This window comes from Macaca mulatta, chromosome 3 (genome assembly GCF_049350105.2).
Source record: "Macaca mulatta isolate MMU2019108-1 chromosome 3, T2T-MMU8v2.0, whole genome shotgun sequence".
NCBI lineage: Eukaryota > Metazoa > Chordata > Mammalia > Primates > Cercopithecidae > Macaca > Macaca mulatta.
This window is the reverse complement of record NC_133408.1, coordinates 181,622,998-181,686,214: the sequence shown is the minus strand read 5'-3', so window position 1 is coordinate 181,686,214 and position 63,217 is coordinate 181,622,998. Positions and strand designations below refer to the sequence as shown.

At 38.9% G+C, this 63,217-nt stretch overlaps 1 protein-coding gene and 1 pseudogene across 2 annotated transcripts; one reads left to right on the top strand and one right to left on the bottom strand.

Annotated features, from left to right (window-relative positions):
• Window positions 1-4,394: 4,394 nt before the first annotated feature.
• Window positions 4,395-33,033, top strand: PRSS37 (serine protease 37). Of its 2 annotated transcripts, XM_077994638.1 has the most exons (6): window positions 4,395-4,513; window positions 28,992-29,044; window positions 30,674-30,815; window positions 31,216-31,466; window positions 32,048-32,184; window positions 32,778-33,028. In XM_077994638.1, exons 2-6 carry the CDS (start codon window positions 29,011-29,013, stop codon window positions 32,916-32,918), a joined length of 705 nt encoding a protein of 234 aa, XP_077850764.1. In that variant the 5' UTR covers window positions 4,395-4,513; window positions 28,992-29,010; the 3' UTR covers window positions 32,919-33,028.
• A 23,095-nt stretch (window positions 33,034-56,128) lies between these two features.
• Window positions 56,129-59,780, bottom strand: LOC144340205 (myosin light polypeptide 6-like; annotated as a pseudogene).
• Between the last annotated feature and the right edge of the window lie 3,437 nt (window positions 59,781-63,217).

The following is a 63,217-nucleotide window of genomic DNA, read 5'->3' as shown; positions in this document are numbered from 1 at the left end:
AGGTCCTCACCTTGTTCACCCAACATAGCAGAACTCACTCATGGTGAAAAGTAGCAGGTATTGCTCAAGAACATTATAAGAACAACTATAATCCTACGGTTACCTAAAGATTACTATTGAGACCTGCAACCCACCATCTAATGCCTCACAGGAAATGTTTGGGAAAGTTTTTTTTTTTTTTTTTGGGGGGGGGAATTATGGAGTTCAAATGTACCTGTGGGGGAAATGATGGCCAACTACACACAGCCATGGAGCACCTCTCCCACTGAGAGAGCTCAAAATATCAAGTAGACCAACATATTTCAAACAGATCCTCATAGAGAAAACAGAGTTTATAGAGAAGCTATGCAAATGCCTAAGCTGAAGAGGGAGGAAGCTGGAAATCCTGTACAAGGTTTCTGAGCACTAATACTAGTTACCAGCCCTAAATACCTCCTAAGTAAGGGGTGAATAAATTGATTGCACAGATACTCACTCTTGCTGCAGACCTCTGGGATACTAGCTACAAAAGACCCCACAACCCCTACAGACATTTAAATTGGCAGAGAGATCGTCCCAAAAAGTAGGCAGAGACAGCTCCAGCCTAGTGGAGTCTAGGAGATTTTTGCACATTGTGCAGCTGCAGCAAAATGCTACCATACGTGCCCATTCTCCAAGGCTCTCATCTTCCTCTGAGTACCTCTAAACCCCGCTGGCTACTGGACCGGGAGAGAACAGGGCTTCCTGTGTACTTGTGGCATTTCTGTTCTGCATGCCCCTTATCTGCCAGCTCCTTCCAAGTCAACTGCCTGGCTGCTCCCACAAGGGCATGTACACAGCACAGCCTTCACTGTCCAGCATAAGTGCTTTGCTGGCAGCCCCACCTGAATGCTTTCCCAGGGGCCTGGAAGCACTTTGATCCCCCTAACACAGCCAGCACCCAACCTTGAGAGGTCAGAGGACAAAGCTATGAGCCAGGTCCCAACACCCCAAAAAGGAACAGTACACAATTCAGGAGTGCCAAACTGACATCTTTGGCTAGTGATTATGCAGGGCAAGAGCCCCTACTCTCAGAACACTGAGAAGACTAAGACGCAAGCTCATGGGCAGGTGTAGCAGTGGGGCATTCCTCTCTCCACAGGGCAGGTCCAGAAAGGGTGTGGCCTGTCTGTCAAATGTAGATTTTGCCCAGAGGAACCCCATGGTTTGGAACACCAAACAAATGAAATGCAGGCATGGTGCCAGTGATTGGAGGAGGCTCCCGTAAAACCTGGCAATGGAACTGGCGAGGATGTCATCTCTCTCCCACCGCCCCCCCCCCACCACAGAATACTGCTGCAAATGCACTGAAAGAGAAAAGATCCATACAGTTGAGTAAGAGCCTATCTGCTGGCTATTACTCTTCAGTGCTATCTATTGGATCGTAGCCCAAATTACTACACCAAAAATGTTGTTCCAGTACACACCACCTGTAAAACCCAGGGCAAGAACCTAGCGACCAATAAAGGTCCTGTGCAGAGGCTTGACCCTCTGAAAAGACTCAGAGGCAAAGCCAATCAACTATACTCACCTTATACCACAATTAAACCCTCAAGAAAAATAAAGAATTTTTCAAAGCCCCATTCAAATGAAAGCAAATTCAAAAAGACAAAGGGACACCAGCCTTCTCAAGAAAGAATCAGCACAAGAACACTGGCAATTCAGAAAGTCAGAGAGTCCCCTTACCTCCAAATGAGCATACTAGCTCCCCAGCAATGGTTCTTAAACAGATTGAAATGACAGATATTGAATTCAGAACTGGAATGGTAAGGAAGCTCACCAAGATAAAGGGAAAAGTTTAAATCAATCCAATGAATCCATTAAAATGATGCAAGAGTTGAAAGATGAAATGGCCATATTAAGAAACAACCCAACAGAACTTCTGATATTAAAACATTCATTACAAGAAATTCAAAATACAATCTGGAAAAATAACAACAGAATAGACCAAGCCGAGGAAAGAATCTGAGACCTTGAAGACAGGTCTTTCAAACAAAGTCAGTGAGACAAAAATAAAGAAAAAAGAATTTTTAAATATGAAGTAAATTTGTGAGAAATATGAGAATATGTGAAGAGACCAAACCTATGACACACTGGTATTCATGACAGAGGAGAGAGAGTAGGCAACCTGGAAAACACATTCAAGGATATTATTCTTGAAAATTTCCCCAATCTCACTAGAGATGTTGCCATGCAAATTCAAGAAATATAGAAACCTCTGCAAGATACTATACAAGACAATCATCCACAAGACACTAAGTCATCAGATTCACCAAGCTAAATAAAAAAGAAAAATCTTCAAGGCAGCTAGAGAGAAAGGTTAGGTCACTTACAAAGGGAACTCTATTAGGTTAAGAGCAGATGTCTCACCAGAAATCTTAGGAGCCAGAAGAGGTTGTCAGCCTATTGTCAGCATTCTTAAAATTTTAACGGAGAATTTCATATCCTACCAAGCTAAGCTGTGTAAACAAATGAGAAATAAAATTCATATCAGACAAGCAAACACTAAGGGAATTTGTAATCACTAAACAAGCCTTACAAGAGGTGCTTAAGGGAGTACTTGACATGGAAACAAAAGGATACCTGCTACCACAAAAACACACTTAAGCACAAAGGCCACAGATACTATAAAGCAATTACTTCAAGCCCACAAAACAACAAGCTAACAAAACAATGAAAGGATGAAAATCTCACATATTAATATAAATGGTCTTCAACATAAATGGTCTAAATTACCCACTTGTAAGGTATAGAATGATAAGTTAGAGTAAAAAATAAGACTCAACTGTCTGCTGTCTTCAAGAGACCAATCTCACATGGAAAGACACTCACAGGCTCAAGGTAAAGATATGGGGGGCCGGGTGCAATGGCTCATGCCTGTAATCCTAGCACTTTGGGAGGCCAAGGTAGGCAGATCACGAGATCAGGAGATCAAGACCATCCTGGCTAACATGGTGAAACCCCATCTCTACTAAAAATACAAAAAATTAGCTGGGTGTGGTGGCAAGTGCCTGTAATCCCAGCTACTCGGGAGGCTGAGGCAGGAGAATCACTTGAATCCAGGAGGCAGAGGTTGTAGTGAGCTGAGACTGCACCATTGCAGTCCAGCCTGGGTGATAGAGCGAGACTCTGTCTCAAAAAAAAAAAAAAAAAAAAAAAAAAAAGATACAGGGAAAGATAGATCATGGAAACAAAAACCAAAAAGCATGGGCCATTATTCCTATATCATATAAAATCGACTTTAAACCAACAACAATCAAGAAGAATGGAGAAGAGAATTACATAATAATAAAGGGTTCAGTTCAACAAGAAGACTGAGCTATCCTGAATATATATACACCCGACATAGAAGGATCCAGTCTTTTAAAATAAGTCCTTCTTGGCCTATTAAATGACAGTGACAAAATAATACTGGGAGAGCTCAACACCCTATTGGCAGCATTAGACAAATCATCAAGGCAAAAAACTAAGAAATTCTAGATTTAAAACTTAACACTCAACCAATTAGACATCTACGAAATATTCCACTCAATAACCACAGAATATACATGTTTCTCCTCTGCACGTGGAGCATATTCTAAGATTGACAACATGCTCAGTAATAAACAAGTCTTAATAAATTCAAAAAATTTAAATTATACCAAGCATACTCTCAGACAATAGCGCAATAAAAATAGAAATGAATATCAAGGATTTCTCTTCATGGAAATTTAACAACTTGCTCCTGAACAACTTTTGGGTGAATGATGAAATGATGAATGATGAAATGAAAGATTCTTTGATTCTTCAAAGAATCAAAAAATTCTTTGAAGTTAATGAAAATTGACACGCAACACATCAAAAATTTTAGCCTGCAGCAAAAGCAGTGTTGATGAAAGTTTATAGTGCTAAACACCTACATCAAGAAGTTACAAACATCTCAAATTAACAATCTGCTATCACACCTACAGGAGCTAGAAAAAAAAAAGAACAAACCAATCCTGAGGCTAACAGAAGAAAAGAAATAACTAAAATCGGAGAAGAACTGGACAGAATCAAGATGCAAAAATCCATACAAAATATCAATGAAACCAAAAGTTTGTTTTTTGAAAGTATAAATGAGAGATAGACTGTTAGCCAGATTACCAACAAAAGAGAGAGAGAAGATCCAAATAAGTACAATGAGAAATGACAAAGATGACACTACAACTGATCCCATGGAAATACAAAATATGTTCAGAGATTATGAACACCTCTATGCACATAAATTAGAAAATCTAGAGCAGTTTAAGAGAGCAAGATGGTCAACTAGTCGCAGCCAGGTGGAACAGCTGCCACGAGGTACCCAGATGACTGCTGCCCTATTTACAGATCTTCAGAGGGAAAGCACTGAGACCGAACAGAGGAAAGACACAGAAGCTGTTCTAAAGGGGAAGGAAGCTGGGAAACTGGGAGCTGCACAGAGCTACCATGCATTGAGACTGACTTCTGGTCCCACACGACTCCAGGGAAACAGGTGAGTTGAACTGGCAAGGAGCAACCTGTTCTTACCATGGGACTTTGCAATCCTGGCAGGAGACACATTGACCACCATGGACACCTGAGTTGACAGGGAATGCTACTTAGAGAAGTGGTAGGGGCAGCACACCAGCTGAAGGTGAGCCCAGGTTTGGTGCGGGAGCGTCTATAGTGGAGCATGTCCAGGGAAGTACATCTCTCCAAGTTCTATTTGCTACCATAAGAGAATTTAACCCTAGGGGGAAGGTCAGACCTAAATTCTGCAGGGCAATCTTGGCCATCAGATAGGACTGCTCTGAACTGAGCACCCCTGGGTCTGCTGGCATCTCCTGGGGCCCCAGTCTGGTAGCACCTGCTTAGAGGGCAGCCTTGGGTGTCTTGGGGACCCAAACCATAGCTCCTGTGCTGATGGACAGTACCTGGCTAGCAGAGAACTCCACTGAGGCAGCCCCTGTGGCCACTCAGCAGCCTGCCTGCTCCCTCCCCCCACTGTAGCTTTCTCAGTGCCCACAGAAACCCTTCACATTGCCTTGCTGGTATGAGTGTGCACAGGCAGGTTTGGCCTTCCTTGCACTGCCAGCAAGCCTGTGTGCATGCACCCCACAATGCCACTGCTGCAATGGGAGTACACTCCACTCCCCCTTTCCCCACAAGACCACCATTGCAGTCAAAGCCTTGGTAGGCACACAGCCAGTCCTGCTCCTGCCAGCACCCTGCCTTTGTGCCAACACTGCCACAGAAGTGAAACTAGGCACAGAGAACAGTGAAATCTCCCCCATCCTGAGCTACCACTCTTGCCTGAGGCACACAGAAAATGCACACAGACCTGCACCTATCAGCTGCCTACCACTGTGCTACCACCACCACCAGTGCAACTCTGTATAAAGTTGCCAGCAGGGGTACCTACACTCCAGAACCCTGCTGCTTCTACCACTGTAGAAGAGAGAAGATCCAAAGATCCAAGAAGAGAGAAGATCCAAATACAATCAGAAATGACAAAGGAGATATTACCACTGACCCCACAGAAGTACAAAAAACCCTCAGAGACTACTATGAACACTGCTATGCACACAAGCTACAAAACCTAGAAGAAACATGTAAATTCCTGGAAACATACAGCCTAACAAGATTGTACCAGAAAGAAATTAAATTTATGAACAGACTAATAATGAATTCCAAAATTGAATCAGTAATAAAAGGCCTACCAATCAGAAAATCTCCAGGACCAGACAGATTCATAGCCGAATTCTACTAGATGTATAAAGAAGAGCTGGTACCATTCCTAATGTAACTATTCCAAAAAACTGAAGAGGAGGAATTACTCCCTAACTCATTCTATGAGGCTAGCATTATCCTGATACCAAAATTTGGCAGAAACAAAACAAAAAAGAAAACTTCAAGCCAACATCCTTGATGAAGATAGATGCAAAAATTCTCAACAAAATATTGGCCAACTGAATCCAGCAACACATCTAAACGCTAATCCTCCACGGTCAAGTAGGCTTTATCCCTGGGATGCAAAGTTGTTTCAATAATACAAATCAATAAATGTGATTTATCACATAAACAGAACTAAACATAAAAACCACATGATTATCTCAATAGAGGGAGAAAAGGTTTGGGATAATATTCAAAATCCCATCATGTTAAAAACTCTCAATAAACTCTCAATAAATGAAGGAACATACCTCAAAATAATAAGAGCCGTCTATGACAAACCGACAGCTAACATCATACTGAATGGGCAAAAGCTAGAAGCATTCACCTTGAAAGCCAAAACAAGAAACTCTCTCTCACCACTCCTATTTAACATAATATTGGAAGTCCTGGCCAGAGCAATCAGGCAAGAGAAAGAAGTAAGACACCTAAGTAGGAAGAGAAGAAATTAAACTATCCCTGTTTGCAGATGACATGATGCACTCCTATACAACAACAACAGTCAATCTGAAAGCCAAATGAGGAATGCAATTATATTCACAGTTGCCACACACACACACACACACACACACACACACACACACCTCCCCCGCCCCAAGAATACAGCTAACCAGGAAAATGAAAGATCTCTGCAAAGAAAACTGAAAAACGCTGCTAAAAAAAAATCAGACGTTACACAAACAAATGGAAAAACGTTACATGCTTGTGGATAGGAAGAATCAATATCATTAAAATGGCCTTAATGCCTAAAGCAACGTATAGATTCAGTGTTATTCCTACTAAACTACCAATGACATTCTTCACAGAACTGGAAAAAAAAACTACTTTAAAATTCATAGAGAACCAAGAAAAAGATCCCGAATAGCCAAGGCAATCCTAAGAAAAGGTAGGCCATAGAAGCCACAGGTCTTGGTCAGGCCTCAGTGCTACAAATCTCAATGGCCATATGATTTCAGTGAGAGCCAAGGCTACATCAACCTCAGCGGCCATGGGATTCCTTCTGTGGCAGCCTGGCCTTAGAGCACCCCCTAGTGATGCAACAGATGAAGCAATCACAAGCACAGGGACTCTACCAGTAAACCTGCCCTGAATCTCTCAAAACTAGCTTACTGTTGAAGAACACGGGAAAACAAAGGCAGACTGTGAAGACTGCGTTAAGTCTGTATTTCACTGTACAAACATTGACACACAGCCACAAGGTCAAGAAAAATCAGAGAATCATGACATCACTAAGCAGGCAAAATAAGGTGCCATTGAACAAAATAAAGTGCCACTGACTGAACCTAAAGAGATGGAGCTGGAAGAACAGCCTAACAAAGAATTCAAAGTTCCTATTTTAATGAAGCTTAGAGAATCTCAAGAAAATATAGAAAAACAATATAAAAATTAATGAGAAACTTAACAGATAAATAGAAATTAAAAAGGAAATCCTGAAGCTGAAATATATAATAAACTAAATTTTAAATCCCAATACATAACATCAACAGCAGAATTGACCAAACAGAAGAAATAATCTGTGAACTCAAAGTATTTAACAATATAGAGCACGAGTAAAAAACAGAATGAAAAGAAATTTTAAAATCTTATGGGATAATATCAAAAGACCAAAAGTATGGATCATCAGGACTCAAAAGAAGGCATAGAAAGTGAAAGGGGTATAAATAGTATAGTATAGTATAGTATATAATATAATAGTATAGTAAAGAAACAATAGTAGAAAACTTTCCAAACCTAGAGAAAGATGTAACTATCTAGGTATAAGATATGAAGTATCAGATTCAATCCAAATGAGATACCCCATGACATACTATAATCAGTAGCAGACCTAAGATAAAGAGAGGATTCTAAAAGTAGCAACATAAAAAGATGCTAGAAGCTCTGCTTCATCAAAACTTGGAAGCAAACCAAAAAAGAAGAAGACAGTAAAGTTGGTAAAATGAAAGCCATCGCATGAGAACTGTGAATGGATGTCCCTGGACAAGAGCTCTATACCAGGCCTACAGAACACAAAGCCAGAGCTTTGTTAGGTTTAAGTTTGGGATGCGTGTAGAACTATTTGGGGAGGGGGGGAAGGAATTGCAGTTAAAAATTAATAAGTAACTTATTAATTACAGAAAGAATAAAGTTGATAAATTAAGAAATATTTATGGCCGGGCGCGGTGGCTCAAGCCTGTAATCCCAGCACTTTGGGAGGCCGAGGCGGGTGGATCACGAGGTCAGGAGATCGAGACTATCCTGGCTAACATGGTGAAACCCCGTCTCTACTAAAAATACAAAAAACTAGCCGGGCGTGGTGGCGGGCGCCTGTAGTCTCAGCTACTTGGGAGGCTGAGGCGGGAGAATGGCGTGAACCCGGGAGGCGGAGCTTGCAGTGAGCCGAGATCACGCCACTGCACTCCAGCCTGGGAGACACAGCGAGACTCCGTCTCAAAAAAAAAAAAAAAAAAAAAAGAAATATTTATATAAGCATATTATTACTAAATATGTACCAAAAAAATAGTTGGAGGTGTTTGACTCTGGAGTAGTACCATGAGTAAAATGGGAAAGAGAAACAATCTGCCATCTTTCTATATCAATCACTTACAATTACTTGAAATTGTTTTTATCTATGCCTATATGATTATGATTTTTAAATATTTAAATTAAAAATATAAATATAGTTAAAACATCACAGTTAATGATGAAAGTACAATTAAAAACATTTTCTTGGCAAAAACTACCACAAATTCAACACTATTTTTACACAAACTTCTGTTTATATTCACTACAATAGCACAAATACACACTTGAAAGATACATGTAATCAAAACATGTTCTATGTTATGACTACTTACTATCCATGTAGGTCCATATTGTGATCTGAAAAGTTGGGAACTTCTGCCTACTTGTTTGCTAATATAAGATCATTTGACATGGTGAATAGAAGATTATGACCTAAACAGAAAATGAACAATGAAAATTCTGGAAATAATTTTCTAAGGGAAGATAGTGCAGAAGGTAGATTTACTATACATGAGCTATACAGATGCTTTCTTGTGTCCCTTTGGTTTCAGCTGTTTCCTTTTAGTTTGGAGTCCAAGGGTTATTAATAGAAAATTATATAAGTATTTACATATAAAAATGAGTATGTGAGTATAAAAATAACTGTTTAGGCAGTTCTTTTGAATAGGGAGACTCCAAGTTTGGGTAGACTCCTCTGATGCAGAGTCTATAATAAGCTCAGAGTTGCTAACCACTGATAGTGTACCTGAGTGGAAAAGATGACATCAGGCATGATATTCAAAAACAATATTAACTCTTTGGATTGAAGCTATAGGAACTAAAATGGATGACAATTCTAAAATAATGATCTGATAAATGAACATGGCTTCTGAGGAGTTGTAAAGCCTGTTAGATAGTTTTGTACACTGCTGTCATGGCAATAGAAAGATATAAGATTTAAGCATAAAGTCACTGGCACACACTGATGGAAGACTTGTGAGGAAGCCTGATGCTATGGAGAAGAGATAAATATGCCTAAATTAAAAATAAGACTTGAGAACATGTATGGTAGACAGAAAAAATTAGGGATTGACTTCCGACCACCAAAGGATTGCCATTCGACCATGCGGTCAGGGTAAACATTTAGAATTACACATGAATTGAAAGAATCCTATTCCTTGAGGCTTTAGGACAATTTGATCTAAGGTTTCAATACATTCCTAATCAAAATGTCAGCAAGTTTTTAGTGGATACCTACAGACCGATTTCAATATTTACATGGAAAGGCAATGGTTAGAGAATAGCCAAAGCAGTTCTGAAAAAGAAAAGTAATTTCTTAAATTCTTTCTTTATTCATTCATTCATTTATATTACATATTTATAAAATATCAATATTTTATAAGTTATACAAACTACGTCATTTAATTTGCTAAATTTTTCTAGCTTTGGCCATTGGGAGCTGCTATAGACTGAATATTTGTGTTCCCCCCAAATTCTTGAAACACAGTCTCCAAGATGATGGCATTCAGAGGTTGGACTTTTGGAAGGTGATTAGGTCATGATGAAAGAACCCTTATAAGTGTGATTAGTCACTCTATTAAAAACTACCCCAGTGACCTCCCTTGCTCCTTCTACCACCACCAGACACCACATGTGCTAGTGCTTTAATCTTGAATTTCTCAGCCTCAAGTGCTGTGAGCAGTACATTTCTATTATGTATCAGCTATGCAGTCTATAGTATTCCATTATAGCATCCCACAGGGACTAAGACTGAGACTCGGGTTGGGTCCTGTATCCCTTTGACATGCTCCACCCTTTTGTTTTGAAAAGCATTTCTTTTTTTTATTGTGAATTTTTTTTTTCTTTTACTATACTTTAAGATCTAGGGTACATGTGCACAATGTGCAGATTTGTTACATAGGTATACATGTGTCACGTTGGTTTGCTGCACCCATCAACTCATCATTTACATTAGGTATTTCTACTAATGCTATCCCTCCCCAAGGCCCCCACCCCCTACAGGCCCCAGTGTGTGATGTTTCCCGCCCTGTGTCCATGTGTTCTTGTTGTTCAACTCCAACCTATGAGAACATGCGGTGTTTGGTTTTCTGTCCTTGTGATAGTTTGCTTAGAATGATGGTTTCCAACTTCATCCATGTCCCTGCAAAGGACATGAACTCATCCTCTTTACGGCTGCATAGTATTCCATGTTGTATATGTGCCACATTTTCTTAATCCAATCTATCATTGATGGGCATTTGGGTTGTTTCCAAGTCTTTGCTATTGTGAACAGTGCTGCCACAAACATACATGTGCATGTGTCTTTATAGTAGAATGATTTCTAATCCTTTGGGTATATACCCAGTAATGGGATGGCTGGGTCAAATGGGATTGCTAGTTCTAGATCCTTGAGGAATCACCACACTGTCTTCCACAATGGCTGAACTAATTTACACTCCCACCAACAGTGTAAAAGTGTTCCTATTTCTCCACATCCTCTCCAGCATCTGTTGTTTCCTGACTTTTTAATGATTACCATTCTAACTGGCATGAGATGGTATCTCATTGTGGGTTTGATTTGCATTTATCTAATGACCAGTGATGATTAGCATTTTTTCATGTTTGTTGGCTGCATAAATGTCTTCTTTTGAGAAGTGTCTGTTCATATCCTTTGCCCACTTTTTGATGGGACTGTTTTTTTCTTGTACATTTGTTTGAGTTATTTGTAGATTCTGGATATTAGCCCTTTGTCAGATGGGTAGATTGCAAAAATTTTCTCCCATTCTGTAGGTTGCCTGTTCACTCTGATGATCGTTTCTTTTTTTTTTTTTTTTTTTTTTGAGACGGAGTCTCGCTCTGTCGCCCGGGCTGGAGTGCAGTGGCCGGATCTCAGCTCACTGCAAGCTCCGCCTCCCAGGTTTACGCCATTCTCCTGCCTCAGCCTCCCGAATAGCTGGGACTACAGGCGCCTGCCACCTCGCCCGGCTAGTTTTTTGTATTTTTTTTAGTAGAGACGGGGTTTCACCGTGTTAGCCAGGATGGTCTCGATCTCCTGACCTCGTGATCCGCCCGCCTCGGCCTCCCAGAGTGCTGGGATTACAGGCTTGAGCCACCGCGCCCGGCCTGATGATAGTTTCTTTTGCTGTGCAGAAGCTCTTTAGTTTACTTAGATCCCATTTGTCTATTTTGGCTTTTGTTGCCATTGTTTTTGGTGTTTTAGTCATGAAGTTCTTGCCCATGCCTATGTCCTGAATGGTATTGCCTAGGTTTTCTTCTAGGATTTTTATGGTGTTAGGTCTTATATTTAAGTATTTAATCCATCTTGAGTTAATTTTTGTATAAGGTATAAGGAAGAGATCCAGTTTCAGCTTTCTCCATATGACTAGCCAGTTTTCCCAGCACCATTTATTAAATAGGGAATCCTTTCCCCGTTGCTTGTTTTTGTCAGGTTTGTCAAAGATCAGATGGTTGTAGATGTGTGGTGTTACTTCTGAGGCCTCTGTTCTGTTCCACTGGTCTATATATCTGTTTTGGTATCAGTACGATGCTGTTTTGGTTACTGTAGCCTTGTAGTATAGTTTGAAGTCAGGTAGCATGATGCCTCCAGTTTTGTTCTTTTGGCTTAGGATTGTCTTGGCAATGCAGGCTCTTTTTTGGTTCCATATGAACTTTAAAGTAGTTTTTTCCAATTCTGTGAAGAAAGTTAGTGGTAGCTTGACGGGGATGGCATTGAATCTATAAATTACCTTAGGCAGTATGGCCATTTTCATGATATTCATTCTTCCTATCCATGAGCATGGAATGTTCTTCCATTTGTTTGTGTCCTCTTTTATTTCGTTGAGCAGTGGTTTGTAGTTTTCCTTAAAGAGGTCCTTCACATCCTTTGTGAGTTGTATTCCTAGGTATTTTATTCTCTTTGTAGTAATTGTGAATGGGATTTTACTCATGATTTGGCTCTCTTTGTCTATTATTGGTGTATAGGAATGCTTGTAATTTTTGCACATTGATTTTGTATCCTGAAACTTTGCTGAAGTTGCTTATCAGCTTGAGGAGATTTTGGGCTGAGACGATGGGGTTTTCTAAATATACAATCATGTCATCTGCAAACAGAGACAATTTGACTTCCTCTTTTCCTCATTGAATACCCTTTATTTCTTTCTCTTGCCTGATTGCCCTAGCCAGAACTTCCAACATTATGTTGAATAGAAGCGGTGAGAGAAGACATCCTTGTCTTGTGCCAGTTTTGTTTTGAAAAGCATTTCTGTAGATGCTCCAGCCTCATCTTGATTTTTCTTGTTGAGACCCTGAATCAGCCACATCTCCAAGGAGCCCTGGTTTATGTTATTGGATATTATTACAAAACAAGATCCCAACACAAGGTAGAGAAATAATTACTGTTTCTAGGTTTTCTCAGCAGACAGATCTAGGAACTAAATATATGTATCTATAATAATTTTCATATCTATCCATCTGCCTCTATATCAAGCTAAACATGAGCTCCAGCTGATGTCTTTGACTCTAATTCAGTACCACATGGTGCATTCTGCCCTTTTCTGCCTGCATCTCTTTAACTTTTCTCTTCTTAGTGGGGTTATTGCCATCCGCAACCCTTTTTGTACTTGTTGAACCCCAGTTTACATGTACAGAAATTTCAAAATTGTTAACACTTTTCTCCATTAGAATCAACTTTAGTAATGAGAGTACAGTGATGGTGTATAGTTCTACTTTTCGCCTTACAGTTTTCATCAAAATACTGTTTTCCAAAGTTAATTAAGGCAGTTCTATTTTCCCCCACTGTCTTCAGTGATGGTATATCACACAAAAATTATTCTTTCACAGTCTGCATTCTATCTTAAGATCCCCAGCTTCCTCTGATATTTTTATATTGCCATACGTCAAAGCTTTTTTTTCTGCTGTAAAATTTTATGAGCTTGGCAAATGCATAATGTATCTGATCACATAGGTTAATCCCATCACCCCAAATCCCTCTATAATTCTCTAGTCAAATACTTCTTCCTTACGTATCTCAAAGACAAAAGTATCTGCTTATCTTTTTCTCATCTCTATAACTTTCTCCTTTGTTATAGATTGTCATTAGAATTGAATCATATAATACATTGCCTTTTGCTATAGCTTTGTTCACTTAGTAAAATTCATTTGAGATTCATCCATTTTGTAATGAAAATTATTAGCGCTCTGCTTTTTATCACTGAATAGTATTCCCTTTGTATAAATGGATTACAATTGCTTTAACCATTCACTTATTGAAGGACATTTTGGTTGCTTTGCTTTGTTGACAATTATGAATAAATTTTCTATAAATAGTCATGTGCAGGTTTTTGCACTGATTTGAATTATCACTTCCCTTGGGGAAATACCTTGCAAGCAAAATTACTGCCTTATATGTGAAGTCTGTGTTTAACTATACAAGAAACATCAAAACTGCCTTCTCCAGTGGTTTAAATATTTTGCACTCCAAGCAGCAATAAATGAGAGCTTCTGATGCTACACATCCTTCTCAGCATTTCGAATTTGTCAGTAGTCTTTTTATTTTAGCTAATCTAATAGGGTTATAGTGGTATCTCACTGTTGTTTTAATTTGCATTTCCCTAATGACGAATGATATTGAGCATCTTTTCATGTGAAAACATATCACCTGACATCTTCTTTAGGATATATCTATTTAGATCTTTTCCATAATTTTTTATTGAGCTGTTCATTTTCTTATTATTGAGTTTCCAGGTGTGTGTGTGTGTGCGCGCGCACGCGTGTGCGTGTGAATGTACTGGATACAAATTATCAGATATGAGATTTTCAAATATTTACTTCCAGCCAGTGCCTTATCTTTTTGTTCTCTTCATAGTGACTTTTCTACAGCAAAAGTTTTCAATTTTGACAATTTTTTTTCTTTTACTCATTGTGTTTTTAGTATTTTATCTAAAACTTAACCACCAAACTTAAGGTCACGTAGATTTTCTCCTAGATGTTTCATAATCTTGCATTTACATTAAAGTCATTTTATCTAATTTTAGGTAAGTCACAATTTACATGCTGAAATTCATTTTTTTTAAAGAAACTTTTATTTTAGGCTCAGGGGTACATGTGCAGGTTTGTTACACAGGTAAATTGCATGTCATGAGGGTTTGGTGTATTGACAATTTCATCACACAGGTAATCAGCATAGTACCCAATAGGTAGTTTTTGGTGAGGACCCTTCTCCCATCCTCCACCCTCAAGTAGGCCCTGATAACTGTTGTTCCATTCTTTTTGTCTACATGTACTCAACATTTAGCTCCCTCTTATAAGTGAGAACATGCAGTATTTGGTTTTCTGTTCCTGTGTTGGTTTGTTAGGATAATGGCTTCCAGCTCCATCCATTTTGCAACAAAGGACATAATCTCATTCTTTTTTATGGTTGTGTAATATTCCATGGTGCATATTTCCTTTTTTATACATATTTTATATATATTGCATAGAAACATTGAACTATTCTAACACTGTTTTTTGGAAAAATTACCCCTTCTTCACTGAATTTCCTTTGCAATGTTGTGGAAACTAAGTTGACAGTTGTTTAGATCTGTTTCTAGGCTCTCTACTCTCTTTCATTAATCTTATATGCCTATCATTTTGCAACACCACACTGTCTTGATATTGTAACGTTACTAAAAGCCTTCACATTGTGTAATGTGAGTCTTCTTTGTTCTTTTTCAATGTTGTTTGGGCCATTCTATAACTTTTGCCTCTCTTTATAAATTTTAAAATTATTTTGTTACTATCTGCATTAAAGCTTGCTAAAATTTTGTTGGGATTGCCCTGAATCCATTAATGAAATTGGAAATAATTAACATATTAACAATATTGTGTCTTCCAATCCATGAATGGATAATCCAATCCAGGATGTGTAAGATTCATACCTAGTACTTCTTTTTTTTTGGAGATATCAAAAATGATATTATTTTATAGATTTTAATTTTAATTGTTCATTGTTAGTAATTTATTTTGCATGTTGACCTTGTCTCTTTCAGGCTTGCTAAAATATATTATCACTTACAGGAGTTTTCTGGTAGAATCTTAGAGGCTTTCTATCTAGACAATTATGTCATCAGCTAATCATCAGGAAACAATGGTCACATGGTTATTCATCATACTGCATTCTTTACCATGCTTTCCTGTCTCACTTCATTTTCCTTTGCTATAGTAGAAGCACATCCCCCCCACAAATAAACCTTTAGCCCTTAATCCCTGCCTAAGGCTGTGATTTCTTGAGGTCCAGGTTGTCATCAACCTTTAACCTATCTCAAAATAAATAAACTATTTTTTAAATAAATATCAAAATCAGAAATTGAAACTGTTAGAATATATAGAGAAGGTTAAATCATTTTATTTTAAAGTGAAACATGTATATAGAAACACTACACTGAACACATGTATAGCTTAAGAAATTATTTTGCAACCACCCCATGGATCAATAAATACAACTTTCATAGCAAGCCCAGAAGCCCATTCATGTGTCCTATTCCAATTCACTCATGACATCCTCAGAAGCAATGATAGTCTTTACCTTTAAGTAATCATTTATTTGTATTCCTTAAAGATTTTATCACTCCAGTTTAAATTGTCACACACTATAGCTTAGTCTTCTACATTTTTTAATTTGATATGTTCTTGACATCTATTCTAATCTTCAGATTCTCTCTATAGCCTTTTCACCTCTTTCCAATCTATTTGTTGAGAAACTCAGGTGTTTTTATGGTAGAATTCTTATAATCTGCATTTTCCCAATTCCTGTTCTCTACATATTTTTCTATAAGTTGGTAAGTTCATAGAAGCTTGGATCTGATGAATAATAAATATTATCTTTGGAAGGTGATTACTTTTTTAAATATTGTGAACTCATACATTGAAAAATAGTTGATAGGTTGGAAGCACAACTTCTTTCATCTTTGGCCAGTAGAAGTCTCCTCTAATTGAGTCCTGAATATTCTAACATGACTCTAGTAATCTTTCATATCTGGTATGATATGATTTTTCAACTTCATCTTGTGGATTCTCCATCCTAGATGAAAAATCAGTCATTTCTCCAAGAAGCCCTAATTTCTCTTACCAGGAAATTGTATTGCAAAACTACAATATGGGCCTAGGAATGTTCATTGTAATCGAATTGGCCAGTGTTGCTAAGTTATGGCAATGAACACAGCCAGGAGTAAGGGACAGAGAAAGAGAGAGAGAGCACATGTACTGAGTCTGCCCATGTATAGAGATTTACCTAAGCTCCTCCATAATATATTAAGAAATAGAATATTCCATATTTATTTGAAATAAAGGACACATTTCCTTTTTTTCACATTATACTCGCAACCATCCTGGAATACTATCTCCATCAATATGATTACTGAAAATATTTTTTTAAACTTTTGCACATGCTTTCCCATTATTCTCTTTATTAAAATAAAAACTATTGTATTACGTCTGCCCTGTCAGGGCATGTAAATATTACAATGGACTTTTGTTAAATCATTTGAACAGATAAAAACTTTTTAAATGATTACAGAAATATATATTATAAAAGTAATAATTAACTGGACAAAAGCAAAATGAATACCTCTATATGACAGATGATTTCATTAAGATGCAAAGAGTTAAAAAAAAAAACAGACTGGACAAAGATAATTTCAACACACATAAGATAATTAAAAGAAGCTCCTGCAATATTCAAACAGTATATTCTTACAAAAGTAGTGAAGGCCTCAGAATGAGAGAAATGTGAAGTTCCATCTCTTCTCCCTTATTATTCTCCCATTACCACTACTCAGCTCTGCGGAAACATTACAAAGTATCTAGAGTTACTAAAGATTCTTCTGTCAAAATATGTCCTTTGTTACAATCAGATATTTGGATAAGCAAGCACACTTTCCTTGGCAATTAGAAGCAGAATGATGTCTTTTATTTTTCAGTTGGTAACACATTATTATGAAGCAGCAGTGACAGCAATGTACACAGCTGCATCATAAACAGCCTGCCTCACAGACTATTCCCATGAATGCCATTCCCACCAACACATCCCCAAGGTAACTGATTTCCTGGTTTCCCTCCTAGGCATTTCTTCATGTGACTATACCCAAATAGAAATATAAACAGAGTTTTGCTTTGTTCTTACAAAAAGGTAACACATAAACAAATTGGTCTACTCTTTGCTCTTCTTTCTCAAAAGTGTACCCTGAAGAACTTTCTTTTAATGACAAAACTTTCTCATTCTTCCTACAGTTATGTAATGTTCAACTGAATGAAAGTCCCATAAATTACATGAGTAGTCACCTTTTGATGTCCATTTGGGTTGCCACCAAACATGTGTAATCACTTGTGTAAGAATGCAGAAGAAATCTGTGTCATGCAACACAGAAATATTAATTGAGAATAGTGGATATGACAGGAACAAGGGAGATGACGGAGCAATACAGAAACTGAGATATAAGGATTAAGGGAGCTCAAGTGGAGCTAGAAGGTGGCTTGGTAAACTCAGTTTTTGTGAGTAAATGAAGGGCGGAAAGGAACAAATAAATGAATCTGGTACTAACAGAGAGAGAGAGAGAATAAATGAAATTAATAAAGAAACTGAGCAGGAAGTGGGATAGCAAAGGGAACACGGAGGGTGAATGTACCAAGTCAGGACTGAAGAATGTGTGAGACAGAGGAAAAGAGGCCACAGGCCACCTGTCCCTCTGCCCGCTCTCCAATCCACTGTCAGCCCAAGGACACAGCAAAGCCAGCTATCCCTTATCACATTGCCTTCCAGAACATACCTCCATTGCGTTCCTTCATTTGAGGCTGCCATCATGATGTTGGCGACATTAGTTTAAAAAAAAGTTTATTTCCAAAACCTTTCATCTATGCCTAAGAAGGTGCACAAAATAGGGATAAACGTGTATCAACACACATTCATCCTGAAGATTGCTAAGCAGTCAGGGTGGGGGAGTGTGTTCACTTTCACAACTGCCAGTCAGAAAACCCATAGAAAGTTACTGTCACCATCGGACATTGGAGGCAAGAACTACAAGGAAAGTTCGAAGCTTGAGGCTGGACCACAAGTCACTGAGAGACACAATAGTGAGGCTTATACAATGAGAATACACCATGAAACAACAAGGCAATATAGGGGAAGATAATTCTGACATCTAGAATCAAATTACTAAAGCAGACATCAGATAAATCACACATTTCTTGTTTTCCCATTCACAGTCTGACTGTTCTAAAATCTTTATGTATTTCAGATGTTTACACTTGTCATATTTATTTTGGGACATGTATCTATATACATTAAAAAGAATAAATTGATTTCCCTTATAGAAGTCACCCAATAATAAATTGAAGCACTGTCTATACCCTAAATATCCCTTGTAGATTACAAACTATTTGATGATGAGAACTGTCATTTTAGGTTTAAATTAGATTTAAAACCTTCAGATTACTGAAGTCCATGATGAGGATTGTCCCCAGGACAGAGCTAAATTCTGAGGAGTTGATAGCAGCGTTTCATGCCATCTCCAGAGGCCTGTATGAATTTGTCATTCCTCAGGGTGAAGATGAAAGGGTTCAAAAAAGGGGTCACCACTAAAACCAGCAGCAATTCTACTGGATACAGAGTACTTCTTAAGAGCCAGGGAAGCCTAAGAGAAAAAAATCAATGGTGCTAGAGTAATTCCTCAACATTTACTTCTGAGTGCTTTTCCCTTCTGAAATCTAGAAAACAAAAGAGAGTTAATATGGCTTCCCGTCCCAACAGAAGTAGAAATTGTTCTGAAATCCCCCTCCTGCTCACAGGCTGCACACCATGACTAGAAGGGTAGGCATTCAACTATTCCCTGTATATGGTTAGTGGCACTTTCTCTAAATATGCACAATGTGTGAGAAAAATTCCCAGTCCCTAGTGCCATACCGTACACATGAGATCTTGTCCTCCATCCCAGCATGCACCACTGCACCCCTCAATGCTCAGTTCACCTGCCTCCCACTCCGCTCTGAACAGCCAGCAGTCAGCCTCCAGGACCACAGTGTGTTCCCTTCTACCACTAACTCCCTTCCATCTAAAATGTCCGAAATTACTCGTTTGCCACGTATTTTCTGTCCTGTCAGTTCCTGCTCCAGTGTCATGTTCTATACAACAGCTTTCCTGGCCAATGCCTCTGAGCTGGATTCTTGGTTTCTTTGTTTCATCAGAATGTAGGTTCCATTTACAGGATGTTTATTTTAAAGCTTTTGCTTTACCTTATCATCATTGTTGTGTGTTGTTGAGAGTAGGGAACTCTCCGGAGAAATTTCTGAAAATTCTCGAAGGCAAGGACTGAGTATCTCTCAATCTATTGGTCAGCTGGTTCCCTGCATGGATTACTCCTTTCTTCCTCCCTATCTTGGGGATGAAAGCCTCCCTTGCTCCTGTCCTCAGTGAATGTTGTCTTCTCACGAAGGCAGGCAGCCAGCACCTCGGCTGATTTGAGCCTGGCCATCTCTAAGACTCTGACAACTCTTTTCATCATTGTGAGAGAAGAAAGATTCAGACAGGATACATAAGAGGGACTTTTATCCTCAGCCTCTATCTGTCCCACACTGACCTCACACTGGGGCTGCCAAACAAGAGACTTTAGGTTCAATTTCAACATCCCCTGCCTCCAGGAGTGTTCAAAGCCCTGGATCCATCAGGGAGCCAAAGCCACCAAGTGTGACACCTGGGTCCAGCCCAGGTCTCAAATACAGACGGCTCTGATCTCAGGCTAACAGAAAATTTGGGAAGTCACAAAGTCAATGTTCCTTCTGTAAACACATTTTTCTCTCACCATCATATGAGAAATTTAAGATTCAGCTGTCACTGACATGAAATACACCCCATATCCTGAGCACCTTAGGACTTGTAGACTTTACTCCTCACTTCTTTCAGGTCTTTGCCCAAGTGTCCAAGCTCAGGGAGACTTTCTTCTTTATTCTCTCTAAAAGAATGCACACTACACTTCACTCTCTATCACCTCATTAGAATATATTTATCATTTTAGCCTTCATCACCAGAAAATATTTGTTTACCTTATGTTTATTTTCTGTCACACATTTTTCAGTGTAAGCACCATGAAAACAAGAAATGTATTGTTCTTGTTTACTGTATCTCATACAGAATGAGGTGGTACTATTTCTGAATTAATCAATGAATTGATCAATTAAAGAAAAAATCTACAAACAAAGCCTTTCCAGACCTGGTTATGGCTAATGCTGAAGGAAACTGCTTTCTCGCCCTTCTGTCCTCACTGAGACAATGCCCAGTAATCTATTAGTCCTCTCTCTGAGGCCTCTTATAAAATGACAGTCAGGTAACAAGGACCAACTTGATGAAAGAGCTCAGTCCAATTTCCACAATCTCTGTTTACCTAGAACCACCTGAAAAGAAAGGAGAGATAATGGTTCTGACAACGGCAAGGAGCTGTGCTATATCCGGCATTGGGCCACAGAAGATATGAAAGTGATTTCTGCTATGAAGGAGGGATTTGGAGTTCAGCCCATCTACTCTGCTGCTACACTAGCCCACAATTCAGGATCTGGGTGTCTCTGTTCTAGATGGTATGCCGACTCAGAACATCCCATCCCTTCCTGAAACTTACTCTTTTTTCCACAGAGAAAATCTACTGGAAGGCATTTACCTTCAAGAAAGAAACTGAACTGAAATGTTGTATGGCCCTCTGGATCTGCCTGATAGGTGCTGAGGTGGCTCTGTGGGTCAGAGGAAGCTGCTGCTGTCTTAACCCTCATTGAAAAAGGAAACTGTCTTCACACAATCATTTAGGAAAGAGTCTAGGAATTACAGCACCATGGGATGCTGCACTGTTTTACTCTTTCTCTCTCCCTTCACACTGTGTCCCTGAGGAATGTTATTCATTGAGGAAAGCTAGTTCAGGGAAACTCCGGGGACACAGTTAAGGAGAGAAAAAGGAAAGTTTCAGCTCTTCTATTCTGAGGCCAATCAAGTCTTAGAACGCTTAAAAGTTTTATATACTGAGTGAATTTAAAATCTTCCTTGTCAAGAGTGTATCAACACTCACGCTGCCTTCCTCTATGCTACAAGTCCTGATTAGTATCAAACGGTTCAAGTAAGCCCCATGTTCTCTTACATTCATTTTCTTAATCCATTTAGCCCTTCAAAGCCAAAGCTGTTCACAAGCAGAAGCCTCCATAAAAGTTTCCAAGATACACATTAAAAATCCTCAGGGCAGGGAACTGTGAGTGATGTGAGCAGAATATTGGACTAGAAAGCTCCAAGCTCCTGTCCCTCCAGAGGAATAAAAGAAAACAGCATAAACTATCAGAACCAACTTTACAATGTTCCTTATACAGTCCCATTTTTCTCCCAAAATCATACCAGAAATTAAAGAGTCAGCTGTCACTAACGTAAAATAGATCTCATCTCCTGAGTATCTTAGAGTTTCTGGGCTTTATCCCTTACTTCCTTCAGGTCTTTGCTTAAGTGTCCAAGTTCAGGGAAACTGTCCTCATCATTCTGTCTAAAAAAACACATACCACCCTTCACTCGCTATCTCCTCACTAAGATCTACTTTTCTCTTTAGCCTTCATCACTTGAAATTACACGTTTCCTTTTTGTTTACTTTCTGTCACTCATTTTACAATGTAAGCACCATGAAAGCAAGAAGATTGTCATCCTTGTTGATTGTGTCTCACAATCTAGTACTATTTCTGAATGAATTCATCCATTAAAGGATGAATCTATGATCAGAGCCTAGGCACACTTGGCTATGGTCAATGCTGAAGGCAGCTGCTTTCTCTCCCTTCTGTCCTCAATGAGACACTGCCCAGTCATCATTCACTCCTCTCTAAGAGACCTCTTTTTTTTTTTTTTTTTTTTTTTTTTTTTTTTTTTTGGAGACGGGGTCTTGCTCTGTCGCCCAGGCTGGAGTACAGTGGAGCAATCTTGGCTTACTGCAAACTCTGCCTCCCAGATTCACGCCATTCTCCTGCCTCAGCCTCCTGAGTAGCTGGGACTACAGGCGCCCGCCACCATGCCTGGCTAATTTTTTAATTATTATTTTTAGTAGAGGCGGGGTTTCATCATGTTAGCCAGGATGGTCTCGATCTCCTGACCTTGTGATCCGCTGACCTTGGCCTCCCAAAGTGCTGGGATTACAGGTGTGAGCCACCGCACCTGGCTCTGAGACCTCTTGTAAAATGATATTTGGGTAACAAGGACCCACTTGATGGAAGAACTCAGTCTGATTTCCACCATCTTTGCTTACATGGGACCCACTGAAAAGAAAGGAGAGATAATGGTTCTAACAATAGCAACAACCTGTGCCTATGTCAAGCACTGAGTCACAGAATACCTGAAGGTGCTTTCTGCTATGCAAGAAGAATTTGAAGATGAGCCTATGACTCTTTAAAATCTGAATATCCTCATCCTAGAGGGCAAACAAGCCCAGAACTTCCCATCCTGAGCCTCTCCTAGTTTCTCCTTCACAGAGCAGAACTCCTGGAAAACACTCACCTCCAGAGAAATACCCTGAAGTAAAAAGTTGAATGGCTGCCTAGGACTCGACCCAGGCTGCCTCCTGACTGATTAGTGCTGAGATCGCTCTGTGCACCAGAGGAAGCTGCTGCTTCTTCACTCTCAGTGAAAGAGAAAACTGATTTCACACAAACATTGAGGAGCAAGTCTAGAAATCATAATGCCATGGGATGCCCCCACTGTTTCCCTCTTTCTCTTTCCCTCCTTCTTTCACTCTGCAATGCATCCCTAAGGAATATTATTCACTAAGTTAGTTCAGAGAAACCCTGGGGATGCAGTGAAGGAAACACCAAAGAAACTTTCAGCTCTTGTCTCCTGAGACTAATCAGGTTTGAGAACTCTTAAAAGTTTTGAGTAATGGGAAAACTTGAAATCTCCCTCATCAAGAGTTTCTCAAAACCCAGGCTGTCTTTCTCTAGGCTCTAAGTCCTAGTTATAAACAGGTCAAGTCAGTCTTGCACTCTCTCATGTGCATCTCTCTAATTCCATTTAACCCTACAGAGACTACACTCTCTGTGATGGTTAACACAGGTGTCAGCTTGACTGGATTGACAGATTGCCTAGATGGACAGTGAAGCATTGTTTCTGGGAGTGTCTGTGAGGGTGTTTCCAGGGGAGACTGACATGTGGGTCAGTGGACTGGAAGAGAAGGCTTTATTCTAGCCATGGGTGAGGCTAGAATAAAGTTTGCAGAAGGGGGACATTCAGCTTTCTTACATTCCTCTCTCTTTCTTTTTCTCTCTGCCTTCTACAGTGAGATGTCTTTTTTCCTCCTGCCCTTGAACATCAGACCCCAGGTTCTTCAGCCTTTGGACTCTAGGACTTGCACCAGCAACCTGCCTCAGACTGGAAGCTATACTGTCAGCTTTCCTGGTCTTGAGGCTTTTGAACTGGGACTGAGCTACACTACCAGCTTTTCTCATTTCCCACCTTGGAGGCAACCTATTTGGGGACTTCACCTTTGTAATCATGTGAGCCAATTCTCCCTAATAAATTCCCTTTCATATACATATGAAAGGGAGTGTATGTGTATGTGTGTGTGTGCATGTGCATGTGTGTATACACATATACTATTCGCTCTCTTCCTCTAGAGAAACCTGATGAATACACATCAAAACCCAGAGGCCAGGGATGAGTAGCATGAGAAAATAGTGGAATAGGCAGCTTCAAGCTCCTGACTCTTAATTGAAAAGACAAAAACAACCCGAAACTCCCAAAATCAACTTTATTAGAATTTCAGAAAACATTCAGTTTTTCAGCAACCAAGTGAACACTGATACAAGAAAAAAAACACAACTCAAAAACATTAGGAAAGCTTCACGGTGTTTTTACTTACCTTTGCCCACCCTCTCCCCACCTCACCAGCAGTCTTGAAAATGACAGCCTGTATCCCCTGTATCACCCTCTGGTTCCAGAGGGTGCAGAGCAAACCTCATTCACAAAGTATTATGTATGTCTATTCTAATCTGTCTGGACTACCTGAAGGACTGGAACAATGTGCTAATCTTTGTTTCACTTAACACAGATTCTACTCATGGCAAAAAGTGGCAGCCATTGTGTAAGAATATCATAAAACAAAAATTCTGCAGGGCAAAAGATTACTATTGAGACATATAATACACCATCTAAAGTCTCAGAGGAAATGTCAGGGAAAGTTTCTTTGGGAAACTATGGAACTCAAAAGAAACAATATATACTGGGAAATTTAGAAAATCACACATTTATCTAGGGGCAAAATACATGATCAGAAAAGATCAAAAAAGATCCTAACCGTTTACTTTTGACTGACGTCTAGGTTCAGTTTAAGCCTGGTTACGTACTGGAGAACTACACCAGCACAGAGTCAACCTACTAAGATGAAAGAGATTGTTTGGGTGGGTTTTTTTTGTTGTTGTTTCCTTGTTTACTTGTGTTTTGACTTTTTTGTTGTTTGTTAGCTTTTGAAGTTTTTGCTTTGTTTTGTTTTTTTGTATTGTGTTCCAGGAATTCAGTGAAATCTCTCTCAAAACATTAGCTAAACACAGCTAAAGAAACAGAGACTTCAATGACCATATATGTCTAGGAATACAGTCTTTATAAAATTAGTATTCCAAAATCACTAAACAAGTGGATGTCTACTTCAACAATAAAAAAAAGGCTTCAACAATAAAAAAACAGCAACAAACTTTTGGGAAGACAAATAATTTGACTCACAGAATTGTGACTCTATAATATCCAAATGTCTGCGGTTCAACAAAAAAATCACAAAGTATTCAAAGAAATAAGAAAGTATAGTCCATTCAAAAGAACAAAATAAATCAACATCAACAGAAACCATTCCTGAGGAAGACCAGTATTGAACTTAATAAACCAAGGCATTAAATCACTGTCTTAAATATGTTCAAAAGAACTAAAGAAAAATAGGTACAAAGAACTAAAGGCACTCAGGAAAATGATGTATGAAAAAAATGAGAATGTCAATATACATTTTTTAAATGTTTAGAGAAAAATATTTTAATAGAAAAAAAGGTACCAAACAGAAATTCTAGAGCTAAAGAGTATAATAATTAATAAAGCGGGAAATTTATTAAAGAGGTTCAATGGCATATTTAAGCTAGAAGAAATAATCAGCAAACTTGAAGACACGACAATTGCTATTATCCAGTTTGAGGAGCAGAAAGAAGAAAGAAGAAAAATGAACACAGACTAAGGTACCTGTGGGACACCATCAAGCACTTGAACATACACATAATGGAAACCCCAGAAGGAAGAAATAAAGAGAAATGTGCATAAAAAGTATTTAAGAAATAATGGCCTAAAACTTCCCAAATTTGTTGAAAACATGAATCTACACATCACTGAAGCTCAACGAACTCAAACTGGAGAAACTTAGAGAGATCCACACAAAGGCACATTATAATCAGTCAAAAAACAAAGAGAGAAACTTGAAAGCAGCAAAAGAGAAGCACCTTGTCACATACATGGGATTCTCATAAGATCAACTGTCAGTTTTTTATCAGAAATTATGTAGGCTAAAAGTAGTAAGGTAGTACATTTAATACTTAGAGGAAAAAAATTCTTCAACTAAGAATTTTGTGTTCAACTAAACCATCCTTCAAAAAAACAGGAAGAAATTAAGACATTCTCAGATATACGAAAGTTAAGGGAGTTTGGTACCAGTATCTTCCCTACATGAAATACTAAAAGGAGTCCTTCAGGTTGAAGAGGAAGAACCCTAGACAGAAACTTCAAGTTAATGAGTATATAAAGATCTTAACTAAAGATAACTACATGGACGAATATAAAAATGTTTTATTGTATTTTTGGTTGTTCTAACTCCACCTTTTATTTCATACAAAATTTACAAGACAAAAGAATTAAAATTATAAATCTATTTTCTTGGTTATGCAATAGACAAAGATATACTTTATGACAACAACATGAAAGGGGGGACTGGAGCTATACAGACTAGAGTTTGTGCATGATATTGCAGTTAAATGGGTATCAATACAAACCATAGTGTTATAAATTTAGGATATAAAACATAATCTCCTAGGTAAACACAAAGAAAACAATTTTTATTTTATTTATTCATTTATTTTTAGGATGGGGCCTCATTCTCTCACCAAGTCTGGAGCATAGTGGTGTAATCACAGCTCACTGCAACCTCAAACTCCTGAACTCAAGGGATTTTTGTGCCTCCACCTCCCAAGTAGCTGAGACAGGCATAAGCCACTATACCCAGTTACATTTTTAGATTTTTCTGTAGAGACAGAGTCTCACCACCTTGCTCAGATTGATCTCAGACTCCTGGGCTCAAGTGATCCTCCTACCTCAGCCTCCTAAAAAATGTTGGGATTATGAGCGAGGCACCATGTCCAGCCAGAAAATAGTTTTTTCAGTTCCAAATGAGTTTAATTCTTTACATTTTAGCTAGAACTGGCTGAACAGTATAAGAAAAATGAAATCTCAAACTGGCCTTGAATTAGTTTTATCTCAATACCGGTAGCTTAATAACAGTAGATTCAAAGCAGGCAGAAAAAGAAAGAGAAATAGAGAGCTTTAGAAGACTCTACTTAATTCTATAGTTGTAGATTAACCATCTGAACTCTGAATTTTTCTTGTTGTAATTTGCCCATCAGTTTTAAAATGTGCACAAGAAAGGGTCACAATATGTAACCAGCTGGAGGATTAGAAAACCATGGCTTTGAACTTCTGCAGAAGTTTCTACCCTTTCTCCCTTTCCTGCTCTAATGATTTGTGATTAGCCAGTCTTATTGCAATAACATTTACTATCATTATCATACTTTAATATCTTGGCTTCTTGCAATAGGTATTCAGTCCTTGCCAGTGTTTTCCAAGCATCCCTGTACTCATGCGGTGGCCCACAAAGGTTGTGCAGTTGGGCAACTCCACTTCACATAGACATTGCTGACTGCCCAGGGATTCCCCACCATAGACACCCATTCCTGGCTCGATGTTTGTTCTCTCTGACCCCGTTTGTGATGCTAGTTGTAACAAGAAAAATCCAGAATCATATTTTTAAAAAACCTTCCCCTCAAAGTAGGAGGGAGCCAAGAGACCAAAGAATGACTCAGACAAGTCCAGCTTGGCCAGTGGATAAGTTTATTAGGACTTACATATGAGACACTCCTAGATAGCAGAGAACAGCTTTAGAGACCTGCCTCACTTTGCATCTCTAAGCTGCTTTTAAGCTAATTTTCTGGCTCTTTGCCTACTGTGTGTGCATGATGGGACTGTTTTCCTTAGGTTCTCAGATATTTTCTGTGATGTTTGGGTACTCAAGGACACCTGCTCCGTGGCTGGGCACCATGGCCTTGACTCACCACTTGGCCATCAAGGACACCTGCTCCATTGGCCATTAAGGTTCAAGCAGTGGCCATACACCCTTAAGTAACCCGGTGGGGGACCTGCAACCCTACACCAGTAACAAGGCCTACTTCTCATCATCTGCCACATGTAACTTTGGGAAAATCACTCAGATTCTCTCTGCTTCAGTTCTGCCACCCACACACCAGAAATAATGATACCAGGCCCAGCCCTATCTCTTCTTTCTAAGGTTGTTGTGACATTTGGAATGAGATTATGGGTTTAAGAAACTTTAAAGTGTTAGAGTGATACAAAGTATAATGAATTTTACATCTCAGACTAATCTGATATAAAATCTCTACTAACAAGTCCATAAAGATCTTAGCTCAGTGTCTAGGATTCAGTAAATGCTTAGAGGATATCAGCTATTAGTGTTACCGCTCTTTTTCTTGTTAGACTGTGCTCCCAGTTATCCAAGGATGACTTTGGTAGTCTATTATTAGTCTGAATCTTTAAGTATTAGAGGTACTGCCTTCTGAATTGTCACGAGGCCTAATGTCATCTAGACTGTAAACAATTCCCCAACTATCAAGATAACTGTTCTATGAATGCTTTTCATTTCCATATTTTCTTGGCTCAATGCTGTTGGTCAGGACAACAAACACCAACTTAGTGCTGATGACTGAGTGATGAAATAGTGATCAAAGGGACACATGAAGCTAGTGTAACAAAGATGGGAGGGGCTGGGGAGAGTATAAATAACTATTAGGAAGTTCACAGCAAACCTCAGGACACTTTCTCCGTGAGCTAAGGTAAAGAATATTGTCCCTCACAGCCCTGGTCTCAGAAACTCTGTGGGGAAGATAAGTCCTGAGCCTAGAGCTGCCATTTCCACAGACCACTGAACTACCCTCAAATAGATATGCTTTTAGGGGTACCAGATAGAAGGAGCTGAATCCAGGAGTTTCCTTCCCTGAAATGCGCCAACAGAGGCACAGTCCTCCACCTTCCCTGGAACAGAAGGGCTTTCATCTCTCACTCTGAAGCCATCTCCCTCCCCTGTTTATGCCCAGAGCTGCTTTCCAATCCCATGGAGTGTCCCCGTACCTAACCATAGCCACTGAGTCTACCAGGTGTTCCTGAGGAGACAACTAAGCAACCACTCCACACTCTGCTGATTTTCTTCTACATCTTACAGGGGGAAGAGCTGGATCACCATGAAATTTATCTTCTATTTGGGTGTCCTCACTGGTATGTACTCCAGACCTTGTACTCTGTCCTGTGAGGCATAGGTTAACGGATGGGGTGAGACAGAGGCTGGACTGCGAAGGGTGCAGAAAAAGAGTCAAAAATAGTGTCATCGGCAGAATTAGGGGTCCTGCCTCTTAGACTCCATCCAAAGGCTCTCCAGATAGGCTGAGCCCACTTTTCTAGTGTTAAGCTATAGGGTGGGTTAAGGCACACATGTGCCCCGGAGAAGGCTTAACAGTGAGTGTCCTCCTGCCAACCCTAATTATTGAAAAAGGTGAGCCTCATCACCATCCAGCTAAGTCCCAGTGTGGTCACAAGGACACAGAACTCATTTTGACCTCTGATATTCATCTGTTTCTAAAACTTTGAAGACTCAGAATGCAGGAAACAGAGAAGGTAGAAACAAAAGATCAAATACTAGGGCCCTGCCTTCTGTAGTCCCTGCCCCACGTGGGGTTCTTCTGATGACCAAATTTGGAGGTGAGGCATTTCCCACCACTCTCTGACTGCCTAGGTTGTATCACACATTAGCTGTGTGAGATTAGCCAATTAATTCTTCTGTGCTTCAATTTCTTCAAAATGGGGGTATGACTACCTATATTATAGAATTATTGTGAAGATTAAATAAATCTATGTAAAGCACTTAGAATAGTGCCTGCTAGAGAGAGCTCAATGTCTCTTGCCCTTGTTGATAGTCTACCCTTTCTCTTTGGGGTTCCTAACTGTGTGATCACACAGAAGGGTGTGGTGAGGTACAGGCCCAGGCTTGGGGAAGATTAACAGGAGTACCAAGAGAAGACAAGACAAGAACAGTGCTTTATTTCTGGTACTAGAATCAGCCTTATTCCCCTTTATTCTCTAGGGTATGTTTTAAATAATTCATTTATAAAAACAATATACGTTCATATTACAAAATTTAGACATTTTTTAAGTAGAAAAATAAGCATCATTCATAATCCCACCTCTTAGTCAACACATGCTAACACTTCGAGTTTACTCCCAGACTCTATATATTCTTTGCATTTACATGGTTTTTCATTTATGTTTTGAGACAAATAGATTATATCCACAATTTTCTTGTTCTTTTTAACTTAAATAAGCATTATTAATATTTATCTCACTGTTTAATATTCTAAATAGTTTAATTTTTATTACATGATGTTCCACTTTTTCATGTGCTTCATTTCAATGTCCAACACTACTATGTCAGATGTTTATGTTTCCAATGTTCAGCTATTATAAATAGTACTAATATGAGCATACTTGTTTGTAAACCTTGTCTATACTGAGTTTTTCCTTTAGAATGGATTCTTGGGGTTGGAATGATTAGGTCACAGGTTATAAACAATGTATGATTCTTGATGCCTATTTCTAAATTGCTTTTCAAGAAGATGGAATCAATTTACTAGCAGTGATGAGAGTCTCATTATACTCAGATTGAATATTATCAATATTAAACAAAATTACTATAAATATGAGATAAAATGGCATATCATTTTAATTTACATTCTTATTAGAAAAACATGTCAAAGATGTTAACACTTCCTGGCCAATTGGTAACTGTTTAAGAGTCATCCAGATTCCTTTTCAAGTAGGAGACTGTTTACCTTATTTTTGTAATTTTCTCAGGGACATTTTTATTTGCTGACTCATCTGTTCAGAAAGAAGACCCTGCTCCCTATTTGGTATACCTGAAGTCTCACTTCAACCCCTGTGTGGGCGTCCTCATCAAACCCAGCTGGGTGCTGGCCCCAGCTCACTGCTATTTACCGTTGAGTATTTGGGCATCCCCAACCTCAAAACAGCTACTGTTCATTCTAGATCAGTGGTTCTCAAATAAGGGTGACTTCTCCCCAGGGTACACTTGGCAATGTCTGAAGATAGTTTTGGTTGTCACAACCAGGGGGCACTACATTAAAGAACACGACATTAAAATGTAGTGAAGGGCTCCACTACTTACTATATCACCCTGAGTGAATTACTCCTATGTGCCCCATTAATTCATGCACTAAATGGGGATAAAAATAGAATCCACTGCATAGACTTGTGAGTCAAATGAGATAATCCAGAAAAAGCACTTGGTATAATTCCTGGCACTTTGTAACATTCAGTATCTTAGCAATGATGATGATGATGATGATAATGATTACTTCCAACTCCTCTCCCTCCAGAAATCTGAAAGTGATGCTGGGAAATTTCAAGAGTAGAGTCAGAGATGGTACTGAACAGACAATTAACCCCATTCAGATCGTCCGCTATTGGAACTACAGTGATAGTGCCCCACAGGATGACCTCATGCTCATCAAGCTGGCTAAGCCTGCCATGCTCAATCCCAAAGTCCAGCCCCTTCCCCTTGCTACCACCAATGTCCGGCCAGGCACTGTCTGTCTACTTTCAGGTTTGGACTGGAGCCAAGAAAACAGTGGTAAGTGTGCCTTCCACAGCAAATCAGGGTCAACAGTTGCCCTTTAAGAGGAACATCCATATCCTCATAGCTGAGAGGAGGAAAGGAGAATGAAAGGAGACCCAGTGGAGATGCTACCTGAGTGGTCTGGCAAACAGAGACGTGCCCAGAGAAACAAAACTCCTCCTTTCCCAGGGTGTCTAATGCCCCACTGCCTCTGCAGGGCTTTGGCAGCTGGAGCCACCAGGCCATCTGACTCTGCACAGAGGCCCAGCCCTTCCTGATTGGCAGAGGCACAATTCACATGAAGAAGGTGTGGTCCTACTTCTCATACATGCCATTTCACTTGTAAAGGACCCCTCTGAGAACTGACTCAGGCCATCAATTAAAACTAAACTCTACCTTAAAGAGACATAAAGCCTTTTTCAAAATCCTCAAGATTAGCTCATAACCATGCTCTTGATGATTTCTCCCTTTTCGCATTCCTTATTTTCTTTAAACACACACAAAAAGATACCAGTTGAAATATAGGCTGGTGGTTAGAAGGACTAAATAACAATTGTCAACAGGATGTTTTATTTTATCCCCATCTCCCTCAGGCCGACACCCTGACTTGCGGCAGAACCTGGAGGCCCCTGTGATGTCTGATAAAGAATGCCAGAAAACAGAACAAGGAAAAAGCCACAGGAATTCCTTATGTGTGAAATTTGTGAAAGTATTCAGCCGAATTTTTGGGGTAATCTTTTCTCTGTATTCAGCTTTCATTTACCTGCATATGCCCAGTTAACTATTTACCTTGATGTAAAAACTTTTTTAGATGTCTAAATGATTTCTTGAGAATTTGATAAGGCTGCTGTGAAGCCAGCATTGTTTCTTCAGTAATGGGCTCCCCTTAAATTGTCTTTATTCATTAAAGGACATTATAAAGTACTTCCAGTTAAACACACCATTTGCTAGGTATTCATTCTTACAACTACAAGTAAAATTGTGAAAACAGGCATTTCTTTAAAAAGAAATCAGACTTTTCACAAATAGAAAATGCCTTCACCAGTTCAAAAAATGGAGTCTCACCCATTTTACATGTGATTTCTAGACAGACTGTCCTCTGACTTTCTCAAGGTCACACAAAGCTAATTACAGCAAAGTGAGAGAAAGGCTCAAGCTTCCTGTCCCCGATTCAGTCCTCTTTTCATGAGTCCAGCATACGCCTGCAGACAGGGCTCACCCAAGCGGGACACTAGGGTTCCTGTGAGATCTGACTCTCTCTCTCTGTGTCTCTCTCTCTCTCTCTTTCTCTCTCTATCTCTATCTCTTCACGATCTCTGGTAGGAGGTGGCCGTTGCTACTGTCATCTGCAAAGACAAGCTCCAGGGGATCGAGGTCGGGCACTTCATGGGAGGGGATGTCGGCATCTACACCAATGTTTACAAATATGTATCCTGGATTGAGAACACTGCTAAGGACAAGTGAGACCCTACTTCTCCCTCTGCATTCCACTGGCTCTGCCATGGACTATACAAGCAGATAATTTTCCCTCAGTTGAAAATAAAATCTCCAAATGAAAATTTGGGAATGTAGCATACCAGTAGCCAATGTTTTCTTGTTTGTGTCTCTGTATCCTACAATGATGTGAAGAACTAAGATCAAATCATGAAATGAGCATTTACTACACTGTCCTGGATTACATTCATCATCTCATTTAATGCTTATAACAAACCTTTGAGGTTATCTTTTGTTCCAGCTTTACAAATGAGAAAATGCAGGCTAAAAGAGGTTATTTAACATTGCCCATAGCTGGTGGATACCAGAGCCTGAAATGGAACCCAAAATTGTCAAATTCTAAATCCCTTGCTATTAGCCTCAGTGTTACATGGGAGTCTACAGCATCACAAAAGATGTTGGCTCCTATTCATTTGCCTCCCTCTCTTTCCACTCAAAGGACTTGAAGCTCTCACTTGTGGCTAAGATCTTGGGTACTGGGATAAGCTCTCCTAAAAAAAGTCATACCTCATCTCAGTGCGACATAGATTGCAGTATGTTCAGAGAGAGAGTGAGTTAGTGGAAGAGTAGAAAGTGAAAAACAAAACTTCAGAACAAGGCAACAATCATAAATCAAGTCCACAAGCGAGTTTGGCAGCTCCAGTGAAAGGTGAAGATGTCATATAAATCCAAAGAAGATACAGGCAGCAACAGAGCTTGAAAGGCAGAGATGGCTGAGATGAGGTGAAGGGCAGAAACTGGGCTTAGCCACAGACCATGGTCCTAAAATAGTCAGTCCTATGCTTGAGAAATTGGTAAAGCACTACTACAGACTGAGTGTTTGTGTCCCCCCAAAATTCGTAAGTTGAAACCTAATCCCCAAAGTGATGGTATTTGGAGGTGAGGCCTTCAGGAAGTGATGAGTTCATGAAGGCAGAACCCTCACAAATGGGATTCATGCCCTCATAAAAGAGAGCCCAGAGAGCTCACCTCCTCCTTTTGCCATGTGAGGTTACAGCGAGAGACAGCAGTCTATGAACCAGGAAGTGAATTTCATCTTACACCAAATCTGCTATGCCTGGATCCTGAATTTCCCAGACTCCGGAACCGTGAGAAATAAATTGTTGTTGTTTATAAGCCTCACACAGTCCACAGCATTCTGTTATAGGTGATGGAGTAATTCCAGATATCCAAAAGATTGGGACATGTAGGACAAGAATGGGTAAAGTAACCTTCGAGCAGGTGAAGAGTCAAGAAAAAACTGCACATTCTCCTTGGGTAATATTTTCTACTCTTATGGTTTAAAATACAATTTATACTTTAATGAGTTTTGTAGTAGGCAGAATAATGGCCCTGCAAAGATGTCCACACTCTAATCTCATGAATATAATATAATATAATCAGATGTGATTCTGGTTATGAACATCGAAATTGGGAGATTATCCTAGATTATCTGGTGAGTCAAATGTCACCACATAGGCCTTAAAAGTGAAAACGGCCGGGCACGGTGGCTCACAACTGTAATCCCAGCACCTTGGGAAGCCGAGGCAGGCGGATCACGAGGTCAGAAGATTGAGACCGTTCTGGCTAACGCAGTGACTCCGTCTCTACTAAAAATGCAAAAACAAAATTAGCCAGGCGTGGTGGCGGGTGCCTATAGTGCCAGCTACTTGGGAGGCTGAGGCGGGAGAATGGCGTGAACTCGGGAGGCAGAGCTTGCAGTGAGCCGAGATCGCGCCCCTGCACTCCAGCCTGGGCGACAGAGCGAGATTCTGTCTCAAAAACAAAAAACAAACAAAAAAAGTGCAAAAGGAAGGCAGAAGATTTTGTTGGGGAGATGCAATAACAGAACAAGAGGCAGGAGAGATTCAAAGCATGAGAAGAAACTGACCAGCTATTGAAGGCTTTGAAAACAGAAAAAATAAAAAGGGAACCACAAGGCACAGAATGTGAGCAGTGCCTAGAAGCTGGGAAGGGCTCTTACCTGACAACTGGCAGGGAAATGGGGATTTTAGTTTTAGAATCACAGCTGTACTGAATTCTGCAACCAATCTGAGTGAGCAAGGAAACAGACTCTCTCCAGAAAGGGGCGTAACTCTGTTGACACCTTGATTTTAGTCCAGTAAAATCTTCGAAACTTCTGACCTAGAGTACTGTAACATAATAAATTTGTGTTGCTTTAGACTACCTGTAGTAATTTGTTATGGCAGCCATAGAAAACAAACTTTTAAATCCACATATCCAAAAATAGCTATTAGTACTTTTTATAGTGCAATGTTAAAACCTTCAATGGCTCCCAGCTTTCCTGAAAATAAATTCTAAATTCTAGGCTTAGAATGGTAAACTTAGAACTCTAAACTTAGAATGGTATCTAAGCTTTCTTGAGACTCCCCATACACCTCTTCCCATTACCCAAAAAAGAAAAAGGTATTTTTCAGTACATAGCCTGCCAGTTGGCATTGTTTTCTGACCCTGTGAAATGCAAATTTGGGTACAAAAGAATGTCAGAGAAAAATAAAAGGAAGAGCCCAATACCCTCCCTTTAAGTTGATAACCTTGTCAAGACCCAAATGTAACAAAGCTAGATCCATTTAAAAAGCAACACAGGCTAGGCACAGTGGCACACACCTCTAATCCCAGCAATTTGGGAGGTGGAGGCAGGCGGATTACTTGAGCTCAGGAGTTTGAGAGCAGCCTGGACAACATGGCAAAACCCTGTCTCTACAAAAAAAAAAAAAGTAAAAATGGTGGTGTGTGCCTGTGGTCCCAGCTACTCAGGAGGCTGAGGTGGGCAGATCACCTGATCCCAGGAGGTCAAGGCTGCAGTGAGCCGTGATCACGCCACTCTATTCCAGCCTGGGTGACAGAGTGAGACCCTGCCTCAAAAACAACAACAACAACGACCAACTTTTTTGAGCTGAAATTAAATCTTCAAGCATTGAAATCATGTCCCAGGCAATGGGAAATATTTTCTCTTTTCCCAATTGCCTATAACTTAGGCAAAGGCAAATCATACCGATTACTATTCAATTAACTCCTCTATTTTGTTTTCTTTTCCCAGTTAGAGTGCTGTTCTCCAGGCACAGTCACCAACAACATCGGCTTCAAAGCTGAATCATCAAAAGGATACTTTGCCTGACTGTGGGGGCTACTCCCCTAAGATCTCTTGCCCTCTACTCCTCCCTCCGCTCCTGGCTCTTACATCTGAGGTTGTACTGTGCTCAAGCCTTCAGGGAGGTGTCAGCTGATCTTCACTGATGTTATTTCACTGATCTCAATCCCCAACCTCCCAAAGGGCTTGAGATTGTATTCCAGCTTTGACAGAGAGGCAAGTTTACTCCAAAAAAAAAAAAAAAAAAATTTACACAGGGCCCAGTAAGGTTTCCTTGTTTTCTTAGAATAGTTCCTCATTTTAGAGAGTTCTCCTTGTTTTCTTAGAATAGTTCCTCATCTTAGAGAGAACCTCAGGGTCATACTGCTGATACATTGGAGTCTGAGATTATCATGACAAAATCTGCCTCGCTCATTTGTATGAACTTAATGGAGGTGGGGGGAAGGGGAAAATGGAGTTAGTTCATGGGTACAAAAATATAGTTAGAATGAATAAGATCTAGTATTTGATAGCATAACAGGATAGCATTATAGTTAATAATTTATTGTACATTTTAAAATACCTAAAATAGTATAATCGAAATGTTTGCTATACAAAGAAAGGATAAATGCCTGACATGATGGATACCCCATTTATGCTGGTGTAATTATTATGCATTGTATGCCTATATCAAAATATTTCATGTAACCATAACTATATACATCTACTATCTACCCATAAAAACTTAAAATTTAAAATGTTTTAAAAGACAATACAGGAAGATAAGCTACCATTTTTTTAATATCTACTATATATCAGGCACTGTGTTAGACATTTTGACATGCATTATACTCTTCAAAAGTAGTTATATTCCCTGCTTACTTGAGGTTTCTGAAGAAAAGCAAGTTAGTAACTTGCCCAAGTTAGTAAATGGCATCTTAAGTCAGGGACTGTATGTGTTCTGAAGATGATTAAATTATACCAAATCTATATTGCAAATATTAGTTGCTAAAACTAAGCAGGATAGAAATCTATTTCCTTTGATTATATGATTTTTAGAAATATAAAAATGGCAGAGCTGTGATTCTAACCTTTGTGTGACTGACTCCAAAGCCTGTGCCACTTCCCTTACATATTTCCATGGCTATGTTTCTAGATATGCAAGTGTTTCCTGAATACTTTCACTTATGCCTTTCTTCAGGTAAGGTTAAATGCACCTATTTAGATAACACAAGAAGTCTGACGGTTTCTCACATGCTTTTAGATTTTAGCCCCTAGTGAAAAATTATTTGAGGTCTATATAGAGTGAATCTTCCATTCTTATTTAAATGTAAAGTTTCCCTGGAAACCACTCCGTAATATTCCAGTTCTATATTGCAGAAAGTGATAGACTTAAGCTCAATGTAGGTATAAATGAGAGTGATTGCATTATGATACCAACTGGTGATGGCCAAGATCATTTCAACATATATATTTTGGTAAATAACCTTGAATGAAGAACAAAAGTCAAAACAAAAATTTTGAAACCTGATAAGGTAATCATCATATTTTGGGTTAATAAATCTATTCTTCCTTTTCAACGATTTTCAAGTTTGTTAATAGCCTGGACTTTATCCAATGACTAATAACAGCAGAGATAAATTTAAGTAATCTGCAGATAAATGCCTAGAACATTAATCGAGGCTAAGAATAACTTATGGAACTATTAGCACATCAATTTATATTTTTAAAAATCCTATAATCAAGGGGAGTAGGTTTTAACCTATTTCCTATTTTAGCAACTAATATTTACAATACAGATTTAGTATAATTTAATCATCTTCAGAATACATACAGTCCCTGACTTAAGCTGGTTCACCTCTGGATTTTTTTACTTTATGATGGTGAAAAAGTGATACACATTTGGTAAAAGCTGTACTTCTAGTACCAACACAACTATTCCGTTTCTCACTTTCAGTATACTGGTCAATCACACAAGATATTCAACACTTTGTTATAAAATATACCTATGTTAAATAATTTTGCCAAATTGTAGGCTTATGTAAATTTTCTGAGCTTGTTTAAGGTAGGCTAGGCTAAGTTATGATGTTTAATAGGTTAGGTTATTAAATGCATTTTCAACTTATGATATTTTCAACTCACAATGGGTTTACTGAACACTGGACAAGTTAAGGAACATCGGTGTAGAAATTTCTATGGCTATAGATCTCAGCAGAAAATTACTGCCAAGAGTAAAAATATTCTCAATTCAAGATTATCTGTCAACTATATGTCTTGGAATTACTTCATGGACATCAATTTTTATCTAGAAATTCAGCTTGTCTAGAACTTCAGCTAGACTGATCATTAAACCCTGATATAGATTTTATAAGTTATTATAAAATCTAGCAACAAATTGAAGACATAATCAGATAAGCTTCAAGATGCGTATCTCTCATACTCCTCCTTATTAGAATATTCTAATGCATTTGAATATTAAATTGTAAAGAACTGTAGATATTAATCTCTTCTGACTTAGACCCATCCTAGTCAGTGTGACATCACACTCTTGGCTAAAGTAAATTCTCTACCGAAAAAGAATAAGAGGCCAAAAGAGAAGAGCTTTTGGAAAATCACTATACATTTGTGTAACCTTTTAAAGGTTACTGAAGATATTGGTTTAAAAGTACTTAATATTAAATAGAGAACAATAATTATGGGGGGAGACTATAGTGGAGGAGGATTAGCCCAAGTTCTGTCAGAATTTACATTTATCTGACCCAGTGTGTGATGGTTGCTAAAGGAAGGATTTAACAGAAAGTATCACAAGAATATACATGACTGAGTTAAGTAATCAATTAAGACTAAGTGGAAAAATCTGAAAATTGTTTCTTCCAAAAAATGAAAGAAAGCCATTGCAGATAAAAAGGCAACTATGGAGAAAAAATATTTCTCTATTTAGAAAACAGAAATCATGCAGTTTCAGGCAGCTCACCGCTAAGCTTCTAGTCATATAAATATTACCTTTTTGCTTCTTTTGTTATAGAGAGGATTCAAAAACCCTTACTACTCAGAAAACATCAGAAAAAAAAAATCTAGGGTCTGCCTTTGGGTTTTTGTTTCTTCAATTTTTAGGAAAAGTAACATTTAATGTTTAAAATATAGCTGTCTTGCTAAATGTTCGGAAAAGACTAATTTTTAATAGAACATTTTAAAAATGTGATTTCCAATCAAGTTTTATAAATAAATTATGCAACAGTAAAGTAATATTTATAGTTAAGTATTGACAAAACATTATTAGGATACAATTGACTCAAATGGTGTCTAAACAACAGAAGGAAGGATTAACTATGTCTAAGAAGGGAAAAAATTCAGAGAATATGGAATCAAATATCCATGCATATCTGACTGTAGGAGTCAGTTCTTGCATTGCTGTAAAGAACTACCTGAGACTGGGTCATTTATAAAGAAAAGAGGTTTAATTGACTCATAGTTCTGTAGGCTGTACAGGAAACATGGCTGGGGAGGCCTTGGGAAATTTATGATCATGGTGGAAGGCAAAGGGGAAGCAGGCACGTCTTACATTACTAGGGAAGCAGGAAAAGAGAGTAGAGGGAGGCGCTATGCACTTTTAAACAAACAGATCTCATGAGAATTCACTACCACAAGAACAGCAAGAGGGAAATCTGCCCCCATGATCAAATCACTTCCCACCACACCCTCCTCCAACAGGGGATTACAGCTCAACATGAGATTTGGGTGGGGACATAAATTCAGACCACATCACTGGCTCCTAATGATTAGGCAGAAAAAACTCAAGTGGCCATCTTCATGACTGTTCCGTACTCTAAGTAAGGAGAGGATGCTCAATACCTAAGTGTTAAAGACAGAAGATACGTGTAAACTGGTTAGTTCCCAGTGAGAAAGCAAACAGAATATTCTTGATTAAGATAAATATTATCTTGTAAGTCTGAAAAACTGGAATTTTCAGAGCTTTATTAAAAACAGGGTGGCAAATTTGAATAAAATTCTAATTATAGAGAAACACCGGAAATTGCTAGATAGATAAAATCCCCCATGATATTAATCCAGAGGATCAAATACTTACATAAACAGTGAGATTAGAGCATCAGCCCCAAACTAGGAAGATCCCTAAGTTTGTAGTAGGCAATCTTGAAGGGTCTTGGAATTAAGTCACAGGAAGAGGTTCGGCAAACAGAGAACATAGGAACAGGCTATCATTGGAAAATAATTCCCATGAAATAAAGGGAAGATATGAAGGGAATTTGCAGGAAAGAGCTATGGATCTCTATCCAACCAATTTATGTGAGGGTCTGGTGGCAATGAAGAAAGATCTATCCACAGAGTCACGGACCCAAGTGTGGATTCTAGTCTACAGAAGCACTGGTAAAAGCAAAGACACAACTCAAAAACGCAAAAAGAAAAGTTCTCAAGGAATAAGGAAAGCGCCAGGACACATTTTTAGCTCTGGAGCTAACACAGAGGTAGCTGGTGTAAACAACATAGCACCCTTGGAAAGCAAAAAAAAAAAACCAATTGAGTGTAATGAAACACATATTCCTCTGGTGATGCCCTGCCTAGGTTCCCAAACCACAAGACTGGCATAAGGGCCTATATTAGACTGTGCATCATCTCAGAGATATGGAGTGTATGGGAGTCCTCCAGAGCAAATAAATGCTTGTTGTAGAACCTGAACTTTAGATCAGCACTTGGGGAAACCAAGACAAAGCAATAAAACATAAAGTTAGAATGGCAATTATTAAAAAGTCAAGTGACAACATACTGGTGAGGCTGTGGAAAAAAGGGAACACTTATACACTGTTGGTGGGAATGTAGTTAGTTTAGCCACTGTGTAAAGCATTTTGGAGATTTCTCAAAGAACTGAAAACAGAGCTACCATTCAACCAAGCAACTGGATTACTGGGTATGTATCCAAAAGAATATAAATTGTTCTACCAAAAAGACCCATTCACTTATATATTCATCACAGCACTATTAACAATGGCAAAGACATGGAATCAATCTTGGTGTCCACTAATGGTGGATTGGATAAAGAAAACGTGGTACATATTCACCATGGAATGCCATGCAACCATAAAAAAGAATAAAGTCATATCCTTTACAGCAACAGGGATGTAGCTGAATGTCATAATCCTAAGCAAACTAATGCAGAAATAGAAAATAAAATACCACATGTTCCGACTAACAAGAGGGTGCTAAGCACTGGGTACTCATGGACATATGGATGGCAACAACAGACACTGGAGATTACTAGAGGAGGTAGCGTGGAAGGGGGCAACGGTTAAAAAATGAACTATTGGCCAGGCACGGTGGCTCACGCCTGTAATCGCAGCACTTTGGGAGGCTGAGGTAGACGAATCACAAGGTCAGGAGATCGAGACCATCCTGGCTAACACGGTGAAACCCCATCTCTACTAAAAATACACACACAAAAAAAGTAGCTGGGGGTGGTGGCGGGCGCCTGTAGTCCCAGCTACTCGGGAGGCTGAGGCAGGAGAATGGCATGAACCCAGGGGGCGGAGCTTGCAGTGAGCCAAGATCACGCCACTGCACTTCAGCCTAAGCGACAGAGCAAGACTCTGTCTCAAAAAAAAAAAAACCAAAAAAACAACTAACTATTGAGTACTATGTTCAGTATCAGAATGATGATATCAATCATACCCAAACCTCAGCATCACACCATACACTCAGGTAACAAACTTGCACATGAATCCCTGAATCTAAAATAAAAGTTGAAATTATTTAAAAAAATAAAAATAAAAAATAAAACATGAAGAGGATGGAAAACATGAAAGGGAGGAAGAGATGTGTGGTAGATTATATTTTCCACCAATAGCCACAACAACACCTCCCATTCCACAAGCTCTCCTGCAATGTGATCTTGCCATTCCCACAGCAAGAGTGGAATCTCTCTCTCTAATCTGGGTTCTCAATCTTGGCATTATTAACATTTTGGACAAGATAAGGCCAGGTGCGGTGGCTCAAGCCTGTAATCCCAGCACTTTGGGAGGCTGAGACGGGCGAATCACGAGGTCAGGAGATCGAGACCATCCTGGCTAACATGGTGAAACCCTGTCTCAACTAAAAAATACAAAAAACTAGCCAGGCGAGGTGGCGGGCGCCTGTAGTCCCAGCTACTCGGGAGGCTGAGGCAGGAGAAAGGCGTAAACCCGGGAGGTGGAGCTTGCAGTGAGCTGAGATCTGGTCACTGCACTCCAGCCTGGGCGACAGAGCGAGACTCCGTCTCAAACAAAAACAAAACAAAACAAAAAAAAACCTTTTGGACAAGATAATTCTTTGTTGTGGAGGTCTGTACTGTGCATCATAGGATGTTTAGCAGGATTCCTGATCTCTACCGCTAGATAACAGTAGGACAGCTTGCTTCTCAGTCATGACAATAAAAAATGAGGAACAACATTGTCCCTGGTTGAGAAACACAGCTCTAGTGCTTTGAATCTAGGTGGACCCTGAAATTTCTTTGGTCAGTAAAACACTGCAAAAAGGATTCCGTGCCAGTTCCATGAATAGTACTTAAGTGGCCTGCCTGGCAGATTCCCCGGTTGCCCCTTAGAATGTTCACTTTTGGAAAACTCCCTCTTAGTAGCCAGCTAAAGTACTATGAGAAGTTCAAGCCACATAAGGAAGCCAATATAGGCTCTGAAGTTGAGCTCCCAGCCGACAGTAAGCATCAACTGCCCAGCACGTGAGTGAACCGTCCACTCCAGTGGAGCCAACATCTAACTTCAATTGCATGAGTGTCTCTGACAAAAACCACATAGTTGAACTTAGTCAACCTACATAAACATGAAAAATAATAAATTATTGTTTTAAGTTACTAAGTTTTGGGGGTAACTATGAAGCAATGAAATAGAAAGAAATAACAATGTATTCGAGAAGACAAAATAAGTCACCATTTTTTTAAACTGAAAGAAAATTCCATGTTTGCCTTATAACCACAATGCTAGTTATAAAATTCATTCTCCAGGTATTAATTATGTAATTAACAAAAAGAATATAGAAATGCTAGAGTTAAAAGGCAAAGTTTTGTTAGTGCCTGTAACTAAAAGAATTAGGATCACTTAAATTTAAAAATATAAATAAAATAATTCCATTATCTATGCTCAGTAACAGTAAGTTATTACAGCAAAAAGGAAAGAGCATAGGCTTTTGATGTATAAGGGGCTTAAACCCCAGTTGCACCACTTTTTAGCTATATCCATTCCAACTGTGAAATGCTAGACATAAGACATAAGGATGGTGTCTATGATCTTTATAAGTTGTACCGCCCTGAAAATTCTATCCAACGCAATAGAAAAGAAAAAATACACACGAAAAAAGCATGAAACATAACAATCATTATTTTGCATAAAATAGAACTGCCAACTCTCGATTGGAAATCCCAATTGATTTTATTGATTATACGTTATCTATAAAGAATATGTTCTGATAGGCAATAATAATTACTTTTAAAATATAAGGAAAATATTTTAATAATAACATTAACTAAAACTATAAACATATGGAAAATTTTCTCTGCCTCTCTAAAGAAAAGCACAAAATTTTCTTGAGTAGAATAAAAAAAGACTTGAATCATTATTTCTTTTATCACCCACACTGAAAGCATCTACCATGCTCCTAGATGATAAAACTTAGTATCACATTACCAGTACCCCAATCTCTAATTTAACAATCAATTTTATGACATTCTAAGCAGAATCACAATAAATTTTCTTTAACAAAGCAATTCAAGAAAATGAATTTATGAGAAGAGCCAAAACACTAATAATGAAGAATAAGCAGTGGAGGTGGTTTCTCCTGATCTCCCAAACAATAAAGTGTACTCTATAGCTCAATAATTAAACTCCTATGGCACAAGTATGAGAATCTGTTTCATAAATCAATAGAACAAAGCAAATAGTGAATAAAGTATGAACTGGTCAATTATCCGAGATACGCTCATTTGCCTCGTTTCTCCTTCCAGCTCTTTTTCCTTCCCTCTTCCTTAAGAATTATTAACTTGCCAAGCAGGATGGATCACACCTGTAATCCCAGCACTTGGGGAGGCAGAGGTAGGTAGATCACTTGAGTCCAGGAGTTTGAGACCAGCCTGGGCAACGTGGCGAAACTATCTCTTAAAAAAAATAAATAAATAAATACAAAAACTAGCTGGGCATAGTGGCACACACCTATAGTCCCAGCTACTCAGGAGGTTAAAGTGGGAGGATCACTTGAGCCCAGGAGAAGTTTCAGTGAGCCAAGATTGCACCACTGCACTCCAGCCTGGGTGAGAGAGTGAGACCCTCTCTGAAAAAAACACTTAGCTTTAATTAACTATATTGGAGAGCTGAAAACAGTTTCATAAGTGGGCACATCCAACTGACCATAGACCTAATCCTCATGGATCTGTCTAAAATAAATATATGCCACCTCCTGACAGACTCTGGTTTATTATATGTGCTCACAGTATAATCTTATTTCATGAACTTAACCTTCTAAATAGCATAATTTTATTAAGAACAACCTGGAATTTCAGTGGCCACTTTGGGGGAACATTTGACACTTCCAAATTGTATCTCTTGGTTGAGAAGGCCGGGTCAAGCAAGATGGTAGAATTGAAGGCTCCACTGATCTTTCTGCTAACAACCACACCAATTTAACAACTATTTACACACACAAGAAAAGCACCTTTATAAGAACAGAAGATCAGGTGAGCATTCACAGTACCTGGTTTTCATTTCATATTGCTGAAAGAGGTAATAAAGAGGTAGGAAAAACAGTCTTGAGTCACTGATGCACACCTCCCCCATCCCCTGGTGATGGCTATGGAGCTCAGAGAGAGAATCTGTATACTTAGTAGAGGGAGAATGTATCAATTGTGACATATTGCATTGAACTCAGTGTTACCCTATTATAGCAGAAATCAAAACAACCAAACTCAGCTGATGCCCACCCACAGAGGGAGTATTTAAACCAGCCCTAGCCAGAGAGGAATTGCCAATTCCAGTGGTCAGAGCTTGGGTTCCAGCAAGCCTTGCAACCTCAGGCTGAAGTGCCATGGGGATCTAAATAAACTTGGAAGGCAGTCTAGGCAACGAGGGCTACAACTCCTAGGTGAGTTCTAGTGATGAAGGAGGCTCAGAGCCAGTGGATTGAGGGGACATCATCAGCTGGGGCAGCTACAGGAGTGCTGGCATCAGCCTTCCCCTAACCCCAGGCTTCACAGCTTATGGTTCCAAAAGAGACCCCTTACTTCCACTTGAGAGGAGAGAGAAGAGTGAGGAAGACATTGTCTTGCATCTTGGATACCAGCTCAGCCACCACAGGATAGGGCACCAGTCAGTTATGAGGCCCACTTTCCTGGTCCTAGCTCCCAGCACTTCTAGACACCGCATGGGGCAGAATGGAACCCACTGCCTTGAGAAGGACCCAGACCTGCCAGGATTTGTACCTGCTAACTGAAGAGCCCTTGGGCCCTGGATAGCCAGCAGTAATACCCAGATAGTATATCATGGGCCTTGCATGAGACTCTGAGACTTGCTGGCTTCAGGTGAAACTTAGAACATTCCTAGCTGTGGTGGCTACAGGGAGAGACTCCTGCTCAAGAAAAGTGAAGGGAAAAATATAGAGGATTCTGTCTTGCACCATAGGTACCAGGTCTGCCATGAGGAGGTAGAGCACCAAGTGAGCTTTTGAAGGACCCTGATTCAAGGCCTTGGCTCTTGGGCAGCATTTCTGGACCTGCCCTGGGCCAGAGGGGAGCCCACTGCCCTGAAAAGTGAGTACCAGGCCAGGCAACATTCACCGCAAGCTGACTGAAGAGCTCCTGAACCTTTAGGAAACATCAGTGTTAGCCTGGCAGTACTCCCTGTGGTCCTGTTATGGTCAGAAGGTGCCTTTGGAAAGAGGAGGGAAGAGTGGGAAAGACTGTGTCTTGTGATTTGAGTGCCAGCTCAGCCACAGTACAACAGAACACCAAGTAGACTTCTAAGGTTTTTGACTGTAGTCCCTGCCTCCCAGATGGCTCTCCTGGACCTGCCCAGGGCCCGGGGGAACTCACTCCCATAAAAGGAGGAACAATAGGCCTGGCTGGTGTCACCTGCTGATTGTGGAGCTCCAGGGCTTTGAGCAAACAAAGGCAGTGGCCAGGGAGTAGTTGCAGCAGATCTTGAGCAAGACCCAGTGCAGTGCTGGCTTCAGGTCTGACCCAGTGCATTCATATTCATGGTGGCCACAGGGGTGTCACTCCACCTCCTGCTCCAAGAGACTCAGAATAGAGAGAGAGAGAGAGAGATTCCCTTCTGGAGGAGAAAGTAAGGGAACAGAACAAAAGTCTCTGCCTGGTAATCCAGAGAATTCTTCCAGATTTTGTCCAAGACCATCAAGGAAGTACCTCTGTGAGACTATAAAAACCACAGCATTACTGGGTTTGGGGTTCCCTCTAATGAAGGAACTTATATCACAACACCCAAGTCCCTTTGAATACCTGGAAAGCCTTCCCAAGAAGGACGGGTACAAACAAGCCCAGACTGCAAAGACAACAATAAATACTGAACTCTTCAATGCCCAGACATAGATGAACATCAGTAAGTATCAAGACCACCCAGGAAAACATGATCTTACCAAATGAACCAAATAAGGCATCAGGGACAAATCCTGGAGAAACAGATATGTGACCTTTCAGACAGAGAATTCAAAATAGCTGGGTTGAGAAAACTCAAATTCAAGATATCACAGAGAATCAATTAAGAATTCTACCAGATAAATTTAACACAGACATTGAAATAATTTAAAAGAATCAAGCAGAAATTCTGGAGCTGAAAAATGCAACTGACATATTGAGAATGCATCAGAGTCTCTTAGTAGCAGAACGGATCAAGCAGAAGGAAGAATTAGTGAGCTTGAAGACAGGCTATTTGAAAATCCAAAATCAGAAGAGGCAAAAGAAAAAAGAATAAAAATCAATGAAGTATGCCTACAGGATCTAGAAAATAGCCTTAAAGGGCAAATTTAAGAGTTATTATCCTTAAAGAGGAGGTAGAGAAAAAGATAGGAGTAGAAAGTTTAAGCAAAGGGATAATAACAGAGAAATTCCCAAGCCTAAAAAAAGATATCAATATTTGAGTACAAGGTTATAGAACACCAAGCAGATTTAACTCAAAGAAGACTAACTCAAGGCATTTAATAATCAAACTCCCAAAGGTCAATGATAAAGAAAGGATCCTAAAAGCAGCAAGAAGAGAGAAACAAACAACATACCATGGAGCTGCAATACATCTGGCAGCAGACTTTTCAGTGGAAAATTTACAAGCATGTAAGGGTAACATGACATATTTCAAGAGCTGAAGGGAAAAAATCTTTTACCCTAGAATAGTATATTTGTCAAAAATATCCTTCATACAAAAAGGAGAAATAAAAGCTTTCCCAAAACCAATAGCTGAGACTCTTCATCAACTCCAGACATGTCCTAGAAGAAATGTTAAAGGGAATATTTCCATCCGAAATTATTTATTAGTTTTCTTTCTGCTTGTCTATTTGTTTATTTTATGTAAGCAATATTAAGTTGTTATTAGTTTAAAGTAATGTGTTCTAAGATAGTATTTGCAAGCCTCATAACCCTAAATCAAAAAACATACAAGAAATCCACACAAAATAAAAAGCAAGAACTTAAATCATACCATCAAAAATCACCTTCACTAAAAGGAAGAAAGGGAAGAAGGAAATAAGAAAGAGAAGACCACAAAACAACCAGAAAACAAATAACAAAATGGCAGGAGTAGGTGCTTACTTATCAATAATAACATTGAATATAAATGAACTAAACTCTCCAATCAAAGGACATAGAGTTGCTGAATGCATTAAGAAAACAAGATCCAATAATCTATTTCCTAAAAGAAACACACAAAAGCCAAAATAAACAAATGGGATCTAATTAAGCTAAAAAGCTTCTGCACAGCAAAAAAAACTATCACCAGAGTGAAAAGGCAACCTACAGAATGGGAGAAAATGTTTGCCGTCTATCCATCTGACAAAGGGCTAATATCCAGAATCTACAAAGAACTTAAACAAATTTACAAGAAAAAAAAAACAAACAACCCTATCAAAAAGTGGGCAAAAGATATGAACAGACACTTCTCAAAAGAAAACATTTATGCAGCCAACAAACATGAAAAAATGCTCACCATCACTGGTCATTAGAGAAATGCAAATCAAAACCACAATGAGATACCGTCTCATACCAGTTAGAATGGCGATCATTAAAAATTCAGGCAACAACAGATGCTGGAGAGGATGTGGAGAAATAGGAACACTTTTACACTGTTGGTGGGACTGTAAACTAGTTCAACCATTGTGGAAGACAGTGTGGCAATTCCTCAAGGATCTAGAACTAGAAATGCCATTTGACCCAGCCATCCCATTACTGGGTATACACCCAAAGGATTATAAGTCATTCTACTGTATAGACACACGCACACATATGTTTATTGTGGCACTATTCACAATAGCAAAGACTTGGAACCAACCCAAATGCCCATCAATGATAGACTGGATAAAGAAAATGTGGCACATATACACCATGGAATACTATGCAGTCATAAAAAAGGATGAGTTCCTATCCTTTGCAGGGACATGGACGAAGCTGGAAACCATCATTCTCAGTAAACTAACACAAGAACAGAAAACCAAACACTGCATGCTCTCACTCATAAGTGAGAGTTGAACAGTGAGAACACATGGACACAGGGATGGGAACATCACACATTGGGGCCTGTTGGGGGTTCGGGGGCTAGGGGAGGGATAGCATTAGGAGAAATACCTAATGTAGATGACAGTTTGATGGGTGCAGCAAACCACCATGGCACGTGTAAACCTATGTGACAAAACTGCACGTTCTGCACATGTACCCCAGAACTTAAAGTATAATTAAAAAAACAAAAGAAACATACTTCACCTATAAAGAGATATATAAACTAAAAATTTAGAGATGGAAAAATATATAACATACCAGTGGAAACCAAAAGAGCAGGAGTAGCTGTACTTAGATCAGATGAAATAGAATTCAAGACAAAAACTATAAGAGACAAAGAAGGTCACTACATCATGATACAGGGGTCAATTCAGTGAGAGGGCATGACAAATTTAAATATATATGCACCCAACACTGAAGCACCCAAATATATAAAGCAAATATTATTAGAGCTAAAGAGAGAGAGAGACACCAATACAATGATAGCTGGAGACTTCAACACCCCACTTTCAGCATTAGACAGATCTTCCCAGAAAATTAACAAAGAAACATCAAACTTAATCTTCACTACAGACCAAATATACTTACTAGATATTTATAAAACATTTCATTTAACAGCTACAGAATACATATTCTTTTCCTCAGGACATGGATCATTCTCAAGGATACACCATATGTTAGGTCACAGAACAAGTCCTAAAATATTCAAAAAATGAAATATTAATAATTATCTTCTCTGACCACAGTGGAATAAACCTAGAAATCAGCAGCAAGAGGAATTTGGAAACTATACAAGTACATGAAAATTAAACAGTCTGCTCCTGAATGACTAACGGGCCAATGAAGAAATTAAAAAGGAAATGTAAAATTTCTTGAAACAAATAATAATGGAAATACAACATACAAAATCTTGTGGTACCACAAAAGCAGTACTAAGAGGGATGTTTATAGCTATAAGTTCCTATATCAAAAAGGAGCAACTTGAAATAAACAACCTAATAATGTCTCTTAAAGAGCTAGAAAAGCAAGAGCAACCCACATCCAAAATTACTAGAGGGGAAAAAAAATAATAAAGATCAGAGCAGAAATAAATGAAATTGAAATGAAGAAAACAATACAATAAGGTTTTACACGCTCATGCCTGTAATCCCAGCACTTTGGGAGGCTGAGATGGGCAGATCACAAGGTCAGGAGTTCGAGACCAGCCTGACCAACATGGGGAAACCCCATCTCTACTACAAATACAAATATTAGCCAGGTGTGGTGGTGCGCGCCTATAATCCCAGCTACTCAGGAGGCTGAGACAGGAGAATCGCTTGAGCCTGGGAGGCGGAGGTTGCGGTGACCCAAGATCACACCACTGCACTCCAGCCTGGGTGACAGAGTGAGACTCCATCTCAAAAAAAAATAAACTAAAAGAGTATACTTGTATTGTGTGAAACACAAAGGACAAATGCTTAAGGTGATGGATATCCTCTGTATCCTGATGTGGTTATTACACATTTCATGCCTGTATTAAAATATTCTATGTAACTTATAAATATATACACCTACTATCTACCCACAAAAACATTAAAAAACAAAACAATATAAAAAATAAAAAACAAAATTGTATGTCTTTCTATTAGTAATCTACTACTGTGCAACAAGTTACCCCAAAACTCAGAGGCTCAAAACAACAATCATTTATCATCTCACAGTTTCTGTTGATCAGAAATCCAGTCATGGCTTATTGGGTCTTTTGGCAATTGATTCCCTCAAACAGCTGCAATCGAGGTGTTCACCAGTGCCTTAAGGTTTTACTGGGGTGAATCTATTTCCAAGCCCCTTCACATGGTTACTGACATGATTCAGTTTGTCCTGTACTGTTGAACTGAGGGCCTCAGTCCTCCTTGGCTGTTGACTGCAGGTCACTCTCAGTTCCTTGCCATGAGGGCCTCCACAAAGGGCAGCTCACAACATGGCAGTTTGCTTTATCAAAACAAGCAAGAGAGAAAGCAAGAGAGAGAAGCTGCAAGTTATGATCTTTTGTAACTTATCTGACAGTGGCAGCCCATCACTTTTGCTATGTTCAATCCAATAGAAACAAGTCACTAGGTATAGCCAATACTAAAGGGGAAAAGATTCCACAATAGATGTGACTATGACTACCAGATATTGTAGATTATTGGGAACCATATTTGAAGCTGTTAACCACAATCTTAGAGATATACTGAAAAAGTAATGAGATTTTGAACATTCAATGGTTGGCATTTGTCAAGCTAGTATGCAGAAATCTCTGAAAGAAATGTGATTGGTTTGCTTAATGGATTCTCTAGCAAAGGATAAAAATATATCTATTTCAATCTTGGATCTACAGTTCTCCATAAGACATCAGTTTCCTTTTATCCTACTTAATCCTACCTGTCTTTGCACCACTCTTTTAGCCTTCCCAGTCTGCTTCTAGACTTCCTTTTCCTCAGAGAATCCCTCAGGAGGAGATTAATAAGCATGAAAATTGCCCTGTGCAAGTAGAATTTAAACTTAGTGCATTCAGAAGTCTATTAGACATGTACTAACTGATACTTTTCAATTGATTCATCTTAATAAGACAATCCATTGTCTTTTAAAATGGATAAATAGTGCAGGCTGACAAGAAGCTGAAGGCAATCTAAAAAAAAACCTAGTTCTCAATAACAGGAAAGGGCTGAATATAGCAAAGCAAGTTAGTAAATAACTTTTAAAGACTAAAACTTACCCCCTGCCAAAGACTGAACAAAAATTCAGTCCTATAAACAAGAAAAATAAGGAGTCTATTGATGACTACAGAAATCAACTTGTACGGGTCTTTCAACATAATTCTGGAGTTAATGTAAAAAATGAGATCAAGGGAACTTTGTCCTGTCTTCATCAATGGACTAAAATCTGATGTAGTAGATCTAATAGAAAAAGTAAATTAGGACAAAAGACTTTGGCATAAAAGAACCATGGAGTATTGCTGAATACTTTAAATGAGACCTAGAAAACAGGCCATCAAAAAGGGGATTTACTAATGTCACTTGAAATTACCAATCAATCTGCTTCTTCCAGGCATATGGATGAAAGATCATGATACCTGTAGATATGGCCAACAAAAGGTCCATGGCAAAAGCCAGTGATCCATCTTATTCAAAAATAAAAAGAAAGTTTTCTTTAAAGATAACCAAATATGGTGCCCAAGGGAACTATTGGTATCACAAAGTTTCTTGTCTTCCATAATCCTCTCAAGGACTATTCAGCCTAGTTGTTACCAAGGAAAATCATGGAATTACAGACTCTGATGTAACTATATCTACTGTATAAACAAAGACCACCCAACTGAGAAAAAAATACAGTCACTTTATTCAGCTTACTACAGCAAGGCAATCACCACCATCACTAGCATTCAGCAGAGATTCAAAGGCAGGCAGGAAAGGGTAAAGCTTTGCAATAAAAAACAGGGAAGGCTTCAAGTATGCTCTGATTAGAGGTTGTTGGCATGGAGAAGCTGGGCCAACTAGAAATGAGGCATCTTATGTGTTTGGTTTGGGAAGTGTATCTGGATTTCTCTGGGTGATCCCGAATTGGAAGCAGGGACAAAAAATAGGGAAGCTAGCAGTTATTGACCATATTCCAACGATTCTAAAATGTTTTCAGCATTTTAGAATGGTTTGGCTTCCCAGGCAGGTTGCTGCAGAGGTTGTGTTTAGAAAAGTAATTGTTCTTGCAATACAAAGAGATTTTAGATTTTGTGTTTCCTACATGGGTATTCACAGTAATCTAGGGACAGGGAAACACATTTAATGGCAACTGCCACCCAAGAATTTTGTAAGTTCTTGGCACTTACAAAAAAAAAAAAAAAAAGCATCTTTGCCCTTATTATACTCAATATTCTAGGAAAGTAGAAAGCATAAAGGGATGACAAAATTGAAATTAGCCAAACTTCTTATAAGAGACTAAATTGGTATATTTAGTCACATCATCAACAGGTTCAAGCTATTTTTCCACAACATAACTTTTCTCATCCATTGCTGAGATACTAAAGATTTCAAAGAAAGACTGTTTTTGAAGCTCATTGGAAAGAACATTATTGAATACCACTGAAAGCACACATTGGTCAAACTTCAAGTAACAACTTGGCCTTGTTTCAAAATTTCAAATGTCCTGTTCTACTTGGAAATCTGAACACTTGGGTGATCTAAAGCTAAGCTATCCAGGCATCTTCCAGAAGTACATGACATCTTCCACAGACCTTCAGACAAACAGATGACTTCTTGCTGTAGACAGGTTCTCCTTAAGACTCACAGAACAAGGTCCAGATAACTGAAACCATAAATAAACTCATATCCCATGTCCCATTTTTTTAACCTGCATGCTCCTTTGTTTATTTTCCTAGCTATTTGCTTTATTTTCTCCTAGTTTAAGCTTCTAAATTGCTAACACACATTTGTTACTTTTAATTGATAACGTTCCTTAATACTACTCTGTGCATCCCTAATCACTCCTTGGAATGAATCAGTATCTAGCTGCAATTCACTCGTGATATGGCTAAATCACACAATCAAACTAATTGTGTTTATAAACACTTTCCTTTGGGTAACACTTAGTGACTATTACTATCAGTCTCTGCTAATAAACCAGTTGGTTTCCTGAAAATATAAATCAACTACTACCCAGATTTTTAGATGGCAAACACCATAACAGGTCAGACAACCAAAACTCAAAAACTCATCATCAGATCACACTTGTTATGAAAACCAGAACACCTTGCATAGGAGGTAGCCTTCACAAATTTTTCCAGTATTAGAGTTTAGAAAAAGACAAAGAAATAAATAGTGCACGAGTAGAAGCTGACTCATTTTTACAGATCCCACAATAAAGGCTAACTACTAAGTCCAACTTAATACTTGTACTAAAGATCTACCTGTTTATCTACTTTTGATCTACTGTTGATTTCACTTTCTGATACCAAACCAATTTTTCTGAGTGGCACCACACCCCTGTGGCACAATTATACCATCCCATAGGGATATTTTGTCTGAAAACAGATCATTAAACTGCCCCCAATGACACGCATTAGAATTGCAGTACAAAAGCCCATTGAGTACTAGCTGCAAGTTGGACAGGCATGTCCAAACTCATGCCTGCCTTCCAGACAGCTTCTGACATCAACCTGGTTCTATTTGGCACATGAATTTTCCCTCATTAAAAAAATAGGCCAGGCACAGTGGCTCCCGCCTATAATCCAAGCACTTTGGGAGGCTGAGGTGGGTGGATCGCTTGAGGTCAAGAGTTCGAGACCAGCCTGGCCAACTTGGTGAAACCCCATCTCTACTAAAAATAAAAAAAGAAAAATTAGCTGGTCATGGTGGTGGATGCCTGTAATCCCAGCTACTTGGGAGGCTGAGGCAGGAGAATTGCTTGAACCCGGGAGGCAAAGGTTGCAGTAAGCCAAGATCATGCCACTGCACTCCAGCCTGGGCTACAGAGTAAGACTCCTTCTCAAAAAAAAAAGAGAGAGAGAGATGAGATGTTTAAATATGACTGAACTCAAGAAGGATAAAGACTGAGCCTCAGTTGGAGACTCAAAACTTTAACAACTAGGGAGATTCTGTGCTGCTTTCTTCTGTCCTCGAGCATCTTAGTTGTTTTATAGGCCTAAAAAATATGGTAAATACTACAACACAATGGTTCAAACATTGATGGAAGAGCTAGACAATGTCTCTGAGACCATAGAGCTCCTCATCTGAGACGTTTTGAGACTGGACAGGTTATGGTTCAAAACAAGATAGCCTTGAATATATTATTAGCCTCTCAAAGCAGACATGTGCCATTTTAAGGAAAGACTTTGAATTTACATCTCTACAGACCATTTTGGAATCTTTAATATTACTCTAAGGAATAGTAAACAAATCAAAAGTTTAGGTGATTTGGCTAACATAGTCATATCTCATCCTGTGAGCTTTCTAGATTGGGAATGGGATCTGTTCTCTTGTTTTAATTGGACTTGTTTTGTTCCAGGCTTAAAAGTGAATTACAAACTGTGCTGTATTCAAATATGTGATCTCTACCTTAAAGGCTGCCATGCATTCACTGTCTCATCAAATGATTCAACAAGCAATTATGTAGCAGAAGCAACAAGAAAGAATAGCATTTGTTGAAACTGAAATGACTATCAATATGACAAAAGACATACAAACAAAAATGTAGATCTGGATAGATCACCAAAATTATCAATCACAGAGCCTCCACCAGAGGATGATCAAAAAACAGTCTGAGAAATGGAAGTCAAACTAACAATCCTATCTATCAGAAAATTACCAATCCTGCAGAACAAGCAAGAACACACCACAACATGGTCTGGAAAGAGAAGACTACAAGTTTCGGAATTCAGATGAAAAGAGAACGAAGAAACACTGCATGCCCTGCTCTGTTCTCCCAAGCCAATTAAAAATGACTGCCCCCTACCCATTTAGCCCAATTCATTCCCCATTTCCAAAAGACATCCCAGAGAAATCACCCAATTTATAATCCTAACACCAGATCTAGTCCTGTAAAAAAAAGAAAAAAACAAACAAAAAACAAAAAACACACCCTGTGTAACTTTCCTTTTGTGTACATTGTTGATGCTCTGTTCTTAATGAGGTTTTCCCTCGCTGGGGAGATTAATAATAAATGACTTTGTTTTTATATAAGCTTTCCTGATTATCTTCTTGAGGATTTTAACAGTTCCTGTTTAAGGCTAAGCCTCAAGAGATTGCATCCCCTCTCTTCTATTCGAGAAAACCACTCCAGTATTCCTCCCCAATTTTTCTCCAATTCCTCTCCTCCCAAATCTATTGCTCCAACTCCAACCTAGCTTTTCCAGAGCATTCTCTCTAAAACTGCTCTTTCCAAAGTCGCCCATGACTTGTATATTTCAGAATTCAAAGGTCAATTCTTAGGTCACATTTTGCTTGAGCGATCAGCATCATTTGACAAAGTTGGTCGATCCCTTTTCCTGGAAACAGTTTCTTTACATGGCCTCCAGGATATCATGATCTTTTTATTTCCATATACCTCACTGGCGCTCCAACCTGTTAACATCAGTAGTCCCCAAGTTTTAGTCATAGACATCTCTTTGCTATCTATACCCACTTCCTTAGTAATCTTTACCAGTCTTATAGTTTCATTTATTTGTCGGGGGGCACAGAGAGAGCAAGTTTATTTGGTAAAAGCAGACCAAACATTATCCAAAAGAGACAAGATAGGAAAGGTGCTGTGACAAGAGAGCCTAGAAAGCCTTCAGGCTAGACACAAAGTCTCCCACAGGGAAAGGCACGGGCTCTGGGGAGACTGAGAAGGTCCTTAGCCATGTGGCACCCCACGAACAAGCTCTTCACAGTTGATGCAACCATGGCTGTCCTCATGCCCTGCACTAGCATCTCTACTTCTATCATCTTCTCACCCAGTGTGACAAGGACTTACCAGATTTCAGTGCCCATCATGGTGCCTTTCCCTTTCTTGTCAAATACACAAAGTCCTTCAACATAATCCTCATAGGCCCTGGTCCCTGTCCTTGGCCACAGCCTGCAGCATGGGCAGGAAGTGCCCAAAGTCCAGCACCTTCACATTCATCTCATGACTCTTGGGGATCCCCAGGACTTGAATCACCTCAGCATCGGTGGGGTTCTGACCCAGGACCCTCATCACATCCCCACACTGACTGTACAGGATCTTACCATCACCTGTTCAGTCAAACAGCTAGAAGACCTCCTTGAATTCTGTGGTCTGGTCCTCAGTGAAGTCACACACCTTGACTGCTCAGCTCTGTGGCACCTTTTCCTAGAGTAATGGCCCAGTCTTACAGTTTTAAACATCATATTTAGTCTAAATACTCCCAAATATTTACCTCCAGTTTAGATTTTTCCCTTCCCTTCCAGTCTCACATATTTATCTAATCTAATCTAATCTATACATGGTTAAATATTAAATTTAATATATTAAAAATTAATAAAATATAAAATATATTAATAAAAATTAATATTTTAACTATTTTAAAATTAGTTAAATCTAATAGATTATATGTGTGTGTATATGTATATATATATACACTCAAACTTAACATGTTCAAAAATGAACTCCAGATATTACCCCCAGATCAACCTGCTTCACCCACAGTCTCTCCCAAATATCCTGGTGACAAGCTGTGACCCGGCACTTTTTTGTTTGTGGGGGGAAAAAAAAAAAAGTCCTTGTCCTTATGGAGCACACATTCTAGTTTAGAACACAGGTAGCTAACAAATAAATAAAGTATGCATGAATGATATCAGATAAGTGCTATGAGAAAAAAATAAAGTAAAATTGTGAGTGCTGGAGTAACATTGTTAAATAGGGTACTCGGTGAAATTCATTAAACGTGGATCCCCAAAACTTGAGCAGGCTGCAAGAATTCTCCTGAGGAATCTCAGGAATGCTGAAAATAGAGTGGGGAGGTGGCTGGGAGGTAGTATGTCTCTCCTAGAAATATGATATGGAATAGTGAGAATACCATAATCAAGGGTAAGAAAGTGAGGATAGGGAATGTGTTTATGAAAAGGTATAATAATGTGTGACAAAAATGTGGCTCCTGAGTCTGAGAAGGTGATGTTGGGGGACAAAAGGGCAAAAGAAAAGGGAAGGCAATGGATCTCCAGAGACACCCAGGACATGAATCTCGGAAGAAAATGATTTGGATTGGCAAATGCTCTTGTTGAGGATACCAAGTAGACCCAAAGCCTGTTGACACACACAGCTAGGGACCTTGGAGTGAATGCTGCTGTCATGAGATGTTCTCCCATCCCTTTTTCTAGTTCCTTAGAAATATCCAGAAAATACTGAATTACGAGGACTTATTAAAAGGAAATCAAACTGTTGATACTTCTTTGTATAAAAGTAATCCTTTATGCTGCATTCAATACAAGTTCATCTGAACATGATACTATGCTAATAACATTTACTTCATCTCAGAAAAACGTAAATGAGATTAATCCTCTACTCTTCTTAACCTTTGCTGCACACTGGAATTATCTGGGGAGCTCTACAAGGCATAATTCTTGAGTCTCATATAAGAAATTTTGATTTAATTGCTTGGGCAAGACCTGGACATTGGGATATATTTTAATCTGTCAAGGTGATCCTCATGTACAGTCAAAATTGAGAATCTGAAAGTAATTTTCACTACAAGGTTTGTAATATCTAACTTTTTCCCAGAATTTTACAGAATACTAATAAGAGGCTGTGAAAAAAAAAATGACCCTTTAAAAACTCATCCTTACTGGTTTTTATACTGGTATATAAAAATACATTAACTTTTGTGTCTTAACCTTACATCTAGCTACCTTTCTAAATTAGCTTATTTTCCAATAATTTTTAGGTTGCTGGGATTTTCTATCGTAAACAATCATATTCTCTTAAAATAATGACAGTTTTTGTGATGGTTAATATTAGTGTCAACTTGACCAGATTAAAGGATGCAAAGGATTGTTTCTGGGTGTGTCTGTGAGGGTCTTGCCACAGGAGATTAACATTTGAGTCAGTGGACTGGGATAAGAAGACCCACCCTCAGTGTGGGTGGGCGGTATCCAATCGCCTGCCAGTGTCGGTAGAAAAAGCAGGCAGAAGAAGGTGGAATAAGCTGGTTTGCTGAGTCTTCTGGCTTTCATCTTTCTCCCGTGCTGGACGCTTCCTGCCCTTGAACATCAGACTCCAAGTTCTCTGGCCTTTGGACTCTTGGATTTACACCAGTGGTTTGTCAGGGGCTCTCTGGCCTTCAGCCACAGACTGAAGGCTGCACTGTCAGCTTCCCTACTTTTGAGGCTTTGGGACTGGGACTGAGCCACTACTGCTCCTTGCTCCTCAGCTTGCAGATGGCCTGTCATCGGGCTTTACCTTGTGATCCTTTGAGTCAATTCTCCTTAATAAACTCCCTTTCATATATACATATATCCTATTAGTTCTGTCCCTCTGGAGAACCCTAATACAGTTTTATTTCTTCTTTTCCTTTAATTTATTTTTCTAATGTTACTTCTGTCTATCACTACCAGTATAATGCTGAAGAGCAAAGGTGATAGTTGGCATTTCTGTCTTGTTCCTGAGTGTAAAGGAACAGCTTCTACTATTTCCTCACTTAGAATAATGTTTGTGATTTTTTTGTTATCCTTATCAACTTAAGAAAGCTCCTTTCCATTCTTGGTTTACTTTAAAAAAAGTTATCACAAATGAGTAGTGAATTTCATCAAATGTTTGTTTTGTATTTTTCAGATGACTACATGGTTTTTAATAACAGCTTTATTTGGATAAAACTCAGATACCATAAAACCCACCCTTTTAAAATATACAGTTCAGTGGGTTTTTATATATTAACAGAGCTATGCAATGATCACTATTTAATTTTAGAAAATTTTCATGACCCAAAAAGAAATGCTGTACCCATAAGCGTTAGTTATCCATTCCTCTTATCCACCAGCCCCTAGCAACCACTAATCTACTTTCTATCTCTATGGATTTACCTGTTCTGGACCTTTTATATAAGTGGAATGATACAATACATAGTCTTTTGTAACAGCGTCTTTCACTTAGCATAATGTTTTCAAGGTTCATCTGCATACTTCATCCCTTTTCATGACTGGATAATATTCCATTGTACGGATGTACCACCTTTTTTTAAGTCCATTCATCAGATTATGAACAGCTTGTTTCCACTTCTTGGTTGCTATGAATAATGTTGCCATGAATATTTGTGCACAAATTTTTGTGTGGCTATATATTTTCATTTCTCTTGGCTATATACCTATAGATGGAATTTGTGGGTCATATGGTAACATTTAACATTATTTAACATTATTTAACATTTTGAGGCACTGCCAAACTGTTTTCCAAAGTGGCTACACTAGGTTATATTCCCACCAGTAATGATTGAGAATTCCAGTCTCTCCAAATCTTCATCAGTATGCATTATTGTCTTTTTCCTTTTGGCCATCCTGGTAGGTGTGAAGTTGTACCTCATTGTGGTTTTGATTTGCATTTCCCTGATGATTAAGGATGCTGATCATCTTTTCATGTGATAATTGGCCATCTGTATATCTTCTTTGGAAAAACACCTGTTCAAACCCTCTCACCCTTTCTTACTTGTATTATTTGTCTCTTTACTAGAGAGTTGTAAGAAGTCTTTATGTATCTTGGATTCCAGGCCCTTATCAGATATATTATTTACAAGTGTTTTCTACCATTCTGTAATTCATTCTTCACTTTCTTGATGGCATCCTTTGAGGCACAAAAGTTTTAAAAATTAAGTCCAAGTTTTTAAAATTAATTAAGTCCAATTTATCTATTTGGTTGTTTTTGCTTGTGCGTTTGGTGTCATATCTAAGAAAACATTACCGATGGTAACAAAGATTTACTCCTGTAAGTTTTCTTGTTAAGAGTTGCATAGGTTTAGGTATTACACTTCGGTCTATCATCCATGTTTAGTCAATTTTTATATATGGTATGAATTAAGACTCCAACATCAAGCTAGGCACAGTGGCTCACACCTATAATCTCAGCACTTTGAGAGGATATCATGGGACAATCATTTGAGCCCAGGAGTTCAAAACCAACCTGAGTAACACAGTGAGACCCCATCTCTACAAAAAAAAAAAAAAAAGTAAACAATTAGTCGGGCATGGTGACATGAACCTGTGGTCCCAGCTACTTTGCAGGGAGGCTGAGGTGGGAGGATTGCTTCAGCCTAGGAGGTCAAGGCTGCAGTGAGCCATGACTGTGCCACCAGGCTCCAGCCTGGGCAACAAAGCAAGACCCTGACTCACAAAATAATAATAATAATAATCCAATTTCATTCTTTTGCATGTAAATATCCAGTTGATCCAGCACCATTTGTTGAAAAACTTATTTTACCATCGAATTGTCTTGGCACCCTTGACTAAAATTATTTGACCATAAATGTGAAGGTTTAATTCTGGACTTGCAATTCTGTTTCAGTGATTCATGTTATCTTTATGCCAGGACCACAGTGTCTTGATTATTGCAGTTTTGTAGTAAGTTTTTGAAACTGAGAAGTGAGTTCTCAAAAATTTTTTATTCTTATTCGAAATTGTTTTGGTTACTATAGCTCTCTTACAATACTATATACATTTTAGAGCCAGCTTGTCAATTTTTGCAACAACAAAAAAGCCAGCTGGGATTTACATAGGGATTGCACTGATCAATTTGGAGAGTATTGATATCTAAACAATATTAATTATTCCAATTCATGAACATCAGTAATAGTTCCATTTATTATTGTCTTTTCTGATTTCTTTCAGCAATGCTATATGGTTTTTTAGTGTTAAGTCTTGTACTTTTGTTATATTTATTTATAAATATTTTATTCTTCTTAATGCTACTGTAAAGGGAAGTGTTTTCTTAATTTTATTTTTGAATTGTTCATTGCTAGTGTACATGCATACAATTTATTTTTGTATATTGATATTGTATTCTGCAAGTCATTGTTTTTCTAAAACTTGGCAAACGCCAAAGGAAATGTGTGAGTCCTTTATTACTTACTGAAGCCATTTATTACTTTTAATGGCTTTTTAGTGTAGATTCTTTAGGATTTGCTATAAACAAGATCACATAATCTGCAAATTAAGAGAGTTTTATTTCTTCCTTCCTAATCTGCATGACTTTTATTTCTTTTTCTTGCCTAATCATCCTGGCTAGAATTTCCAGTACGATCTTGAATAGAAGTGGCAAGAGCAGATATCCTTGCCTTGTTCCTGATCTTAGGGGAAAAGCACTAGTCTTTCACCATTGAGTATATGTATTTTGTAGATCCCTCCCTTCAGGTTACAAAAGTTCCCTTCTGTATTAGTCCATTCTCATGCTGCTATAAAGAACTGCCCGAGACTGGGTAATTTATAAAGAAAAGAGGTTTAATTAACTCATGATTCCACAAGTCTGGGATGGGAGGCCTCAGGAAACCTACAATCATGGCAGAAGGGGAAGCAAACATGTCCTTCTTCACATGGTAGCAGGAAGGAGAAGAATGAGAGCTGAGTAAAGGGGGAAGCCCCTTATAAAACCATCAGATCTCATGAGAACTTCCTTAATATCACAAAAAGAGTGTATTAGTCTATTTTCATACTGCTATGAAGAAATACCCAAGACTGGGTAATTTACAAAGAAAAATAGGTTTAATGGACTTACAGTTCCACATGGCTGAGGGGGGCCTCAAAATCATGGCAGAAGGTGAAGGAGGAACAAAGGCACATCTTACATGATGGTAGGCAAGAGTCATGTGCAGGGGAACTGCCCTTTATAAAACCATTCACTATCACAAGAATAGCATGTGAAAACCCACCCTCCATGATTCAATTACCTCCCTCCAGGTCCCTCCCATGACACGTGGGGATTATGGGAGCTACAATTCAATATGAGATTTGGGTGGGGATACAGCCAAACCAAATCAAATAGCATGGGGGCATGGGGGAACTGCCCCCATGATTCAATTACCTCCCACCTGGTCCCTCCCACCACTTTTGGGGATTATGGGAACTACAGTTAAGATGAGATTTGGGTTGGGACACAGCCGAACCATATCACCTTTTATACCTAGTTTGTTGAGTGGTTTTATCATAAAAGGATGTTGTACCTTTTCATATGTTTTTTCTACATCTATTGAGATGATCATATGAAGCGTGCCCTTTATTTTATTAATATAGTATATTATATTAAGTTTCAGATGTTGAAACAACCTTGACCAAATTCATTAATGCAAATAAAAACTCAAAAAAGCCTAGAGGCCTTAGCCTACTATACCTGCATTAAAAATTTTAGTTGGGGTGACCTCGGAGCATAACTCAACCCCTGAACAACCTAAACTGAGACCTCACTAGTATAAGTGGGTTAACATACATTGACCCAATAATTTGATCAACGGAGTAAGTTACCCTAGGGATAACAGCACAATCCTATTCTAGAGTCCATATTGACAATAGGGTTTACGACCTCGATGTTGGGTCAGGACATCCTAATGGTGTAGCCACTATTAAGGGTTCGTTTGTTTAATGACTAAAGTCTTACATGATCTGAGTTCAGACCAGAGTAATGCAGATTGGTTTCTATCTATTTAACACTTCTCCTAGTACGAAAGGACAAGAGAGACAGGGCCCACTTCATAAAGCGCCCTCACCCTGTAGATAATGCTATCTCAATCTAACAAATCACCATACACCCTACCCAAGAACAGGGTTTGTTAAGATGGCAGAGCCCGGCAATTGCATAGAACTTAAAACTTTATAACCAGAGGCTCAACTCCTCTTTTTTTTTTTTTTTTTTTGAGAGAGTCTCACTTTGTCACCCAGGCTGGAGTTCAGTGACCTGATCTCTGCTCACTGCAAGCTCCGCCTCCTGGGTTCACGCCATTCTCCTGCCTCA

Excerpts from the sequence above, each read along its gene's own strand:
- PRSS37 (XM_077994638.1), top strand. The coding sequence starts at position 29,011 with ATGAAATTTATCTTCTATTTGGGTGTCCTCACTG. Across the intron at positions 29,045-30,673 it reads CTATTTGGGTGTCCTCACTG|GGACATTTTTATTTGCTGAC; the intron begins GTATGTACTCCA and ends TAATTTTCTCAG. Across the intron at positions 32,185-32,777 it reads TATTCAGCCGAATTTTTGGG|GAGGTGGCCGTTGCTACTGT; the intron begins GTAATCTTTTCT and ends GATCTCTGGTAG.